Raw genomic sequence first — 72,089 nt, forward strand, 5'->3', positions numbered from 1 at the left:
CACCACAAGCTTGCAGCTAGAACAAGCACGGTCTAATCTCTGTGTGCAACTAGTGTTCTAAAATTTTGTCTCCATTGATATAGATTGGGTGCACGGAGCTCTCAACTACCTCCAAAAAATGCATGATAGATGGATTAAAGGAGATGACCAAGTTACATACTGTGAATAAAGAAAATGGATATGGCCAGCAAGAACCCCTACAAGAAGCACTACGCAGGAGGAGGATGAAAACAAACCACCTCGAAGTGATGTAGAGCCAAATATTTGATCTCCAAAAGGCCAACAAAGATATTAAAGGAAGAATGGAGAAGATGAGGGAAGCAAAGGCCCGAAAGGAATAAGCTTATATGCAATTGCAAGAAGACTTGGATAGGTCCAGGGAAATCTAGGCTATAACAGAAGGCCAAGTCACCTTGATCAGGGAGGAGAACTTCAAAGTGGTAAAGCAAGTGCAAGCCAGGGCTGACAAAGATAAGATTGAATTAGTCAAGGTAGAACCCAAGATGGTTGTCCTCTATGCTAAAGAATTTTTGGAAATCTACAAGAGCTAGAGATAGAAAAGATGGAGCAATGGGAAGGGCATGCAATCCAAGATCTAAAGGAGGTCCAGGGGGAATATTTAAACAAGCTGACAGCATTAATGCAAGCCTCGACACCTTCACATAGACATATGGTGCCCTACCATTCACAAGATAAAAATCTAGAGGGAGGATTTAGTCATCCAAATCCAACCCAACTAACAAGCCTAGAATGTAGTCCAGTGTCAATATGCATTGGGTATGAGAAGGGTACATTCCAAGGAAGTGAAAGCAAAAGATAAAATGATAGAGAACTTCGAAGGCTAGGTAAAAAGGGAAAAGGGGGTAGAAGAAGACCTACAAAAAAGAGTCCAGGAGGAAATGGGCCAAAGGAGCATGGGCGTTTGGAAGAGAATGACCCTTACATATATGGAAATTTTAATCCAGATAGCTCAATAGGCATGAAATGGATCTAGACTAAATATCAAAGAAATCAAAACATTAAGTCCAAATCTAGCATCCATTTGATGAAAATCCATGTGATTATGACGAAAAGAGAAGAAATCCACATGCACATGTAGCAAAGAAGGTATGTTCATAAGGCCTAAGTGATTTACTTGTCACCATGAGGATGGCTATCAAGCTTGCCATGAGGCCACCTCCATGAAAGGAGAAATAAGTACATGTAAGTTTCCAAGATATGAATGATCAAAATATCCCTACAACCCAAGGCCCTATTCATAGTAGCCTTGCCCATGGCCCATTATTTAGATATTTTGGACCTTATCTTTGCTTCATATTACAAACCATCCCTTACCAAATATTTTGTCCTCAAAATCATACAAGATATATACAATTCAATATATCCTCAGATGAAATCAATGGGAAGTGTTAAAGGTCCCAAATATGCTATCCAAATGTAAGGAAGTCCATAAAACTTCATCTCCAATGCATATGTGTGGATCTGTTATGGTAGCCCTTATTGTAGATGAAATCCTTTGAAAAACTCTTCATAAAAACTCCATGAATAGGCCACAAATGTTCCATACACTTTATCCAAACATGTCCCACATCATATTCTTCCATTATGATAACCAATGAAGCTTGTTAGAGTATAGCATCAACCCCAACAATGGACCTCTCCAAAACTATCCAGAAATTACAACATGCTTATAATCCCAAGTATTGCCCATTTTCTCCATACAAATCCTGTTACTTGGTTAAGAAATAACTTTCTCAAGTATGCCATATTAGTGCACATACTCCAAAGATTTCCAAGTAGCCTCAGCCATGAGCAATGTGGAACTAGACTCTCCAATCATGAAAGAAGTGCTCTTGAAGGATAGTGGATTGTTATGGTAGCCCAAGTCAAATTGAATACACTTGCAAATCTTTCATGAAAACACTTCAAAATGAACCCCAAATGATATGTGCATGATTCCAAAGCATCAATATATCATAAGCTACCATCATAGAGACCATTAGAGCTCACTAAAATCGCCAACAAAAGACTCCAAAAAGTGCCTTTAGCAAATCTATCCAGAAAATTCAAGAATGCACATCTTCCACCATAGGACTCATAAAAGACCATATAATGAATATCAAATGGCCCAACCACATCCTCACAATAATAGAACTTGTTGTTGCAGCTAAGAAAGTGGTTGCCATGCATTTTCATCCACAAGGAAATCCACTACAAATGTGAACAATCCTCTCATAGATGGATCCCACCACTGGGGTCAAACGGATCTAGACAGCTCAATAGGCATGAAATGGATCTAGACCAATTATCAAAGAAATCAACACATAAAGTCCAAATCTAGCATCCATTTGATGAGCATCAAACACATATGAGAAATCCATGTGTTTATGATAAAAAGAGAAGAAATCCACATGCACATGTAGCAAAGAAGGTATGTGCATAAGGCCTAAGTAAAGAAGGTATGTGCATAAGGCCTAAGTAATTTAACCTCTCACCCCATGAGGATGTCTATCAAGCTTCGCATAAGCCCTAGGTAATTTAACCTCTCACCCCATGAGGATGTCTGTCAAGCTTCGCATAAGCCCTAGATCATGAAAGGCCATCTCCATGAAAGGATCCAAGAGTACATGTAAGTGTCCAAGATATGAATGATCAAAAAGATCCCTACAATGAAACCAAGGCCCTATTTATAGTAGCCTTTCCCATGGCCCATTATTTACATAGTTTAGACCTTAGTTTTGCTTCATTACAAGGCAGGTGCCCTTAGACCTTCCAACTAGGAGGAGGTTGAAAAATTCATGAACCAGTTGTTGGAAGTGTCAAAGACACATAGACTGGGCCAAAGTAGCTCTCAGGCAGCAGCATCAGGACAAGGAAGAAGCCCCTCCCCCAGATCCAGAGCAGTGCGTGGAAGCAACGGGCTCTTATGACTTACAGATCCGGGTGAAGAGGCAACAACTCATTCAAAGAGAAACTTTGCTAAATCCCCACGCCAACACAATCACCAAGAAGAAAGGAAAAGGGAAGCACTGAAGGTGGATTCCATAGGTATCCTACCCTATGGGTGGAAATGGAGTCAGGGCAGGAAGAGAAGGCCAAAGGAACCTAAGAACATGGTCTTTGAAGAATGTTCCATCACCCCATGGCAAATAGAGCCCCATTCCTTCACAGTAGGTATGTCCATGGAAGCCATGAGAGGAGGGCAAGGGAAAGGCATCCAAAGGCGCAGCCCATTGATGTGTAATTCCAAAAAGCTGACGTGAGGACAAGCAAAGGGAATGCCTAGGTAAACAACAGGAAGAGGGCTTGCGAGCCAAGGTATGCTCACGATTTTCTCATCAAGTTCAGGGGACGTAGCAACAGAGAAGGTACCAGAGGAAAGCGGCTGGAATAGACCATAAGGATTCCAGAGGAAAGCGGCTCGAATAGACCATAAGGATTCCAGAGGAAAGCGGCTGGAATAGACCATAAGGATTCCAGAGGAAAGCAATTGGAATAGACCATAAGGATGCCATAAGGATTCCAGAGGAAAGCGGCTGGAATAGACCATAAGGATTCCAGAGGAAAGCGGTTGGAATAGACCATAAGGATTCTACATGGGAGGGCCCAAATTGATAAACAATCCGGACACAATTTTTATGAGAACAACAACTATGGGCTTCGCTGCTTGCACATCAGCCACTATAATCACTAGGTGTTGGCGGCAATTAGGCCATTTGCTCTACTTTGAGTGTTATGGTTCTATCTCTCTCCTTGTTGCATCTATATCAATGTTTCTATATTATTCTCCACTATAAGAAGCACACTATGAGTTAGGCTCACTCAAACCTTCAGGCACAAATGAAGAGGGTGGAAAAGAGTTGCCACCACCACCAGCGGCTAGGAGAAAAAGGTAGTAAAATATAATAGGTGCCTGAGGAAAAATGTGGTGATGCATGGAATAGGGATGGTGGTGGGTAGCTACATGTGTGGACACAATGGGTGGACGGGTTTGCATAACAGTGACTATGAATCGACTATATGGCAAGCTACACCTCATGTAAAGGGGTCAGCATCTGACTATTTAAAGAGGAAGGTGTTTTCTACCATACATTTGTCGGGGTTGCCCATGCAATGGAGGTTGGGGTGACACTAGCGAAGTGTCATGTTGGAGCAAGAACCACAAGTGATAAATGTTAATGGTGGCCTAGAGATGGTGTGCAAGCACTGGAAGGTGATGCCCGATGAGTTTATTGATGACCTAGACTAGATGAAGAAGGTCAGTGAACTAAGGATAGGGGTACTTAGAGTTGGAGAATTTGTTGGTGTGGAACTAGAGGAAGTGGAGGATTATGCACCATGATAAGAGGTGGCACTTGTTGAGCCACATCTAAGTCCATCTCTACCTTATCCCATGTAATATTTGAGTATTTTTTTTGTATGAGCAATTCTTCAAGAGTTGAGGGATTTAATGAGGCTTCTCTTGTGAGAGGAGCACGATTTCATCAAATATGATACTCTAGCAAAGAAGAAGTGTCAAGTGTTGGGACTATATACCCTATAGACCTTGACACCAAAACAATCCATGTAGCCCACAAACAGGGGCCAAGTGGCTTATGAATTGAGCTTGCCCCAAGAGAACCAAATAGGCTAGTAAACCATACACCTTGAGATGTGATAAGTGAAGAGTTTGACAAAAATAGATGGAATATGGTGTTTGATTTAGGAGTGTTAACGTGAAGATCATGTTTTGGAGATAACATGATGTAGTAAACTACCTCCTCCCACTAAGTGAGGCAAATTGGAGACTTGGGCAGCATGGAGCAGATTGTAGTAGCAGGGGATCATGTTCATACTGTAAACAATAGTCCTAAAATAATTTGGCATATTCTTTTTAGATGAAGGCACGAACAACTTCTACAAGGTGCCTATTTTTTCTTTCTACAACACTATTCTATTTGAGAAGTGCATGCGCATGAGAATTACCTAATAACTCCCTGCTTTCTTAAGAAATCACTAGACTCACTAAAGAAATTTTCTCCTCCATTGTCTTGATCTTAGGCATTTGATTTGCATATTTTTTGCTTCTCATCCAAGGCTTGAAATCTGTGAAAGTGAGCAAATACTTCACTTTTCTCCTCCATGAAATAAACCCACACTTTTCTAATGTGATTATCAATGAATGTAACATAGTACATTCAACTTGTCTTGGTTAGTTTCTATATATCATGATGTATAACATCCTATGGCCTTTAACTGACGTGCTTTTTATGTAAGAAATCATGTTTGTCCTACTTACCAAGCTTGTATGCTTCACGTACTTTATGCATATCATTAACCTTAAACTTTGTCAAACTTGCAACAATATTTAGACCGATATAGACTTCAGTCCACTATATATTCACATGACTAATGAACTTGTGCCATATATGAATATTTGCAATGACATATTTTCCATGCGTAAACACGGTTGCCTTCACTTCAAAATCTGAGATAGACTATCACACATGATTACCTAAACAACTTACCAATTAGTGCTTATAAATGCGTCTACACTTACAAACAAACTTACAACCTCCAACACAGTGGTACCATAGATATGTTATACTATAACTGCATTTGGAATACTCACACAAACATACATCCACTAACAACTTGCAAATCTCAAATTATGTGGAGTCAACCAAATTTCTTCGATAACTTCTTTGACCAAAAATTAGGCATACATAGTCAAAATTAACACTTTTACATGGTGCCTGTAAAAAACTTGCAAAGCTAAAACAAGGCTCGAAATGTCTCAAAACGCATAAAATTTTAATTAACAAAGTTATCTCCACACAATAGGGTCTTCTTTCTTCACCCTAGAGGATGCCTCAATCTGAGACAATGACTTCCCTATCTTCCTATAGCTCTCACAACTACCCAAAGGTGTTGCTCTAAAATCAAAGAGGGCAAGAGATGGAGTTACACTTACCCATGTGTCTTTTTCTTTTCTTTCCTCTTTCTTATCTCTTGATATCTTCACATGAACTTACGCTCTCACACCATGAGAAGAATGCAAGGAAGAGGAAGATATTAAGCTCTTTACAAATAAACGCACACACACATATAGGAGTAGGCAAACACATAAGAGAGATGGATGGTTGTAATTTCTTCTCTTCTCTACAACCATAAACTAAATAGATAAGAGTATATGCTAGAAGGGAAAGTACTCTCCTACTATAACCTACAAAGGTTTGGGCCATAACGTGAACCCTACTACTTTCATAACTTAGCACTATAACTATGCCATAACTTTAGTACACCAAAGTGGTTGTCACACAATCTGTAAATAATTGGCAACATATCACCCATAATATCTCCAACCCACATGTGATATAACTATAAACGCAATCACCCATGCGTGTCATCAATGTCCACAACACTAGTTAGGCTTGATATCTTAACATGATTCACATTGGGCTATCTTGAAAAAGAATAGATTAGATATTTTCTTTATTGGACTTTAGAGGTCTAGGGTTCAAATCCTCTTTGGGACTTCTTATACTAAGGGTGTGTTCGCTTGTAGGTGGACATATAGGCCGCCATGTGCACTCCTTAGGACATCATCATTCAATCATCATAGAGCTTGCTTCCATCTTCCTCTTCAGCGACAACAGTGTGCAATGCTTTCCCTTCAAGCTCACACTCTCGCCGAGGGGCGGTGGTTACCATGGACATCAAAGATCGTGACTCGACTTACGACGCCCAGTTATACCAAAGTTGTGCAGGGTGTTCTCTCCAATCGGCTGAGCATCTAACTTGTGGGGTTCATCCCACGGTTTGTCCACTGCCTATAAAGTGGCCAATATTTGGAAAGGGTGGTACCCCCTTGTGGTACTTGGGACTGTGTGTGTGTGTGTGTAGCCGGGTGAAATTCACATGTGCAACTAGGAATGTAATAAGACCTCATGAAAAAAAAAAGGAAAACAAATATGATATTAATGTGTTTAAAGATAATATGTTTAAGAAACCTTATATAACTATAATGAATTAAAAGAGTTATAAAAATATACTTTTATGATAAAAAAATACCATAAGTCAGTCGACCTTTATGTATGTCATTGTTTTAGAAAATGGCCCACATTATGCTATAAAAGAGGACTTCTCTAGTAATTATAAGTACCAATAGAAGTATGTTTTGTTACACAACCTAAGACTTGTGATTATTGTGTGATTGTGCACCAAACCTGCAACGCAGGCCCAAGACTGAGACATGCATGTTAAAAGAAAGGACTAGTCTAAAAGGATGTACACTTTCTCAGCCTAATATTTTCTTATTCTTGAATCTAGAAAAATTATGTTTTGAGATGTGATTATATATGTAATTTACTTTTTTATGATTAGAAACATGATTCTTTTATTTTCGTAGCTTTAAGAGAAAGAGGAATATATAAATATATACATACATACATATATATATATATATATGTATATATATAAGTGTGTGTATATATATATGTATGTATATATATATATATGTATGTATATATATATATGTATATATATATATATATGTATGTATATACATACATACATACATACATACATACATACATACATACATATATATATATATATATATATATATATATAATATATGTATATACATATGTATATATATATGTATATACATATGTATATATATATGTATATACATATGTATATATATATGTATGTATATATGTATATACATATGTATATACATATATATATATATATATATATATATATATATATATATATATAACATGTTTTCTCCCTAAGTTACATGTGATTGAGATCTAGATTATGACTTAGATCATCACGATTGATTTGCTCATATGATACAAGTGTTAGCGAGACTTAGGATAAAAAAGGAGATTAAGATCAAGATAAATATTCTTCTTAGTTATGTTATCTTTCTTATGATTATGATCGTACATTTGCTGGGGAGGGGGCTTGATTTCAATCTTTACGAGGGATAGAATGTGCTAAATTGTTATATCTAATTCTATAGCGACGTGAGTGTGAGCATGACTGTGCGTGCAAGTAAGAGTGTGTAAAACGTCTTTGAAGGCAACATTGATTATCTGCAGAGATTGTAATTCTGATAAATCTTCTATTGATTATCTACGGAAATTATAATTGTGATAAATCTTCTATGTATGTTGAAAGAATATCTTCAAAGATGTGAGTGTGAGCGAGAGTGTGACTCACTACAAGGGATTGGGCTCATACCCGCGCTCTTAGCCGCTAAAAATGACTTGTGAAAAAAAGTAGCGGGCCCGTGTATCAGCGCGTGTATTCTCGCGGCCAGAGACATGCATGTAAAAACGCGTGTACAGTGCCTCTCAGACGCGCGTATACACGGGTGTTTAGCCGCGTTTTTTTTTGCAGACGCGTTAATACACGCCAGTATACACGCGTCTTATTCTATTAGACGCGGTTATACACGGGTGTATAGCCGCATCCTGTTCAGTTCCAATGTCCCAGCCGCGTTTTTACTTGCGTCTGTACACGCGTTTCTTTTATTTAGATGCGCTTATACACGCGTTACTGCCAGTTTATACGCGTGTATACACGCGTTATTTCCAGTGTATCCGCGCAGATACACGCAAGTTTTAGCAGTTTTGACGCGTTTATACACGCGAACAGAGAGCAAAAAAAAAAATCCAGAGAGTGCTATTTGGTGCCTGAATACTGTTCCAGCATTCCAGCACCCAATAGCACTCTCTGGTTTAGGGTTTTTGGTGCATTAGACCATCCACGAAGAACATATGCACGAGGGAGATTAAGACAAGAACGACATAAATGCATACATTGTCATTACACGATTCAAGACAGCCATGAATGTAATACTATCGATCAATCAATTCAATATTACTATCAAAATTTCATACATGTATACAAGGGAGTCCATATCTCGAAGTAGCCCATGGCTTGAGTTTACAAAAAAATATATACAATCACATCCTAAATATGGAATGTGATACTACAAATCTGAGTACTACTCAGACCCAGATGATGACTCGGTGCTCCCCTCATGCTCAGATGAGCTCGCATCGGTCGGAATGTCCGAGGAGTAGTGCTCACGTCCACCCTCTGCAGCGGCGGCCGGTGGATCATCAGCAGCTTGTGCCTGTTCAAGTAATATATAGTATATAAGTATATATATATATATATATATGCAATTCAATAAACCAAAACCATTCGTTACGAATTTTCAAGTACCTGTCGACCGTATGGTCTCATGGCCAACTCAAACTGCGCGTCCGTAATACGTCCCTCGGCTCTGAAGATGGCCCACGTGTCACGTCTGCTATGCCGGCGAGCATACGCAGTATCGTGGGTTGTGGGCTTCCTCCCCGTAACCCGTCGCTGTATCATAATCAACACAATTTGTAAGATTAAAACAATTTATAGAATCAATGAATTAAGTAAACAATCAAATAAAGTGACAGGATACTTACGAACTCTGCCTCCCATGACTCGACGCCGCCAGATCCGAAATGCGAAGATCCAACGGTCTCCATCTGGATCCGTCGTGCCTCCACATGCTGCCTGCTCTTCACGCCACCCTCTGCTCGTTTCTTTGCCTCCTTCCACTCGCGTTTGTGCGCAGTGGCAGGTTTCTCGGCAGGATAGCCACCCGCAGCTACATTTAGCCGGTCATCGTACGCGAGTTTTTTAAGGTGAGATCTTTTATTACTTAAGATCTCCCTTATTCGCGTCCTTCCCCATACATCCGAGAATGTAGCATGTGGGGGATTGGGGTACCGACTGTGTACAGCCTCTATCACCTCCCCAACTAATCGGCTATTTTGATCTTTAAATTTAATAAAACAATTTCTATATGAGTTTGATACTACCCCACGCATGTATTCCATTACCTCCCTCCCCCTCGCATCCATCACTATCCCGCCCCTATCTGTCACATCATAGCAAACCACTCTCTCCATCTCTCTCATCTCCTCCTCTTCCGAACTGTCTCCTCTAACTCTTCTCCCTCTATCTCCTCTCTCACCCCGTGCCCTACTACCTCCCCCACCTCCCCCACCTCCCCCACCAAAGCACCCGCCGCATCCTCCCCCACTCCCACTCTTCCTACTGCTGCGGGTGGAGTCACGACTGGGGGATTGTCTACGTGACGGTGGCTGTGAGCCCTGACGTGACGGTGGCTCTGAGGGAGCACGTGATGGTGGCTGTGAGGGTGTACGTGAGTGTGTCTGGGACGAGGTATGTCTCCTCGGTGGACGTGGAAGAGGAGAAGCTGCATGCCGTCTCGTCGGACTCGGAGGAATAGACGGCACTGGAGTGCCCTGGATACTCGCGACAGGGGTATAGACACCAGGCAGGGAAGGAGGGGGATGGACATACATATACTCTGTAAGCTCAACCGGACCAGGTTGGCGCCCAAAGTGATTCATCATCTCCATCAACCAATTGCTGTACGCAAATGGATCGGATGAAGAACCTGGAATATCCATAAAGAACCTGCAACAAACATCATCATGTACATCATGGGCTGTCTCTTGACTCACACATTGTCATTACACAAGTTAAATGCCTGCAAACCCTGAAATCTGAAACGCGACAGTTTTCTGTCTGCAGAAACGCGTGTATACACCCGGCAAAAAACGCGTGTATATACCCGGCAAAAAACGCGTGTATATGCGCGTGGAAAAACTCTGCAGACAGGTTACACGCGCTCCTACACGCGTTCTTACACGCGACCTGCGAAAAAAATTTCTCGAAAAGACCAACCCCCCGACAAAAACAGAATGTCCTTACAAAAGGACCAGCCATTGTCGCCCCTGTCAGGATGCAGCAACCCAATCGTGTGCAAAAAGACAAACCCAAAGAGCAAAGAGCAAAGTAAACAAATCTGACAAAAGAGACAAGGCACAGGACAAAGTGACTCACCTCTGAAAAAGTGAGTCCTCTCTGCTCCTTCTCTGCTCCCTCCTTCTCCCGTGTGTGTGCTCCTTTCTCTGCTCCCTCTTTGCTGTTGGAAGAGGCGAAAACAGGCGCACTGTTGATTTCTAAGTTCAAAATCTATATTTGGGGAAGGCGGGCTATGTTTAGTTTAAATATGCCGCCGCGTTTATGGGTGCGTTTATGTTCGCGTTTATAAACGCAGGTATATTCGCGTGTAAATGATTGTAGCTGCGTTTATACACGCGTTTTGCAGAAATTAGCCGCGTGAATACACGCGTTTTTTAGGAAGTAGCCGCGTTTATACACGCAAATTTTAGGAGATAGCCGCGTGAATACACGCGTTTTTGTGCTTTCATTAATAATATATAATGAGTTTGTGTTTTCTGGTTTGTACACAGGATGTCATCAACCTCTTCAAGCAGTTCTGAGGAAGATGAGACAATGCGTCATCGTAATCGCGATGTGTGGTTGGGACAACGGATCAAATGTATGTGTAATCGATGTCAAGGATGCATTGTACGAGCACGTCGAATTACCTTGAACCATATCTCCATGTATGGAGAATGGAATCAAACAGGTTTAGAGGTGAGTAGATGTAAATTGATGGTATTCAAATGACTCATGGTATCCAAATTAAATTAATAGAGTTGTAACATATAATTTGATAAATTGAAGCAGGATGCAGTACCACACCCTAACATGGTACCCTACGCGCGACGAGAGCACGTAAAGCGTCGACGAGATGATGCTGGAGCTTCGGGATCTAATGTCAGAGATGAGTGGGAAAGGGACGACAATAGCCCTGCACCTCACGAAGTTGTGGAAGAGGAGGTGCTTGATGATATGGTGCGAAATCTTTTTAAGGATGATCCCAAAGGTATGGACGACGATGATATGGAACAAGAGCATCTTTATAAAGCTTCATCGACACCGGTGTTTGAAGGGTGCACATTCTCAGTTTTACGTGCTTCCCTTGAACTACTTAATATACAAACAGTTTATGGATGGAGCAATGCAAGTCTTGACGCATTGTTGAAGTAAGCATTCTAACTTATAAATTTGAATTAGTGGTTTAAGGTTTAGGATTTAAGACTAATTATAATTGATGATATTGGATGCAGGCTATTGTCAAATATGCTTCCAAAGGAAAATAGACTGCCCACCTCAAGAGACATAGCGAGGCACTATGTGACATCTCTTGGAGGACTGGATTATGATAAAATACATGCATGCGTCAATGATTGCATTCTCTTTCGTGGGACGCATAAGGAGGCTCTGACATGTCCCACTTGTGGTGAAGCAAGGTACAGAACAGATATGAAGAGTTTTGATGTACCTCGTAAAGTCTTGCGACACTTTCCTATAATTCCTCGCATCAAACACATGTTCAAGTGCAAATCCATAGCAGAGCTCATGTCATGGCATTCCTCACATCGATCGGATGATGGCATGTGGAGAATTCCCGCAGACACTCCTGCTTGGAAGCATATTGAAGATGAGTGGCCCAGCTTTAAAACAGAGCCCAGAAACTTGAGACTTGGCCTGGGTATGGATGGAGTGAATCCATTTGGTTTCAAAAGCACCGCGTACAGCGTGTGGCCAGTTGTGCTGGTGAATTATAACCTTCCACCATCAATGGCGATCAAGAAGGGACATCTTATGTTATCCCTTCTAATTCCAGGGAAACATAAAGTCAAGCATATGGATGTTTATCTTGAACCACTAATTGATGAGTTGGAGGAACTATGGAGAGGTGTTGCGGTGGTGGACATTAGTAGGCCTCCCTCCTCTCGACACTTCGACTTAAAAGCAGTGTTGATGTGGACAATGCATGACTTTCCAGGATACAGCGATTGTTCTGGTAAGACGTCTAATTACCTCCCTACTCTATTACTATTGGCTATATATATTAATTAGACGGTTTGACTTTATTATTCTAACTTTTATTTATATTTTAACAGGTTTGAAAACATCGGGTAAACATGCATGTCCTGTTTGTGGCCCTTCGTTAGTACATGAGTATGCTGATGGTTTGTGTAAGACTATATTCGATAATCATCATCGATTTCTCTCCTCAGATCATCCTAAATATGTTGCTAGTAAGAGTAACATTCCTCCACAAACACTTCGTGCAAAAGATTGGAAGCGTATTTGGGAGTCTACAACTATTCTTCCTCCAGATGGCATGAACAGGTATAGTGATGTTTTTTCAATCTTGTTTTGTGTAGTCTCTAATTGGATTAAAGGTCACATAGAGCAATCCCTTGTGCAGGTACTCCATTTTTTTCCGGCTGCCATATTGGACCCATCTTAAGATCAACCATCTTCTTGATCCCATGCACATCTTCAAGAATGTGGGATCTGGTATTTGGGAACATATTACTGGTAAACGAGACAATGTTAGCGTACGTGAGGACTTGCGGGTCGCAGGACGTATGCGTCAAGCTTGGCCACGAGAGGTGGGTGGGCACGTTCGTCTTCCGCCTGCACCATGGATTATATCAAAGAAAGAGGAGAAGCAGGTAAAGCAGGCCATCACCACTTTGCGTACTCCCACTGGATGCATGAGATCATTGAAGGGAGCCTTTACAACCACTAAGAAAAGAGGCGTTGAGCAACTATATGGGTTGAAGTCCCACGATTGGCACAAGATGCTTCAAGTAAGTGTTTTCCAAGTCTTGTACGTACGTTGAAATTAAATTTTGTAATGCCATAAACCATAAATGTGCTCTTATGTGCGCAGTTCATACTACCTACTAGCATCGACCATTGTGCGAATAAGAGTTTGAAAAAATGTATTTATAAGATGGGCGAGCTTGTGAGGTATGTAAAACCCATGCTCAGATCACCCTTCATTATACCTTGCAAAATGAACGTGCATGAGGTATAACGTACTATTTATTTATTTTTCAGATATGTTAGTTCCAAAGCAATTGATCCAGCCACGTTGGATGATGCGCGTGTTATGGCAGTGGAGGTGGTTTGTTTGGTAGAGGAGACTTTTCCGCGAACCATTCTCACAAGTCAACTACATCTCATTGTGCATTTAGTGGACGAAATTGCTTTATGTGGTACTGTGCATGCACGTTGGATGTTCTTCCTAGAGCGCTTCATGAAGACCTTAAAAGACTTTGTGAGGCAAAGTGCAAGGCCTGAAGGAAGCATGGCCGAGGGTTGGTTGATACAAGAGTCGCTTGTATATATTTCAGAATTTCTTGGTCAGGTGGACAGCTCTTTGCCACGACTATGGAGCAATGAAGAGGACTTGAGGATGACCTCTATTGTGCCTCAAGGAAAAGGACAGAGTAAAGTAATTGACAGAACGTTGATTGATGATCTCAATTTCACTTGTATCCTTAATAGTGATGTGATGAGCAGATGGGTTACAAGATATGAGGATGCAAAGACAAAAAGGCAAGCAGAAAGAGCTCTCTTTCGGAGGCAACATGGCTCTCGGAAGGCGTACCCTAAGCATCTAGCAACACTTCCGAATGATATCCATGTTGATTGGTTGCATGAGGAAATGGAGAGAGCAGAGAGTGACGAGGGGCTGCATATCACGGCGGAAGAATGGGAGTATGCACGAGGATGCATGTCAAAGGTACATAGAACTAATGTTTTGCATTAGTTGTAAGTGATTTTCTTTTAATATTTATTCACATTGCTTACACAAATATTGTTTCTATTTTGGTCCAGTGCACTATGTTCAATGCTATATGGTGTGAAGGCAAGCATTTTCGAACACAAAGAATTGATGAAAAGAGAAATACACAAGATTGCGGTGTCATTAGTAGCTTTGAGGGAGCTAATGGAAAAATGGATGATTATTGTGGCATAATCCAAGACATATTTAGGCTTGACTTTCGTCGCTTCTTTGTGTATGTTTTGGATGTCAAATGGCAAATGAACGTGGTGGAAAAAGGGCCTGATGCAACGATAAAACGCCATGCAAGTGGATATGTAACTATTGACTCTACAAAGTTCTGGCAAACAAAGAAAGATAGGCTCGTATTGCCACAACAATGTGAGCAGGTATGCATTTTTTTACTAATGTGTTTCATGTACATATATATCTAAGCTCGCGTACCCCTTGACTTTTGATATGCTAATTAATTACTGTACTGTGTGTATTTGAGTAGGTTATCTATCTACCAATGGTGCATGACATCAAATGGTGGTACGTCATCCCTATTGCACCACGTTCCAAAGTGATGTATAATACATTCACTGATATGGAGCATATGGAGGATGTAACAAGCCGCAATGAAGATGACGTCGAACATGCCATTGAAGATGTTGTGATCGATGATCAAGAAATAAGAGATGATCGTGATAATGAGGATGAGCATGCCATTTCTCATGATCATGAGAATGACCCTACCATTGAGGATGATGGTGATGTTGATGAGGATGATCAGGACATCGATACCATTATCAATGGAGTACAGAATATCGATAGTGGAATAAATTTAATCGTAGCCTTACCAATTGATCAAATGGATATTGATGTTGATCGTTTGGCAAGGATGGATCTTATTGAAGATGAGATCGAACCCTAACCAATCCGTCACTGTATGTTCTAAATTGATGACATTTCCATCATCTCATATGCAATATGATTTATTTTTGAATATATTTCATTGTTGTAAATGCATGTAGTGGGATTGTGTAATGATGTATACTGTAATGTACTATGAGATGGTTTAAGGAAAATAGTTTTTAATTTTGTAAAGGAATTCAGTTTCTTTCCAGTTTTTCTCTGCCATGCGTGTATTAATCCGTGTATAGTAGCGTGTATTTATCCGTGTATAATAGCGAGTATTACCCCGTGAATATTATCGTGTATAGGTGCGTGTATTACTGCGTGTATATAGACGCGTTTATACACGCGTTTATTAATGCAAACATACACGCGAATTTAAATGCAAAAATACACGCGCCCGATTCTATTCAAATACAGGCGCGACCATACACGCGTTCGTAATTTATCGCGTGTATGAAACGCGTGTATGGCAGCATTGTCTTGTAGTGACTAATTCTCTATGGAGGTTGAAAGAGTCTTTGCAAAGTGGCCAACTAAGAGTTATAGATCTGGACTACTCTAGCCTTTTAAGTACAAACATGAGTATAATTTGTTGTTTAACCTTAGACTTATGACTACTACAAGACTATGCTCTAAACCTCCAAATTAGACTTAAGATTGAGACACCCTAGTAAAAAGAAAGTACAAGTTTGAAAAGGAAGTACACTTTCTCAACCAAATGTTTTCTTATATGCATGCTCGATAGATAAATTATGTCTTGAGATGTGTGTTGAGAAAACGTGGTGCTTATGCTAGATCAAGAAGATGTGGAGAAGAAAACGTGGTGCTTATGCTAGATCAAGAAGATGTGGAGGAGAGAGACCCAAAATACAAGAACAAATCTTGCTTATTAAGATGCTTAAATACAACTAGGCTTCATATTACATACAAATGCACCTTTAAATAGGCTTGCTAGTGGCCTAGGTTTAGGTGGCTCCCTTAGGACCATTCACACCCACACACCTTCTACAGCCTTGTTCACTAAGGCTCCAAGGCCTATATCTTAATAATGTGATTATACATGTAATTTCTTTTTCATAGTGGAAGTGTGGTTCTTTTCTTTTCATAATTTTATGAGAAAGACAAATAGCTATTAATAGGAAAGACAAATAGCTATTAATAAGAGAGTGAGAGAGACAGAGATGTATATTACATGTGTCCCTATGAGTTCTAGGTCATTGAGATCTAGATTGTGGTTAAGATCAAGATCAATTCTCTCATGTGATACGAGTGTGAGTAAAACTTAGAAAATGATGAAGAAGGAGATCAAGATCAAGAGTGAGATCAAGATAAAGATAAATAGTCTTGTTATTTATATTATTTTTCTCATAATTATGGTTGAACCTCTAAGGAGGGAACTCTGCGGAGGCGCGAGTATGATGAATTGTTATGAGACTTTGCAGAGACACAAGTGAGAGTGTAAGTGCAAGTGGGAGGGCAAGTGTGATAAGACCTCTACACAGACAAGATTGACTCTTTATAGAGAATATAATTATGATAAATATGTTATGAAGGTTGAAAGACTCCCTGTAGAGATACGAGTGCGAGTGTGCTAAATCATGTATGGAGGTTGAAAGAGTGTCTACACAATGACATGAGTACGAGTGTGAATGCGAGTGTGGAGTAAGGTAGTTTGGGGGTGGTCAAGTGGATCGACCTTATTCTTGAGTGTTGTGATGACCTTGGTGTACAAACTTATTTATCTTCTCGAATGAGTAAAGGCACATGCTTCTTGACTGTAAATAATTTCTATTGTTCCCTATTCTTTTATATTTGATTTATGTGATTGTGAATGAGATGCTATCTTTTATATATATATGAAAGTAATAATTAATAGTAATTTGTTATGAACAGGGAACATTTCAAAAACCATGCCTTTATTTTCCTCATGACAAAAAAATACGTTTCAAGATGTAGACCGCAAAAAGAGTGTAAACATAAACTTTACAAAAACATTAAATATAACATTCATATATTTATTTAACTGGTTTGTATCCTTTTTGTTACTATTCAAAATGAAAGTATACATGTATGGAAGCTAATGTATTAATAGAGAACGTGACATTTTTATTTTTTAAAAGGGGCCTTTGTAAACTTGTACTCCTATGTAGTTTGTGATACAAATGCAAATCCCTATGATTTTAAGAATAATGGGTTATTTTGGTTATACACACCTAGTTTATGGTATCTTGACATTAGGAATCATAATTTAAGAACATCAATCAAAGTTTTCTAATATTTGTTTAAGTATTGAAAGCCTTATCAAATTTATAAATTAAGAAACCATATTCTACTATTGTAACTATGTTAATACGAGCATGTATGCATATGTGTCTCACTTAGGAGTTTGGTCATACTTTAATTTTTTTATTATGAAAATTTAAGAATGTTTTCATGAATCAATAATTCCACAACTTGTAGTAGACTAGATTTTATGATTTTTGAGTTTTTTCTTTTGAAGTTTGTATTATGGGACCAAAATTTTGTCACATTAATTAACTAACTAGTTAGTAGTGTACGCGGGTAAATAACAATAAAGACAGAAAATTGGAGTACAAATGGGGTAAACGTATACCTACAGAGCCTTACAAACACTTAAGGCCGAAGGCGACAATTAACCTATCTTGGGCGACTGATTAACCTATCTTGGATTTTATATCTTGTTTTTTTTGCAAAAGGCTTCTGAGTTCGATCTTTCTTTCTTTGTTGAATTTAAGAATCATCATTGTCCATGGATCTTGAAAATGGAGACACGCGGTGTGGTCATCTAGCAATGTAAAAAATATCCAAAAAAGGGGGTACAAGAGACATGAATGGTGGTTCTGTGGGTGGGTAGAACGGGAAAGTGAAGCAACAGAAAAAAAGAAGAAAAGCCTTGGTGTTGTTTTGAGGCGGTACTACTCCTAGACAATGACGTAGGACGCTATTAACTAAAGAGATAAGAGTACACACTATAAGGGAAAGTACTCTCCTACTATAACCTACAAAGGTTGGTCCATAACGTGAACACGAGTACTTTCATAAGTTAGCACTAAAACTATGCCATAACTTTAGTACACCAAAGTGGTTGTCACACAACCTGTAAATAATTGGCAACATATCACCCATAATATCTCCAACCCACATGTGGTATAGCCACAAACGCTATCACCCAGGCGTGACATCAACGTCCACAGCACTAGTTGGGCTTGATATCTTAACATGATTCACATTGGGCTATCTTGAAAAAGAATAGATTAGATATTTTATTTCTTGGACTTTCTACAAGAGGTTTAGGGTTCAAATCCTCTTGGTGGGGACTTCTTATACTAAGAGTGTGTTCGCGTGCAGGTGGGCACATAGGCAGCCATGTGCACTCCTTTTAGGACATCATCATTTAATCATCATGGAGCTTGCTTCCACCTTCCTCTTCAGCGACAACAGTGTGCAATGCTTGGCCTTCAAGCTCACACTCTCGACGAGGGGCGGTGGTTACCATGGACATCAAAGATCGTGACTCGACTTACGATGCCCAATTATACCAAAGTTGTGCAGGGTGTTCTCTCCAATCGACGGAGTGACTAACTTGTGGGGTTCATCCCACAAGTTGTGCAGGGTGTTCTCTCCAATCGGCCGAGAGACTAACTTGTGGGGTTCATCCCACGGCTTGTCCATTGCCTATAAAGTGGCCAATATTTGGAAAGGGTGGTACCCCCTTGTGGTACTTGGGTGTGTGTGTGTAGCCAGGTGAAATTCCCATGTGCAACTAGGAATGTAATAAGACCTCATGGAAAAAAAGGAAAACAAATATGATATTAACGTCTTTAAAGATAATATGTTTAAGAAACCTTATATAATTATAATGAATTAAAAGAGTTATAAAAATATACTTTTATGATAAAAACATACCATAAGTCAGTCGACCTTTATGAATGTCGTTGTTTTAGAAAATGGCCCACATTATGCTATAAAAGAGGACTTCTCTAGTTATTATAAGTACCAATAGAAGTATGTTTTGTTACACAACCTAAGACTTGTGATTATTGTGAGATTGTGCACCAAACGAGCAACTCAGACCCAAGTTTGAGACGACACGCATGTTAAAAGAAAGGACTAGTTTAAAAGGATGTACAATTTCTCAGCCTAATATTTTCTTATTCTTGAATCTAGATAAATTATGTTTTGAGATGTGATTATATATGTAATTTACTTTTTTATGATTAGAAACATGATTCTTTTGTTTTCATAGCTTTATGAGAAAGAGGAATATATAAATATATACATACATATATATATATATATATATATATATATATATATATATATGTATATACATACATATACATAAATATATACATATATATATGTATATACATATATATATATATATTCACACATATATATATATACTTACATATATATATATATATATATATATATATATATATATATATATAAAACATGTTTTCTCCCTAAGTTACATGTGATTGAGATCTAGATTATGAGTCAGATCACGCTCATATGATACAAGTGTTAGCGAGACTTAGGTAAAGATAAAGAAGGAGATTAAGATCAAGATAAATATTCTTCTTAGTTATGTTATTTTTCTTATGATTATGATTGTACGTTTGCTAGGGAGGGGGCTTGATTTCAATCTTTATGAGGGCTAGAATGTGCTAAATTGTTATATCTAATTCTATAGCCAGTAAGACTGACTGTGCGTGCAAGTAAGAGTGTGTAAAATGTCTTTGAAGGCAAGATTGATTATCTGTGGAGATTGTAATTTTGATAAATCTTGTATTGCTACGGAGATTATAATTGTGATAAATCTTCTATGTAGGTTGAAAGAATATCTTCAAAGATGCGAGTGTGAGTGAGAGTGTGACTAATTCTCTATGGAGGTTGAAAGAGTCTTTGCAAAGACGCCAACTAAGAGTTATAGATCTTGACTACTCTAGTCTTTTAAGTGCAAACATGAGTATAATTTGTTGTTTATTCTTAGACTTAGGAACACTGTAATACTATGCTCTAAACCTCCAATTTAGACTTAAGATTGAGACACCCTAGTAAAAAGAAAGTACAAGTTTGAAAAGGAAGTACACTCTCTCAACCAAGTGTTTTCTTATATGCAAGCAATGCTTGATATATAAATTATGTCTTGAGATGTGATTATATGTAATTTCTTTTTCATAGTGGAAGTGTGGTTCTTTCCTTTTCATTATTTTATGAGAAAGACAAATAGAATAAGAGAGTGAGAGAGACAGAGATTTATATTACATGTGTCTCTATGAGTTATAGGTCATTGAGATCTAGCTTATGGTGGTTGAGATCAAGATTGATTCTCTCATGTGATACGAGAGCGAGTAAGACTTAGAAAATGATGAAGAAGGAGATCAAGATCGAGACTACGATCAAGATAAAGATAAATAGTCTTGGTATTTATATTATTTTTCTCATAATTATGGTCGAACCTCTAAGGAGGGAACTCTGTGGAGGCAAGAGTATGATGAATTGTTATGAGACTTTGCAGAGACACAAGTGAGAGTGTTAGTGCAAGTGGGAGGGCAAGTGTGATAAGACCTCTACACAAGCAAGATTGACTCTCCATAGAGATTATAATTATGATAAATATGTTATGAAGGTTGAAACACTCCCTGTAGAGATACGAGTGTGAGTGTGCTAAATCATGTATGGAGGTTGAACGAGTGTCTACACAATGACATGAGTATGAGTGTGAATGCGAGTGTGGAGTAAGGTAGTTTGGGGGTGGTCACGTGGATCGACCTTACTCTTGAGCGGTGTGATGACCTTGGTGTACAAACTTTTGTATCTTCTCAAATGAGTAAAGGCACTTGCTTCTTGACTGTAAATAATTTCTATTATTCCCTATTCTTTTCTATTTGATTTATGTGATTATGAATGAGACGCTGTCGTGCTGTGGCACGTCTATGCAGTGAAAGCATGTTCATGGAACAACTTATGTGGAATCTGGGCCCTGAGCAACAAGGACAGATATGGAAGGTACCCACTCAGATACAATGGCATCGTGGGTTGCATTTGAAGGTGCGTGGAATGCATGAGAAGACTGTGAAGCAAAGACTGTGAAGAAGCATCGAAGGCAACAGAGATGTGCATAAGGTGATGAATGAGGGAAGGTTATGGATGATTATTGTTTGAACCCTTACTACCTTTGATCCTTGGACGAGGTGTGAGTGGAGAGGTACTCTCTATGGGAAACTCTGTGAAGCAGATACAAGTGGGACAATAAGTTTTAGGGGCTCTACATCCAATAGCAGTGTGGGGCACTTATTCTGATTATGCTATCCTTGCAGAAGATCAACTGGTGGTTAAGCCTCCATCTTTAACTCATATGGAATCTGCTACAATTCCCTTCGTTGCTCTCACAGCATGGCAAGCTTTAAAGGACACGGCTCAAATAAAAGAAGGATATTTTTTTTGTATGAAAAGGTGGATTATAGCATGCTACGTGGAACCTAATATGGCTGCCAGCGTGATGTTCTAGAGGGCTGGCGAGCTGGCGCAGAGGACGGTGGGGACTGGGTATTAGCGGCGGGTCATTGAAAAGGAGAGGAACAGACGGAGAGCAGGAGGACGTGTGTAACCACGGGACCAGGAAAGAGAAGTGGTCGTGGTGTGTGCTAGGCGCAGCTGGAAGCCCTGGAGCAGAAAAAGCCGACGCAGTGAGGATGCAAGGGTTTAGCAGGCTGGCGGCTGGCACGTAAAAAGGCAGCGCAACTGCTGCAGGTGTGAGAAAAAGAGAGACCGCCTCGTGGACAGAAGGCTGGTGAGCTAAAGCCGGTGATACACAGGGATACAGAGGGAGCAGCTGGAGCTGCTGGTTGACGGCTGCCAGCGCAAGAGAAGAGAAGCGCAGTGTGTGTGTGTTTTTGGGAGGGTATGCAGCCATACGGCAGGAGACAGAAGCCAGTGGGATGGCGTCGAAGGCAATATGTACAGAGAAGCCGCCTAGGAGTTTGCAGGGAAGCTGGTAGCGGTAACTGGAGAACGTCAACATGCTAGTTTACTGGCCGGCGATGACTGGAAGGGACGAAGAGAGCCTATTCATGTAAGGGTGGCGGCCTCTAGGTGGGCGCAGAAGGGAGCCGATTTGGGCCGACCAGGGGGCTAGAGAGTCTGGCAAAGGAGGACTGTCTCGGGACCTGTTGCTGCTGCAGAGAAGACGGAGGACTTAATTTATGTGCCATGAAGTGTGCAGGGTTTTATTTTGGAACATATAGAATAACTTTTTGTTGACTGAAAATAAGCATCTTGGGGTTCAATCTACTCAGCTGCGCAAGTCGAATCAAATACATGATTTTTGAAAGGTACTCCATAAGGCTGGTCGATTTTTTCTACAGCCCTGTGTCTGGTCAACTTTCCATACAGCCCCATACATGCTGGTCGACTTAATTGAGGTCCATGCAGAGGCTGGCTGACTTGCATACAGGCTCTACTAAGCTGGTCAACTTCTTCATACAGTTTTACAAAGGTGAATTAAGGCATACAGGGCTGTCCCGGGTTGATGTGGAAGTGCTGAGGGAATGCAAAGTGAATGCATAAGCCTTGAAGGCTCAGTATTGTGAATATGATGTGATGGTTCATAAAGTTGAGGTCCTATGTTTATGACATGTTATGATGATGTCAGCCTTGTCTTTGATATGAACTATGGTGCCAATGCTGGCCGTGAATCTTGGATGTATATACCTATGAGATGTTTTTCTGGGGTTTAATGTGTTGAGTTTTATGAATCAAGCTATGTTAATGCCAGTTTTTGGCTTCGATCATGAGGCTTTCGTTTGCTTTGACTACCCATGTATGGCTGAGTCTTAAATTTATGATGGTTCTAGCTTTTGTTGGTGATGCCCCTTGAAGTTCAACCACTTACTCTTACAGCCAGAAGTCTCGCACTTTCCCAGCGACACCGCCCACGTCACGACAGCTTTGGTGAACCCGACGTGAAACCGCTGGGGTGAGAGTACGTAGAGATGGCTAGCAAAATGGAGCATTTATATGCAGAGATGAAAGAGCTTGAAGAGCGGTTCAGGAAGATTGAAGAAGAAAAGCGAATTCAGGAAGCGGTGGAAATTGCGGTGCAATTGGTATATAACAGGGTCAATATATTTGATGGTTTCGATCCACAAAGCTATCTAAGGTGTTACGAGACAGAGATGAAGAATCAAGGGGTTCCAGAAAACATGATGATTGAATCTTTTGCATACCTTATAAGTCCCGATTTAAAAGATGAAGTGCTGGAACTAGCAGAGTATCACTCCAAACGATGGAGTGATTTTGCAGATGCACTTATTTATGCGAGTTCCATGAACCTAAAGCAGGAGCAACTTACTTGGGAAAAGAAAAAGCGAAAGGGTGATGAAATGAGGTATAATGTGAGATGTGATAGTGTTCCAGCAACGATCCGAGCCAATTTAGAAGCGGTTGTCGATGCATGTCTTATGGAGGATAATCAATTGCTATTCAAGGCTGATACAGAGATTGTTGAGGCTTTTTATGCTAAATTGGGACTACAAAAAGCCATTAGTGAGCAACAAGGCCTTCACAGTGCCAAAAGCGATGCTTTGCTACAGCCTCATAAAGATGCAATGGGTGAACTGAGCAAGTATAATCTGTCTTCCTTGTTTGAGGGTGCAGACATACAGGGTCCTATAATCATACCACATGATGTGTGTATGCCTATGCTTGAGGAGACACTTGATTCAGAGAGCTTCAGGACAGGTGCTCAAGACCCAATACACGAGGAAGAGGACATCGCAAATAGTTTCCTCTTGGGCTGTGAAGCATGTAAGCTGTGTAAACTTGAGGATTCTCATGACGAAAGTGCTCCTTCGAAGGGTATTCCTCAGGTGTCGTATCATATGAGTGAAGAACAGCAGGAACCAATGCTTCTTGCTGAAAGCATGATTGCAGAGTTTGAAGATCTAAGACAAGAAGAAGATGTTATCATTACTGCATTCTTATCTGGTTATGATGCTTATAAGCAGGATGATGTACATGAATATGCATGCGAGGAAAATAAAATATTACAAGATGGGCCACAAGTATGTGTGATTGATTTAGAGGGGGTGAGTGATATGGGTGATTCCAACAGTGATGTTGCTTCTGAAGCTGGTTGCCAAGGTTCTTTGGATTTGGGTTATCTTGGAATGCTAACTGGGTGTTCCAACAATAAACAGGGTGATGCTATGTCATCAGTGTCAGGGTTACCTTGCAACCACATTTGTGAGCAACAATCTCGAGCTTGGAAGCCTGTTTATGATGATGATTTGGAGAGGGAAATTGAATCTGTCTTTTTGGATCATACAGGGTTCAATGACATACAGATTCAAGGGTACTCAGGTGAGGGACCCATAATTCTAAGCCCATCTGCAGACAGGTATCAAGAAATACTGGGAGATAACATGCAGGATATGCAAAGTATGGTCACAGAGCCTCATGAGGCTGCATATGAGCAACCAAATGGATATAGCTATGGGGGTATGAATGTTCATGATAATCAACATGTGGGATTGCAAGATGATAATGGCTTCAATGCGATTGATCTTGAATTGGATGCTATCCTAGATGATGCATTGGATGATTTCATGATATATAATAGATCCCCATCAGCTTTGGGCTCTTCTATGCTTGATGCTAGTCAACTGTCGGTTGCAAGTGAGGATGTGCAGGTGTTATGTAAGCCAAATAATTGTGATGAGATTGATCCAGAGCTGGAGGCTATTCTCGATGATGCCTTGTTGGACTTTGTATGTGTTGATGGTGTGGATGCTTTGCATACTTTGCAACGGCCTAAAGAGGAGGTATATAATAGCATAGAGGAAGCCAATGAAGACCATGCTTTTCCGTCTTTGGATGAGAAGAATGAATGTTTGTCAGTGGGTGAGCTGGATCCGGGCAAGGTAGATTTGGATGGGATGCTACCAAGTGTGTGTTCCATGCTGATAATGCAGTTGTTACTTAGTGTGGCCATACAATATGTGGTGCAAAGGCTTCAAACATGGCCTGAGGAAAATTTTGAAGAAAATTAATTTGAAGAGCATGCCACTTTGAATGATGAGGGTAATTATGCATATGCAGAGAATCTAAGTGAGGATAGGGCTTCATATGAGCAAAGGATATGGCACATATGCCAAAAGCGATTGGTATTTGATCCAGGTGGGAAAGCAGAACCATTCAGATGTGATTGCTAAGATATAAATATCTTGCAGGCTAGGGGGGTAGACTAAGATGTCATGCTATGTTTCAACAAAGGATAACCCCTTGTGAGTGGCACTATGTATATTCTTCTACTGTTTCATGTTTACTAGGGTGATACCAACTTGGTCAGGTTTGACAGAGTTTAAGACGCCTAGTTGCATGCTTGTACATATACCAATGTTGGTGAGCAAATAATGCATGGACACTGATTTCCAGGACCTGTGTGGCACATACTGGAGGATGTGCAGGTTTAGAGGGGGTGGATGTCGTGCTGTGGCATGTCTATGCAGTGAAAGCATGTTCATGGAACAACTTATGTGGAATCTGGGCCCTGAGCAGCAAGGACAGATATGGAAGGTACCCACTCAGATACAATGGCATCGTGGGTTGCATTTGAAGGTGCGTGGAATGCATGAGAAGACTGTGAAGCAAAGACTGTGAAGAAGCATGGAAGGCAACAGAGATGTGCATAAGGTGATGAATGAGGGAAGGTTATGGATGATTATTGTTTGAACCCTTACTACCTTTGATCCTTGGACGAGGTGTGAGTGGAGAGGTACTCGCTATGGGAAACTCTGTGAAGCAGATACAAGTGGGACAATAAGTTTTAGGGGCTCTACATCCAATAGCAGTGTGGGGCACTTATTCTGATTATGCTATCCTTGCAGAAGATCAACTGGTGGTTAAGCCTCCATCTTTAACTCATATGGAATCTGCTACAATTCCCTTCGTTGCTCTCACAGCATGGCAAGCTTTAAAGGACACGGCTCAAATAAAAGAAGGATATTTTTTTTGTATGAAAAGGTGGATTATAGCATGCTACGTGGAACCTAATATGGCTGCCAGCGTTGTCATGACGTGTGCGGTCTAGCCGGGAACACACTGGGTGTCTGGCTGTGAGAGTTACATCCAAAATCCCAGTAAAGAGACACAACATATAACTCAGCAGAAGCTTTTCAATTTAAACAAATGGGTACAAGCTTACCAGGTCACCTACACATGGCCTCATCAATGCAATCATATAGTATATTATTTTGGAAAAGAGTTTTGTGAAGACCAGAGACAAGTAGTGCTCATAAGTCACCAAAACACAACACCTATGGTATTTTAGCCTCTATGAGCCTCCCAGTAGCTCTGCATCAGCCTATCACTTCTTATGCGTTTCCATCAACATCATAATCATCAACATAGCCATGGAATGCATCAAGGTCCACAACCCACAAAGGCATCAATATAGTCCTGACAAAAGCCATTGGCAGCCAAAAACTTGACCATAGCAGCCCATAGTGGATCCACGTTCTCTGGGATTTGCAGCCTATGATTCATGAACCCCACAGCGCCCACAACCTGCATGGCATGCAAGCCTGTCCAAGGGGCCTGCTCCATTGCCAGCTCCCATAAAACAACTCCAAAGCTATACACATCAGCCTTTTCATTCGAAGGCTCATTCCGAAGCAACTCAGGAGCCATCCATTGTGGCGTGCCTCTTCCAGATGTCGACCTTAGGTAGGTTGCATGCTTCAACCTTGAGAGGCCAAAATTCCCCACTTTAACTGTCCAATTCTTGTCAACGAGAAGGTTAGAAGACTTCAGATCCCGGTGCACAATGTTCAAGCAGTGAAGATGGTTCATTCCGCTAGCTATGTCTAGGGCCATCCGCACTTTCCGCCTCCAATCCAATCCTGGATTGTTTCTGTGCAGCAGCTGGAATAGACTTCCCCGTGGTAGAAACTCTGTCACTATTGAGAGGTGTTGGGGTGAAGCAACAGTTCCTGATTCGCTGCTCTCTATAAGATTCACAAGTGAATCAATATAGGCTTTGATTTCCCCTGCACTGCATAGTCGGTCCAACATAGTTGCTTCTGTTTCAAACAAACATGCTGTCAAGAAGGTTAAATTTGCACTGAAATCAAAAGATGCATCTCTTTCCTTCGCTGGGTCTCCAACGCAGAAGTGGAACTGGCTAGCAAATCTGTTTGTATACTGCAATCCTTCTCGGGAAGAGAGATTATATACAGAGAAAGGCCCCTTCCCCGAGGCCCCCCCCCCTTCCACACACAGCTACCCCCCCTCTCCCGTCAGACGATCCTCTTTTTCCCTCAGGCCGCCAGCTCGCCACCTTTCTAGAAGAGGCGCTGGCCGCATCCTTAACCTCCACGTAGCTTTTTTTTATTAATGGCCATATTTACTGTTATTTATTTTATTTAATGCCTGGGAGATGGCCATCCAATTATACTTCTTTTCATACCATGTCAAGGCACATTTGCCACATTGGCCACATCATCAATTGCTTGCCGGTTTCCACACATTCAAACCCAAGTAGCTGATATCATCTGCTGCCAACCACGTTCCGGACAGGCCTGCAACAAGCCCAGATTCCACATAAGTTGTGCCATGAACATGCTTTCACTGCATAGACGTGCCACAGCACGACATCAACCCCCTCTAAACCTGCACATCCTCCGGTATGTGCCACCAAGTTGCTATGTAGGCTAATCTTCTTCAAATCTATACTGATTTGCCTTCATCTTTATCAAATTTTGGCACGTTATCTTCAGCTTTTTCATCCTCTGAACCCACATTCTCATCAAGGCTTTTCTGACTGGTTGAATTTCCTGTATTGATCATCCTGCTCAAAGGCACTTCCCATGATGCAAGCGTGCATCTTCATCATAACCACTTTCGACAACATATCCATGAATGAAATTACCCCTATGATCAGCTGATGTACTGGCGCAAGCTTTCAAAGCACTAACAAAAATGGTATCCTTTGGCTCCATCCCTTCCCGCAGCATTTGCTCAAAAAGATGGAGAGTCTCCTCACCCCTCCCATGCTGAATCCCTGTATGCTAAGCTGGCTGGCCACAATTGAGTCTCTCTACCAGCTGCTATAAGCATCTGGAAGTCATTCCTTCATTGTGGTTTCTTGGATGGATTCTCCTCATAAGGTTTGCCTTACATACAACTGAGCATGTTGAATCACCTGCAGGTGGAGCCGTGAGTTCTAACAAACTGTTGAGTGTCTGAAGTAGTGTGTGAAAAGGAGAAGGGATAGTTGTTCAAGTTGTAGACTGTGTTCCTGACCCCATTTCCCCTTCATACAAAGGCAACAAAGCGCCTTGTTCTCAATGCTCCATTAAGGTGGAAAGACCATTGTGCACTCTCAAATGCTTCAAGGATGGTGGTAATGGAGTCATGAAGCTGCACTGCCATAAAACCCATGAAGCAAAACTTGATTGTGTTAAACGACCTCCTCCATATCTGTATACAATGCAATTGAAGTCCACCCTGACTCAAACTTTCCAGAAGATTGATGCACCATATTCCCAACATCAGGCGAGCTATTTGGCAGCTTCTCTCTTGAAAAACTCCTTATCATTTGATTTCCAATACTGACTGCATCATCCCACCTTCCCTCTGCAGCATACATGCTTGAAAGTATCACATAAGGTGCTGTATATTGTGGATCCAAATCAATAGCACATTTGGTGACAGACTTTCCACGCTTCATATCACCGTGCATTCTACATGCACTGAGTAACCCCATCAATACAAAGGCATTAGGTTGAAGCGGCATCCCATCTAGAAGGTTCTCTGCTTCATCAAGACATCCAACTCTTCCAATAAGGTCAACCATACATGCCTGGTGCTCCATTGTTGGACTGAGGCCATAATCTGCACTCATGGAAGTAAAGCAGCAGTAGCCCTCATCAACCAGGCCAGCATGACTGCAGGCAGAGAGAAGGCTCGTGAAAGTTGCATTATTTGGTTTCACATTTTCTTCTGTCATTTGCAGAAAGACATGCATGGCCGCCTTAGCATGACCTTGTTGACTGTATGCTGCAATCATGGCATTCATAGAGGCAACATCCTGTCGACAGATTTTGTTAAAAGTAGAAACTGCATCATCCATGGCCCCACATTTTCCATACATGGTGATAAGGGCAGTCAGCACGACAATATTGGACTCCAATTTGCTGCTAACAACCCATGCATGGATAAATATACCCTCTTCTAACGCTGCCACACTGCCACATGAGCTCAGAATGCCTACGAAGGTAACATCATCAGGCCTCATGCATTGTCCCTGCATGTGCTGGAAAAGCTCAATGGCCTCCTCATAGTATTCCTGCTCCACAAAAACTGTCAGCATCGCATTCCAAGCAACCACATTCCGCTGTTGAATCATGTCAAATGCCATACATGCATCCTCCATGGATCCACTCTTGCCATACAGATTTATTAAGGCAGTTCCAATAATCACATCTTGCTCTAAGCCCATCTCAGCAACACATGCATGGATTAGTGCACCCTCTGCCATAGCTTTGAGGCCTGAACATGCACTGAGAATGCTGACAAATGTAACCTTGTTTGGCTTCACTCCCTCATATTGCATTTGCTTGAACATCTGAAAGGCTTCTTTGCTATGACCATAATGAGCACAAGATGTTATCATGGCTGTCCATGAGACCACATCACGCATCTTTAAGGGCCGCCAACGTTGAACAAGCACTAAGTGCACTAACAAAAGTGACTTCATCCGGATTCATGCTCTCTTGCTCCAGTCTCCAGAATAGTTGAAGAGCCTCCTTGCCACAGCATTGTTGAGCATACACCGTGATCATGGCTGTCCAATAGATCAGGTTGTGTTGATGTGATCTGACAATTGTGCACCTTGCGGCATCCACATCTCCTAGCTTACCATACATGCTGACAATGGCAGTCCCAACGGCTACATCTAATTCAAGGCTGTTACTGATTAGGCCTACATGGATCTCCTTGCCCTTCCTCAGGACTTCTGTGTTCCCACATGCACTGAGAGCACTTAAGTACGTGACCCTGTTTGGTATGACATTTTCCAGCTGCATAGTCATGAAAAGTTGGAGAGCTTGCTTGTGATAACCCTGCCGTACATAAGCCGTAATGATGGCATTCCAAGAGACGACATCACGATGTCTCAGACCATTGAAGACATGGCGGGCATCATCTAATGCCCTGAGCTTGCCGTACATACTGACAAGAAGGTTGGCCAGGAAGGTATCTTGCTCTAGCCCCAATCTTCTGATGTGTGAATGGAGGCGTTTGCCCTCGGAAAGGGTAACACATTTTTTTAACACAGAAAGAATACCCTGCCATTTTGTGCATGATTTTGCTCTTGTAGCTATGGCATGTTGATGCCGCTCTTCATGTGTGAAATGTTTCAGCGTGTTTGCTTCTGCGGCCCTCCAAGCCACCATATGATACATCTAAACCCATGCAGTTTTTTATGATGTTGCCCTGCAAGCTACAGAATATATCAACCTAAATTGGCAAACCATACCTGCTTGACATCCATCTTTGGTCTACATATGGATGTAACGTGACTACATGACATGATAGTGGCGGGTTACGCCCAACCTTCTTCTCACACCAGAACTGATGGTCCTCCAACTCAACTGGCGGCGGGCGGGGATCATCTGTAAGCTTCTCAGACAACCCAGCTCAAAGTGTCGAACACCGACAGCTAAAGCAGTAACACATGTTCTGAACAACGAAGAGAGCTTTAATCTCCATGTTCATACACTCAATTCTACAGCATTCTGCATTGGCATTCCTTTTATCCTTCTGATGTTTTGGGCTTTCTCTATGTCGAACCATTCATTCAGATTATCATTGCATACATTTAGCCCTGTTTTTCAAAGAGTTTCTTTCAGATATCCTGACAATCAGAGTACAAAGAAGTGTCCACCTTTCCGGCATTCATGAGATCTTGAGCATTCTATCTGTTTTGCAACTTGTAGGGAAGACCTCAAGTCAATACAAGCTCCTCACCTTCCTCAGCTATCAGAAAGGTCGAGTGTCGTAAGCCCTTGAGACAAAGGGTTAGCTTCAAGTCACTACAAGCTCCTCTCTATCCTTGGTTATTGGAATAGATGAGTGTCATAGGCCCTTGAAGTGGCAAGAATGGATCAAGTCATTGCAAGCTCCTCTCCTTCCTCAGCTGTCGAGAAGGATGAGTGTCACAAGCCCTTGTTGCCCATTCTACAGTCCTAAGAGAGAACTACAAGTCTATACAAGCTCCTTGTTACCCCCTTCTCTCGAGGTGAACAAGTGTCATAAGCCCTTGTAACCCTTCTTCTTCCCTAATCCACCTGGGTCAAATGATACCAACAAATCATACAGGCTCTGCTGCCTGTACCCTTAAGGAATACCCTCTAGATCATAGGCCATCAAGGTTTTCTGCCTCATACATATGCTGAAATCATCACATACATAGTTCACGGGGATTTCACCACACTCTCACCCCAGCAAGTTCACGTCGGGTTCACCAAAGTTGTCATGACGTGTGCGGTCTAGCCGGGAACACACTGGGTGTCTGGCTGTGAGAGTTACATCCAAAATCCCAGTAAAGAGACACAACATATAACTCAGCAGAAGCTTTTCAATTTAAACAAATGGGTACAAGCTTACCAGGTCACCTACACATGGCCTCATCAATGCAATCATATAGTATATTATTTTGGAAAAGAGTTTTGTGAAGACCAGAGACAAGTAGTGCTCATAAGTCACCAAAACACAACACCTATGGTATTTTAGCCTCTATGAGCCTCCCAGTAGCTCTGCATCAGCCTATCACTTCTTATGCGTTTCCATCAACATCATAATCATCAACATAGCCATGGAATGCATCAAGGTCCACAACCCACAAAGGCATCAATATAGTCCTGACAAAAGCCATTGGCAGCCAAAAACTTGACCATAGCAGCCCATAGTGGATCCACGTTCTCTGGGATTTGCAGCCTATGATTCATGAACCCCACAGCGCCCACAACCTGCATGGCATGCAAGCCTGTCCAAGGGGCCTGCTCCATTGCCAGCTCCCATAAAACAACTCCAAAGCTATACACATCAGCCTTTTCATTCGAAGGCTCATTCCGAAGCAACTCAGGAGCCATCCATTGTGGCGTGCCTCTTCCAGATGTCGACCTTAGGTAGGTTGCATGCTTCAACCTTGAGAGGCCAAAATTCCCCACTTTAACTGTCCAATTCTTGTCAACGAGAAGGTTAGAAGACTTCAGATCCCGGTGCACAATGTTCAAGCAGTGAAGATGGTTCATTCCGCTAGCTATGTCTAGGGCCATCCGCACTTTCCGCCTCCAATCCAATCCTGGATTGTTTCTGTGCAGCAGCTGGAATAGACTTCCCCGTGGTAGAAACTCTGTCACTATTGAGAGGTGTTGGGGTGAAGCAACAGTTCCTGATTCGCTGCTCTCTATAAGATTCACAAGTGAATCAATATAGGCTTTGATTTCCCCTGCACTGCATAGTCGGTCCAACATAGTTGCTTCTGTTTCAAACAAACATGCTGTCAAGAAGGTTAAATTTGCACTGAAATCAAAAGATGCATCTCTTTCCTTCGCTGGGTCTCCAACGCAGAAGTGGAACTGGCTAGCAAATCTGTTTGTATACTGCAATCCTTCTCGGGAAGAGAGATTATATACAGAGAAAGGCCCCTTCCCCGAGGCCCCCCCCCCTTCCACACACAGCTACCCCCCCTCTCCCGTCAGACGATCCTCTTTTTCCCTCAGGCCGCCAGCTCGCCACCTTTCTAGAAGAGGCGCTGGCCGCATCCTTAACCTCCACGTAGCTTTTTTTTATTAATGGCCATATTTACTGTTATTTATTTTATTTAATGCCTGGGAGATGGTCATCCAATTATACTTCTTTTCATACCATGTCAAGGCACATTTGCCACATTGGCCACATCATCAATTGCTTGCCGGTTTCCACACATTCAAACCCAAGTAGCTGATATCATCTGCTGCCAACCACGTTCCGGACAGGCCTGCAACAAGCCCAGATTCCACATAAGTTGTGCCATGAACATGCTTTCACTGCATAGACGTGCCACAGCACGACAGCGTGATGTTCTAGAGGGTTGGCGAGCTGGCGCAGAGGACGGTGGGGATTGGGTATTAGCGGCGGGTCATTGAAAAGGAGAGGAACAGACGGAGAGCAGGAGGACGTGTGTAACCACGGGACCAGGAAAGAGAAGTGGTCGTGGTGTGTGCTAGGCGCAGCTGGAAGCCCTGGAGCAGAAAAAGCCGACGCAGTGAGGATGCAAGGGTTTAGCAGGCTGGCGGCTGGCACGTAAAAAGGCAGCGCAACTGCTGCAGGTGTGAGAAAAAGAGAGACCGCCTCGTGGACAGAAGGCTGGTGAGCTAAAGCCGGTGATACAGAGGGATACAGAGGGAGCAGCTGGAGCTGCTGGTTGACGGCTGCCAACGCAAGAGAAGGGAAGCGCAGTGTGTGTGTGTTTTTGGGAGGGTATGTAGCCATAGGGCAGGAGACAGAAGCCAGTGGGATGGCGTCGAAGGCAATATGTACAGAGAAGCCGCCTAGGAGTTTGCAGGGAAGCTGGTAGCGGTAACTGGAGAATGTCAACATGCTAGTTTACTGGCCGGCGATGACTGGAAGGGACGAAGAGAGCCTATTCATGTAAGGGTGGCGGCCTCTAGGTGGGCGCAGAAGGGAGCCGGTTTGGGCTGACCAGGGGGCTAGAGAGTCTGGCAGAGGAGGACTGTCTCGGGACCTGCTGCTGCTGCAGAGAAGACGGAGGACTTAATTTCTGTGCCATGAAGTGTGCAGGGTTTTATTTTGGAACATATAGAATAACTTTTTGTTGATAGAAAATAAGCATCTTGGGGTTCAATCTACTCAGCTGCGCAAGTCGAATCAAATACATGATTTTTGAAAGGTACTCCATAAGGCTGGTCGATTTTTTCTACAACCCTGTGTCTGGTCAACTTTCCATATAGCCCCATACATGCTGGTCGACTTAATTGAGGTCCATGCAGAGGCTGGCTGACTTGCATACAGGCTCTACTAAGCTAGTCAACTTCTTCATACAGTTTTACAAAGGTGAATTAAGGCATACAGGGCTGTCCCGGGTTGATGTGGAAGTGCTGAGGGAATGCAAAGTGAATGCATAAGCCTTGAAGGCTCAGTATTGTGAATATGATGTGATGGTTCATAAAGTTGAGGTCCTATGTTTATGACATGTTATGATGATGTCAGCCTTGTCTTTGATATGAACTATGGTGCCAATGCTGGCCGTGAATCTTGGATGTATATACCTATGAGATGTTTTTCTGGGGTTTGATGTGTTGAGTTTTATGAATCAAGCTATGTTAATGCCAGTTTTTGGCTTGGATCATGAGGCTTTCGTTCGCTTTGACTACCCATGTATGGCTGAGTCTTAAATTTATGATGGTTCTAGCTTTTGTTGGTGATGCCCCTTGAAGTTCAACCACTTACTCTTACAGCCAGAAGTCTCGCACTTTCCTAGCGACACCGCCCACGTCACGACAACGCTATCTTTTCTATATATATGAAAGTAATAAATAATAGTAACTTGTTATGAACAAGGAACATTTCAAAAAACCATGCCTTTATTTTCCTCATGACAAAAAGATACGTGTTAAGATGTAGACCGCAAAAAGAGTGTAAACATAAACTTTACAAAAACATTAAATATAACATTCATATTTGTTTAACTGGTTTGTATCCTTTTTGTTACTAATCAAAATGAAAGTATACATGTATGGATGCTAATGTATTAATAGAGGACGTGTCATTTTTATTTTTTAAAAAAGGCCTTTGTAAACTTGTACTCCAATGTAGTTTGTGATACAAATGCAAATCCCTATGATTTTAGGAATAATGAGTTATTTGGGTTATACACACCTAGTTTATGGTATCTTGACATTAGGATCTTATTTGAAGTTGTAATCATAATTTAGGAACATCAATCAAAGTTTTCTAATATTTGTTTAGTTATTGAAAGCCTTATCAAATTTATAAATTAAGGAACCATATTCTACCATTGTAACTATGTTAATACTAACATGTATGCATATGTGTCTCACTTAGGAGTTTGGTCATACTTTAATTTTTTTATTATGAAAATTTAAGAATGTTTTCATGAATCAATAATCCCACAACTTGTAGTAGTAGACTAGATTTTATGATTTATGAGTTTTTTCGATTGAAGTTTGTATTATGGGACCAAAATTTTGTTTCACATTAATTAATTAACTAGTTAGTAGTGTACATGGGTAAATCTCACAACAATAAAGGCAAAAAAACATAGTACAAATGGGGTAAACATATACCTATGGAGCCTTACAAACACTTAAGGCCAAAGGCGACAATTAACCTATCTTGGGCAACTGATTAACCTATCTTTGATTTTATATCTTGTTTTTTTTGCAAAAGGTTTCTGAGTTCAATCTTTCTTTCTTTGTTGAATTTAAGAATCATCATGGTCCATGGATCTTGATAATGGAGGCATGCGGTGTGGTCCTCTAGCAATGTAAAAAATATTGAAAAAAGGGCATACAAGAGACATGAATGGTGGTACTGTGGGTGGGTAGAATGGGAAAGTGAAGCAAAAAAAAAAAAGCTTCGGTTTTGTTTTCAGGCAGTACTGCTCCCAGACGACGTCGTAGGACGCTATAAACTAAAGAGATAAAAGTACACAATATAAGGGAAAGTACTCTCCTACTATAACCTACAAAGGTTGATCCATAACGTGAACCCTACTACTTTCATAAGTTAGCACTATAACTATGCCATAACTTTAGTACACCAAAGTGGTTGTCACTCAACCTGTAAATAATTGGCAACATATCACCCTTAATAGCTCCAACCCACAGGTGTTATAACTACAAACACTATCACTCACGCATGTCATCAAGGTCAACAGCACTAGTTGAGCTTGATTTCTTAACATGATTCACATTGGGCTATCTTGAAAAAGAATAGATTAGATATTTTCTTTATTGGACTTTCTACAAGAGGTCTAGGGTTCAAATCCTCTTGGGGACTTCTTATACTAAGGGTGTGTTCACGTGCAGGCGACATGTGCACTCCTTTTAGGACATCATCATCATTCAATCGTTATGGAGCTTGCTTCCACCTTCCTCTTTGGCAACAACAGTGTGCAATGCTTGCCCTTCAAGCTCACACTCTAGGCGAGGGGTGGTGGTTACCATGGGCATCAAAGATAGTGACTTGACTTATGACACCCAGTTATACCAAAGTTGTGCAGGGTGTTCTCTCCAATCGGCCAAGCGACTAACTTGTGGGGTTCATCCCCGTTGGCTTGTCCACTGCCTATAAAGTAGCCAATATATTTGGAAAGGGTGGTACCCCCTTGTGGTACTTGGGTGTGTGTGTGTGTGTGTAGCCGAGTGAAATTCCCATGTGCAACTAGGAATGTAATAAGACCTCATGGAAAAAAGGAAAACAAATATGATATTAACGTCTTTAAAGATAATATGTTTAAGAAACCTTATATAAATATAATGAATTAAAAGAGTTATCAAAATATTCTTTTATGATAAAAAACATACCATAAGTCAATCGACCTTTATGTATGTTGTTGTTTTAGAAAATGGCCCACATTATGCTATAAAAGAGGACTACTCTAGTAATTATAAATACCAATAGAAGTATGTTTTGTTACACAACCTAAGACTTGTGATTATTGTGAGATTGTGCACCAAACCTGCAACTTAGACCCAAGACTAAGACATGCATGTTAAAAGAAAGGACTAGTTTAAAAGGATGTACACTTTCTCAACCTAATATTTTCTTATTCTTCAATCTAGATAAATTATGTTTTGAGATGTGATTATATATGTAATTTACTTTTTTATTAAAAACATGATTCTTTTGTTTTCATAGCTTTATGAGAAAGAGGAATATATAAATATATACATACATATATATATATATATGTATATATATATATGTGTGTGTGTATATATATGTATATGTATATATATATGTATATGTATATATATATATATATATGTGTGTGTATATATATGTATATGTATATATATATATGTATATGTATATAGTATGTATATACATATGTATATGTATATATATATATATATATGTATATATATATGTATATATATATGTGTGTGTGTGTGTATATATATATATGTATATGTATATAGTATGTATATACATATATACATATGTATATGTATATATATATATATATACATATACATATGTATATACATACTATATATGTATGTATGTATGTATATACATATATATATGTATATACATACTATATACATATACATATACAAACATATATACATATATAAATGTATATACATATATATATATATATTCACACACATATATATACTTACATATATATATATAACATGTTTTCTCCCTAAGTTACATGTGATTGAGATCTAGATTATGACTCAGATCACGATTGATTCGCTCATATGATACAAGTGTTAGCGAGACTTAGGTAAAGATAAAGAAGGAGATTAAGATCAAGATAAATATTCTTCTTAGTTATATTATTTTTCTTATGATTATGATTGTACATTTGCTGGGGAGGGGGCTTGATTTCAATCTTTACGAGGGTTAGAATGTGCTCAATTGTTATATCTAATATATCTAAGTCTATAGGAGACATGAGCGCGAGCATGACTGTGCATGCAAGTAAGAGTGTGTAAAACGTCTTTGAAGACAAGATTGATTGCGAAGATTATTATTCTCATAAATCTTCTATTGATTATCTACGAAGATTATAATTATGATAAATCTTCTATTGATTATCTACGAAGATTATAATTATGATAAATCTTCTATGTAGGTTGAAAGAATATCTTCAAAGATGCGAGTGTGAGCGAGAGTGTGACTAATTCTCTATGGAGGTTGAAAGAGTCTTTGCAAAGTGGCCAACTAAGAGTTATAGATCTGGACTACTCTAGTCTTTTGAGTACAAACATGAGTATAATTTGTTGTTTAACCTTAGGCCTATGAATACTGCAAGACTATGCTCTAAACCTCCAATTTAGACTTAAGATTGAGACACCCTAGTAAAAAGAAAGTACAAGTTTGAAAAGGAAGTACACTTTCTGAACCAAATGTTTTCTTATATGCATGCTTGATAGAGATATTATGTCTTGAGATGTGATTATATGCATGCTTGATAGAGATATTATGTCTTGAGATGTGATTATACATGTAAATTATTTCTTTTTCATAGTGGAAGTGTGGTTCTTTTCTTTTCATAATTTTATGAGAAAGACAAATAGATATTAATAAAAGAGTGAGAGAGACAGAGACGTATATTACATGTGTCCCTATGAGTTATAGGTCATTGAGATCTAGATTGTGGTTAAGATCAAGATTGATTCTCTCATGTGATACGAGTGCGAGTAAGACTTAGAAAATGATGAAGAAGGAGATCAAGATCAAGACTAAGATCAAGATAAAGATAAATAGTCTTGTTATTTATATTATTTTTCTCATAATTATGGTTGATAAGACCTCTACACAGGCAAGATTGACTCTCTATAGAGAATATAATTATGATAAATATGTTATGAAGGTTGAAAGACTCCCTGTAGAGATACGAGTGCGAGTGTTCTAAATCATGTATGGAGGTTGAAAGAGTGTCTGCACAATGACATGAGTATGAGTGTGAATGCGAGTGTGGAGTAAGGTAGTTTGGGGGTGGTCAAGTGGATCGACCTTATTCTCGAGTGTTGTGATGACCTTGGTGTACATCTTCTCGAATGAGTAAAGGCACATGCTTCTTGATTTCTGTTGTTCCCTATTCTTTTATATTTGATTTATGTGATTGTGAATGAGATGCTATCATTTATATATATATGAAAGTAATAATTAATAGTAATTTGTTACGAACATATTTCAAAAACCATGCCTTTATTTTTCTCATGACAAAAAGATACGTGTCAAGATGTAGACCGCAAAAAGAGTGTAAACATAAACTTTACAAAAACATGAAATATAACATTCGTATTTGTTTAACTGGTTTGTATCCTTTTTGTTACTAATCAAAATGAAAGTATACATGTATGGATGCCAATGTATTAATAGAGGACGTGACATTTTTATTTTTTTAAAAGGGCCTTTGTAAACTTGTACTCCAATGTAGTTTGTGATACAAATGCAAATCCCTATGATTTTAGGAATAATGGGTTATTTTGGTTATACACACCTAGTTTATGGTATCTTGACATTAGGATCTTATTTGAAGTTGTGATCATAATTTAAGAACATCAATCAAAGTTTTCTAATATTTGTTTAGTTATTGAAAGCCTTATCAAATTTATAAATTAAGGAACCATATTCTACCATTGTAACTCCGTTAATACTAACATGTATGCATGTGTCTCACTTAGGAGTTTGGTCATACTTTAATTTTTTTATTATGAAAATTTAAGAATGTTTTCATGAATCAATAATCCCACAACTTGTAGTAGACAAGATTTTATGATTTATAATTTTTTTTAAAAGTTTATATTATGGGACCAAAATTTTGTTTCACATTAATTAATCAACTAGTTAGTAGTGTACGCGGGTAAATTTCACAACAATAAAGGCAGAAAACGGAGTACAAATGGGGTAAACGTATACTTACGGAGCCTTACAAAGACTTAAGGTCGAAGGCGACAATTAACCTATGTTGGGCGACTGATTAACCGATCTTGGATTTTATATCTTGTTTTTTTTTTGCAAAAGCCTTCTGAGTTCAATCTTTCTTTATTTGTTGAATTTAAGAATCATCATGGTCCATGGATCTTGATAATGGAGGCACGCGGTGTGGTCCTCTAGCAATGTAAAAAATATCGAAAAAAGGGGGTACAAGAGACATGAATGGTGGTACCGTGGGTGGGTAGAACGGGAAAGTGAAGCAAAAGAAAAAAGAAAAAAGAAGAAAAGCTTCGGTTTCGTTTTCAGGCGGTACTGCTCCCAGACGACGACGTAGGACGACTATACAGGGAAAAATTCAATTTATAAATAATGGAAAACCGGAACATGGATTCAATTCCAAGTAAAGAAGCGTCCTTTAATTTGTTGACAAAAAAAGGTTCTGTAATAATGCGCGAGGCTTAATTTGTTTTTCCTGTGGAGATGGGGCTTGCGCTTTTAAGCCTGATCGTTCCTGGCGTGTTAGGTTTCTTCTCCTCATCTTCTAAGTATAAGTAGATTAGGCGTTGTGCACAGGCCTTGCTGTGAATAGGAAGCATAGCCTGTATCTTCTCGGGATATAATTTCTCCCTGTGCACGTTACCGCTGAGAAGAATGGCGGCCGGTGCAATGGTTCAAGCTCCAGCTGAAGATGCCCACGCAACAGTTCCTCAAGCAGTGCAAGCACAAGAGCGCGATCACGCGGAGACCCAGTACACACACGACGACGACGACGATCGTTGCCTGGACCTGCTGCAGCAGTCGTTCCATAAGATTAATGTTCCTGCCCCAGCTCCTGCTGGTGTCCCTCGCGGCAAGATCCAGATCAGACGAATCCATAACACCACCAGCCGCCAAGTCACCTTCTGCAAGCGTAGGAATGGGCTCCTCAAGAAAGCCTACGAGCTTTCTGTTCTTTGCGATGCCGAAATCGGCCTCATCATCTTCTCCACCACCGGCAAACTCTTCGAATACGCAAGCTCCAGGTACGATTTCTCCAAATTGAAGCTTCTCGTATACTCTTGAAGTTGTCCTACTGCGACATTCATTCGCTGAAGTTTTTCCCACTTCCCACGTGGAAGCAAGCACGCACGCACACGTGCACGTCCCACGTGTATATGCTCAAGTTTTCATTGTTAAATGTGTTTGACCTCTTGAAATTTTCCGCTTGTGTACGTGCATATTGCATGACTGCACAGTGGCACACATGCACATCCTGCGTATTTATAGTGTATATACATGTATTTATAGTGTATATACATGTATTTATATGTATATTTACATACATACTTTTACTACTTACATGTATGTATGTATATCTGTATGCATTTATGTGTATTGTAATGTGACCGAATCGAACCCTTGAGGACAAAAGATCAAGACGGCTTTTCATTTCAAGAGGGTGAGTATAGAAGATGTACAGAGGAAGACAAACCAATCATCCTTCCTGTCATGATTATCACATACCTTACATTCATGTGCTTTGTCCCACCTTCTTGCCATGTAGTCATCGTTGTTTTGAGAAGTATTTCCACTCTAGACATGGCTCTAAAGTCGCCTTTGTCTTTACCCATGTAAGGATCTTCCATAGGCATATCTCCTTATTTATCTTAAGCTATAGCTGTAAAGGCTCTCTAAGATTTATAGAGGCAATGATAGAGTCAATGCAAAGATCGAAGGTCTTGAAATTTCCATCAAGGATTCTCAAAGGCAATAACAATGGCTACCCATCCTTGTGAAGCATGCTAAATTGTAGGATAACCTCGTGGACACATTAGCATCTCATATACCCATGGCTCTAAAATTCTATTAAAGTGTGTGTCTACCTAGCAATCATACCAGAAGGCTATAAAATAAATTGGCTGTATCAAAGAGCTACCTTACCATTGAGTAAGATTAAAAATTTACCTTTTTCAACAAACAAGATCCATATCTTGTGGAGCACTTTAAATTTGATATTTTAAGGAGCTAGAGAAAAAAACACTTGAGCCTAAGATATATCGTCTGAATACCCTTTATAAGTAGTATGGTCATAACCAATTTTCTAATTTGGGTTTCTTATGCTTAAAAGTAGTTGTTAATAGAAGTACTTGATTAGGAAAAACTCCAAAAAATAAGAATCAGATTGCTTGAAAGTAGAGCAAACTTGATCTTTTAAAAGAATTTCAGATACTCCTCAAACACTTAATTCTTTCAAATAACTACTCTGGCATGTATGTAGTGCACATGCATTGACACACCCACATATGTATGCATCAATATACACGTGGAGATGCGTTAAACCTCAAGTGTGGTTTTTTATTTTGGAGGCTATTGAAAAAAAAAGGATAGCTAAGATGTGTGGCTGGCCATGACTCCTAACACAAAAGGTCATGGTTTAGCTTTGCAGAATGTCTAAAAGAAAATATGAATATTCTATTTGCCTAGCCTTTTTTCTTGTGATCATTCTATATGGATCATGAAGAAGCTTGAAGGAAACAAAAGAGCACAGTGCTTTGATTGTGAACTTGATAAACACAAAGTATGCAATGTGTAATATGTAGCAGTGCAAGTCAATATTAGATAAAGTGGAAAAAATCCCATTCCCATGAAAAAAGTGGGGGTATGGTAAACTCATCCAAAAGTTTGTCAAAACATATTCATGTGACATCGTTTGGAAAGAGCTTGAAAAGTAGAATCTAGATCTACTTTGTCCGACAAATTTGGAGTTTGCATGTTCAAGTTATGGCCAAAACAAATTTTTTAAATACATTCCCATTTTGAGGGATTTTTTCCATTTTATCTAATATTGACAAGTTGGTTAATAAAGATATTTCACCTTCATCTTTGCAAGGTAGATCCTAACCTTGCTAGACATCTAGATTACAACATGATTTTGCAAAAAACATTTGAGACTAAGCTTTGATGAGGATGAATAAATCATAGTATTGGTTAACTCACCATTATTTATATGGATATCCACACTGTAGGAAATTTAGGAATTGAAGTAAGAAACGTATTTTCTATCCAACTTAATGGAGCCCTGGGTCTCCTTAATATCTTTGATAACCTAGCTCATATAACTTGATGTTTGATTACCTTAATGACGCATATGTTTCCCACAACTAATCTTTTGATAAGGGTATCAAGGAAAAAAATTAATATCATGAAGAGCCTTGGTTATTACTTTTAAAACAATAAAAGAATTTCAAATTTTGGTTTACATTTAAAAAGTTAACTTTGAAAGGGCTCATAAAAAGTTATATACTTTATCAAAGTAAGGATGAAAAATAAGGTAAGACTTAAAGTTTGAGTGCAAGTTCCTAGTAGCCAGTAGTAGCCATACATCTTTGATTTAAAATATTTATCAAAATAAGGTAAGACTTGAAGTTTTAGAGTGCAAGTTTCTAGTAGTCCCTAGCATTTGTGATATATGGTGTTTTTTAATGTTAACAAGTCTATCTTTTCCTCCTTCCAAGATTGTGAAGTATTGTTAACATATATGAAAAGAGAAAATCCATGTCTCTCAAATAACATTTCTTATCTTTATCTAAGAGTCTCTAGGTTGAGTTACTCTGTCACAGTTGAAACAAATCCTTTATGCTACTTATGCATTATTCCTCTATTTGATGTATAAAATTGATATATCCAAGGTAACCTGGCATTTATGGATGGACAAAATGTTGTTTGCTTGATGAAGCCACTTCCATGTGTTGGTAGATGACCTTTACAGCATGATTAACATATCCATGCCAGCCTTGCATTTGTGGATGCACAAAATGGTGTTTGCTTTACTGAAGCCATTTCCATGTGCTAATAGATACATGGATAAAGAACATTGACTGACAACACACCGTAAAGACAATGATCACTAAATATTGTTTAAAATTTATTGATATATGAATATATGTCTATGAATAGATTACAAAAGCGTCATTCTATTATTCGATAAATTGTTAGTATCTACAACTAGAACGAATACTACGAACAAGGTATGAACTAACATATACTATTATGAGCTATTTATGAAGCTAACATGTGGCACACTGTGCATTGATCATTCAGATCAGACCCACAAAACAGCAAGAGGTGGATCGTGAGGATAACTAGTTACAAATTTAGATGGTAAAACTAATTGATATGAATATTCTAATCTAGTTCTATCTTGTGGATTGTAGATATGCACTTTTATTACTTGTGCATTCAAGCAGACATCTCAATACATTTGAATCTAGCATAAAGATGAGAGAATAATGGATTCTCCTATCTAAGTACTACTACCGGCTTTGTATCTATGATCTCTTTAGAGTCATACAGGTAGCTAAGACTAAGACTGCTTTGAATCTATGATCACTTTAGATTCATGTTGGAAGCTAAGATTGCTTTGTATCTATGATTTGTTTAGAGTCATGCTAGTAGCTAAGATTTCTTTGTATCTACGTACTGCTACCGACTTCATATCTATGATCTCTTTAGAGTCATGCTAATAGCTAAGACTTATTTTTATTTAAGTACTGGAACCGACCTTGTATATCTATGATCTCTTTAGAGTCATGCTAGTAGTGAAGACTGCTTTCTATCTAAGTATTGGTATTGAATTTGTATCTATGATCTCTTCAGAGTCATGGTAGTAGCTAAGACTTCTATGAACCTATAATCATTTGAATGGTCTACAATGGCACAAAAAGCATGGTGGAAGTTGAGAATAAACCAATGTTGAAGCGAGGAAACCCCTTGCGGTAGAGAATATGCATATGGCTCTCTAATAGTTGCTAGAGACAATGACCTAGTTGCAAGAGGATCAATAAAAGACCAATTTGATAGGTAGAGTAGGTTGTGAGCTACCAAGGTCTCAATACATGGATGTATAAATGTACAACATGTCTGCTTATGATCTCCAAACTTCTCCTGTCCATTTTTGTGAGTTTCACCTATTTTTGCACGTTGGCAATATGTTGTTTAGATAAATACAAATCTTCTTCATCTTGTGCTTGCATTCTCACCATGGTGGCCTCATATCCATCTAGCTTTGTACCCACCATGTGTAATTCCTTAATTGATTTTCTTTTGATCCTTACTATAAGGCTTCTTTAACTTCTTAATTTTCTTTCAATCCACTTGTTTCTGCTTTTGTATGTCGACATCGTTCTCCTCAAGCTTCTAATTGGCTAACTTTATTGCTCAAGTCCTTAGTCTAATATCGTGCACAAACTATCACTTACTCCTGGGGAATAGACATACCAATATTTGGAAAAGTATACAATCCAGGAATAGAATTGGCACCTTTGATTATTGTTTTTCCTTTGTTTATGGAAGTGTAAGATGGATTAGGAACCAAAATACATGGAGGAGTGATGACTAGTTTTGTAGTTGAGGCTGATATATTAAATTTCCTATGGAGCCTTTTTTGGGTGAAAGTAAAATGTTTACGGTCTTACTCAAAGTCTATGATGTTATCTACAGTAGTATGTCATGGTATTTGTAATATGTATGATTATTGGCTTTCAACTTCTTAAATACCTTTATGCAATATTAAATGTGAAATTTTACATGATATGTAGACAAACTATATGTCTAGAACTCTCAAGGGGTGCACTACCAAAAAGCCCTAGGTATCACGTGCGTTCAAGAGGTATTTAAAAAACCCCTTAACTAAAATTTTCCCCCCAATAAAAAAACCCCTCCTTCACTAAGATAACCTCAATAAGATCACCCTTTTGGTCAAGTTAGTGACCCCAAAAGGTGACAAGAAACTTAGTAACTCCAAGCTAGCCAAGCTCTACCACACCACTAGATGCAAGCTCAACATGATCAAGGTACATGCATAGAAAGAAGCTAATCTCAAAGAAATCTATAAGCTTTGAGAGGAGGAAGATCCAAGACATGTTTCTAAATACTTTAAGTCCTACAACATTGCGTACATAGCAGTACATAGTAGTACATAGCAAGAGGACCTAAATAATCCCAATTGGAGAGTCTAATACCTCTTATGATGCCCCATTAAGGTCAAAGAGTAACGCTCGTACAATTTTATGCTTAGTTTTAACCATCAAATAATGTACGAAAAGAGTGGGGCTAGCACCTACAACTTTGGTAGATATCTTGGTTCTTTGATAGCAATTGTAAAATTTGATATTTGATAACAAGATGGAAATACAATATCACCATAAGCATATTTTCTAGCAATTTTTAGTCATAGTCATCTACCTTTTCACATAGTAAAATAACATATGACCCCATTATAATAGTGTTTTCCTAACCGTCCCTTTATGCTATTACATAATGCTCTTTAGTTGTTATCTTGGGGGTTTTACCTAAAATATGTAAGTGTATCATGTGAATTCATTAGGAGTGTTATATTAATTCAAAAAAGTCACAGAATTACATTTATAGGAGGGGTTTTTAAACCAATTTTTAAAAAAATCGTAATTTTATGAAGAAAAATGGGTCATTTAATTCATAAAAGTATGTAAGTGTAAGGGGTTTTTTAAATACCCCTTGAATGCACGTGATACATAAAATTTATTAGAGGTGAATCCTCCGAGAGTTGTTATAGGTAGAATTCTGCACATTCACGGTATTGACTACAAAATTACTTCCTAGGCAAAGTGCACTAGATAGTGTATCATGATGTGACCAGTATATGCAGGTGCTTCTATGGCCTCTTCATAACTAATTACATCATCTGTAGGGACCAAAAATGTGATAGTCCCAGCTTGGCACGTGTTTTATTGATGCATCTTATCCACAACCCTTACTTAGAAGCATTACAATTTCATAATATCCATCTCAATGCTAGTGCATAGCTATCATGTGGTGAATGCCCATGAACAGAATGCAGGGAGTGCACCTTGGGGATAGATTTTTAGTTCCACTTTGTCTCCCTATCGACATCTCCTTCCTTGATCTCCTAAAAAACACAAGAAATATTCATATACTTGGATGGGTAGAAAGTAAGAGCTCCATGAAAATTGTTAGCTTTAAGAAAATCTATCATTTCTACTATGCATTGTAATGTAGATTCTTTGACCTTCAGCTGCTCATGTGTCAAAGTTATCTTCACAATTGCCTGAGCCCCATTGTGCTCTTCTTTGCCATGGCCAAAGCCAAAGAAGTTCCATGTTATAAAAAAGCCCATGATCCCAGTATATCTTACAATAAAATAGAAGGGTTTCTTGTCCTTGAGTTGAGAGGTAGTCTCATCTAAAAAAACCTAATTCCCTACCCTCAACCATTGGTGATGCTACATGAAATAATGCTTCACAAAGAGTGTGTCACATATTTTATCATCTCATATGAAGAAGTGAACTGTCTTATTAATTTTCCTTTCCCATACAATAATATGTGATGTGGACAAGTATTGTGAATTGGCTAGAATGTTAGTGCATGGATTGAATCAGAATACACTATTTGAATTATTCAGCCTACCATCTACTAAAGACAAAGTTGTGCATAATGAATTTTTGAAGGTCATTCTTTAGCAATTGAAGTAGCTCACTACATTGTATCTCTTTGAATGTTAGGTCATTTCTTTTTTTCATCTTACCATTTTTGTCACTTCTTGTCTCCATACCTTCAGATAGTTTCATTGAAATCCTTTTTGTGAATCATAGGTATCCAAAAATACATTTCCAATTATGGTAGGTATCTCTTACACTTTTCAGGCATATGACTGATTCACAAAGTCTAGTAACACTCTTATGTGTATGCTAGAAACATGTGCACCTATGCATTGCTTCTATACCTGTACATATTTGACAACTGCATTTGCAAATTCTTTATAGAGGCTAGAATTGTGATGGTGAATTTGATTGAATGAATCCTTGAGAGAAAGCACATCTCCACATGTGTAGTACCATAACATGTGTAGCTTCCCTTTAGTTTTTAGACAAAGTAGGGATTCAGAGACTCAAATGCTTGGAGTTGAATTTTAAGCTCCAGATAATAAACTTTGAACTATTGAAAATGTTCAGCTTGCAATGGTATCAAACTAAAAAAATCAATCATAAAATAATCTATATGATTGACGTAATGATAGAAGTTCTAGTAAAGCACTACTAGCACTAAGTAGTGATAGTAATGTGGATATACCTAATGCTAATAGTGCTAGTAAAGCACTATTATTAATTAATCATAAAATAATCTATATGATTTATTTAATGGCACTAGTGCTAGTAAAGCACTACTAAAAAAGGTATTAAGAAGGTCTAGCAGTGATATTAGGTAGTTTTAGCAAGCAATGCTAGTAAGTAGTAAATTAATGCTAATTAATAGAAGAGTAAGTGGCTCTAGTAAGTAGTATTAGTATTAATTGGTAGAAGAGTAAGTGGTCCTAGTAATGCTTAGTAATGCTTATACTACTAGAAGTGCTAGTTAGCAATGGTACTCCTAGTTAGCATTGAAAGCAATCCTATTAGTGCTAGTAAGCATCAAAAGTATTGTGAGTACTATGAGTTAATATTGAAAGTAGTACTAGTAGTTCTAGTACTACTAGCAACCACTAAAAGTGCTAATAGTAATGGTAGTTAGTAGTTAAGGCAATACTTACAATGCTAATAGTAATGGTAGTTAGCAGTTAAGGCAATACTTACAGTGCTAGCCACCAGCACTGAAGTAGCCACTGCTAGTTAGTAGTTAAGGTAATACTTACTACTAGTTAGCAGTTAAGGTAATACATGCACTGCTAGTTTAGCATCAAAGTAGCAATGGTAAATCTACTTAGCACTAAAATCAGTAATGGTTTTGTAGTTAGCATTTAAAACAGTGCTAGTATTGATAGTACTATTAGTTAGCATCAAAAGAACCAGTAGAAAAGTCAGGTACCACTAAAAGTAGCAATAATAAAATGTACATTTAGCACTCAAGTATAGAGAGATGAAATAGACACAAGTATAGAGAGACAAACTCTAATTAGCTCTCATTATCTCAAACCATTAACATCTACATGATAGAGAAGCTCCATAGCTTTCCTTTATCGCACACCACAAAACACAGCACACAACAGTTCACACCGAAATAACCTACATCTAATGTCCACACACTTGGCAAGCTGGATGCAGCCATTATTCTCCACACACGCTGCTAGACTAGTGTCCACATGCTACCACTATCCACCAGATCTCGATGAGCTTGCATTCTCAACACTCCATCTCAATCTCACCATATCTATCTCATGTACTCCAAGTCTGTCTCTAAAGTATCCAAACTTCTCTTTACCAAGTGGTTTGGTAAAGATATCTGTAGCCTGCTCTTCAGTCTTTACATATGTCGACTATATCTGTCCATCCATCACTTTCTCCCTGATGAAGTGAGAGTGGACCTCAATGTGTTTGGTCCTCGCATGATAGACCAGATTGCTTGCAAACTGTATGCTGCTTATGTTGTCACAATGTATGACAACTTTCCCATCACATTGTTTTCCCAAATCTCAGAGTAACGTTTTTAGCCATACCACTTCATATGCAGCCATAGCTGATCCTTTATACTCTGCCTCTTTGTGTTAGATAAAGCAATTGTGGGTTGTTTTTTGTTACTCCAACTCACCACTGCACTTCTCAATGTGAAAGCATAGCCACTAGTAGATCTTCTATCATAAGAACTACCTGTCCAATCTGCATATGTATATCCATGAACATCCATAGCGTTGTCATACTCATGGAGTCCATAATGTGTTGTAGCTTTCACATATCGCAATATTTTTCTCACTATATCCAAATCTGGTTTCCTTGGGATTTGCATAAGCTGACTCACAAGCCCAACTGCATAGAATAAATCCGGTCTAGTGATAGCCATGTATATCAAACTATCAACCATCTTTGTATACATTGTCACATCCTCAATCTATTCACCACAATAAACCTTTAACTTCACATATTTCTCCAATGGTTTGCTCACTTTCTTACAACTTGTCATGCCATACTTTGCATAAACTGACTCACAAGTCCAACCGCATAGAATAAATCCGGTCTAGTGATAGCCATGTATAGCAAATTATCAACCATCTTTGTATACATTGTCACATCCTCAATCTATTCACCACAATCAGCCTTTAACTTCACATATTTCTCCAATGGTGTGCTCACTCGCTTACAACTCATGCCACACTTTGCTAGTATGTTCAATGCATATTGTCTTTGAACTAACCAAATGCCTTTCTTTTTTTCACCACTTCAATGCCAAGAAAGCATCTCAATTCTCCTGTCTTTCATATTGAATTCACCACATAATGAAGCTTTCACTTCAGCAATATCCTTGCTTGAATCACCTATCACAATCAAGTTATCTACATAGATAACAATCATCACAATAGCATGTGATGTCTTCTTTGCATATAGTGATGAATTTGATGTTCCCACATGAAAACCAATGCTAATGAGATACCTTCTTCTCTTGTCTATCCAAGCACATGGTGCTTGCTTCAATCCATACAAGGCCTTCTCAACTTACATACATGTGTAGGATATTTGGGATGCACATAATCATCTGGGTTTTCAATGAACACTTCTTGTAATTCATAATTTAGAAATGCATTCTTAATATCCATTTGATGTATTTTCCAACCATTTGATGTAGCCAATGCAATCACAAATCTCACTGTTCCCATTTTAGCCATAGGGTTAAATGTCTCACCATAATCCAAACCATGTGTCTCTGCATATCTCTTTGTAAAAACGAGCCTTGCTTTATGCCTTTCTATTGATCCATATACCTTATATTTCACTTTATAAACCCATTTACATTTAATGACATTCTTTCCACTTCGTAATGCAACCAAGTTCCATGTATCATTGTGTACTAAGGCATCCATTTCTTTCTCCCATACATCCTTTCCAATAGCTTCTCCAAAACATGATGGTTCCATATGCTTTATCATTGATGTCATGTATGCATAATGCATTGTATACTTATTATATGTCAATCTCTTCACTCGATACCTAATCCTTTGTGACCTTCTCAAAACGTATGGATCACTTTGTATGCCCTGTGCTCTAGCACGTGGAGGAACATCTCTCTTGCCTTACATCTAGAGTACGTAAGGTTGGGATGCCAAGCTGTTCATCTAAGATTTTTGAGCTAGATGACTCATAACTTGTTATACCAATTCCTTTAACCTTCTTTTTGCCTTTGTCAACAACAATTTCACTTGTGCTCACACTACCATGTCTCAACCTTCTTGACCATGGACTTACATTATCACTTCCACTCCATGTTTCACTTGGCTCAAATAATGAAATAGTACTCTCTTTTTGCAAGTTCACATACACATCTGCATCTATGTCATCCACCATAACATCATCTTTGTTTTTGTACCAACTTGCCAACTCATCAAACACCACATCTCTAGAAATGAGCACCTATTTAGTTTCTGGATTGTAACATTTGTAAGCTTTTCTATCGTATGTATAATCAATGAATATGCACTTCTCATCCTTTGGGTCCAATTTTCTTCTCTTCTCATTTGGAACATTGTTATGGTTTGTCCTAACCCCACATCCAACAAGAGATTACCTAGTGAACTGTAACTATCATGAGGAACTTTTCAATGGTCAAGCTTGTAACCCTTGAGGTCTCCAAGCTCTACAACTTCTTCCTCCTTGAGAAGTACTTCCACCATGCTCGCAAGCGTTGTCATATTGTCGTGTTACACGTGTACTTGTCCCTCCTCTCACCTCACTTTACTCACACACTCACTAGCATGCATTAGGGAGAGATTAGCAAGAGAAAGACTCAATTGCACCATGGGAGAGTATGTTGTACTATGAGGAAAATTCACTTATATACATGGCCATAAGTGTTCACACTTACTTAAACTATGGTTGATCGGGCGCTTTAGGCTCATAAGAGGCCTAATGCTATTATAATGACTACTCTCATTATATATCTATGAAGTGCATCACTTGGGACTTCATTTTGCATGCTACCACATGCTATTAAAGTTGGAATCGCCTTAAGTATTCCATTAGACCATTACGGGCGTTTATCCAAGTTGTAGCTTTGAACATTATTGCTTCAGATCTTGAATGTATGAACTTTTGGTGTATCTACCTTGACTTCTTGATGTAAGATAATGGTAGTAGCTCTTGTTAACCCCATATGAGAATGGGTTAACATTCTCCTCTTCCTGATGGCGATTGCGTTCTCATGATCGCGTTAAAAACTATCCTTGCACGAAACTCCACTCCGGGATCTAATCCAGTAATGCATTTATCAAATTTATAAAAAACAAAACCTTAATACTTCATGGTCAAAAAACCCTACAAACTCATGGCTACCGCCAAAAACCTTGTAAACTCACGAAAATCCAACTCACGGATTTTCAACTCGCAAGTTTTCAAGTCACGGAAATGCAGCTCACTTGTTTCCAACTCACGAATTTCCACCTCAGAAATCCAACTCATGAATTTCCATCTCATGGAAAGCTAACTCATGGATTTTAACCTCACGAAAATCCAACTCGTAGATTTCTAACTCACGGAAATCCACCTCATGGAAATACAACTCATGGATTTTCAACTCACAGAAATCCAACTCACAGGTTTCCAACTCACGGAAATCCAACTCACAGAACTAGATCTCAATGGTTTACCTTGTTTCATGGGATTATCCCTCAAGGGCCTGCATTTTCACGGTACTTAATTTGACCCTATCATATCACAGCTAACATACTCCGTTAATTTCTAACACCACTAATACACTCCATTAAAATTAAACTTCTTACCATAAAAAAAAAAGAAGAGAAAAAAGACAACAAGACATGGCACATATCCCACCAGTTTATGGATTAGTCTTTTTTTCCATGTATAGATGTCAACCTCAGACTTAGAAGTCGCAGAGACCTCCGCGATGACACAAGCCAATGCAATGGGATCCCTGGTGAGCTAAAAGAAATGACCAACACGGGGCCCGTAGATGAACTACCTCGGTCTATATGCCTAGGCTTTCCATGCTCCCATCATCAGCAAAGAGATCCACATGGCCCATGGAAAGGTGGCTTTGTAGTACCATAGCCCGGAGTGCCTCCAGATTCTAGAAGAGGCAGAAGTTAAAGACAAGCTGAAGAAGGTGGGCCTTGGGAGGATGGCATAGGTTCTCCCTCGGAACATAGACACAGAACTATGTGCAGAGGATATAAAGACATACGACAAAGTCACCAAGAGGGGGACAAGGATAAAAGTAGATGGCACCACTGAGCAAGTATTGGTCACATAAGAATCAATACGTGAGGCTCTGTAGCTCCCACCTCCAGTAGTAAAAATCCATATACATGCCTTTGACATAGGTACTAAATCATGTGGCTCAGAGGCCTCTCCCAGAACTAGAATCAAAAGAGCAAATGCAATTGGCACTCCATAGAGAGCAACCAACGCTAGCTGTTGCTGCAAAAATGCAAGAAGGACAAGCTGTACTCATAGAGAATAAAGCGATAATGAAGGAGATCAAGAGGAAGGAAAAAGAAGATTAAAAGGAAGATGAGAGGCTTTCATACGAGATGTTGCATAAGAAACATATAGAATTGAGGTTGAACTCGAATAGAAAATGAAATAGGCTTTTGTGGACGGTGTTGTGGAGGGTGGTTGTTGCAAGATCAGGGTGTCCAGTTTTATCCAGTTTACGCTGGACTGGGACAATGCTTGGAGAGCAAATTTTGGGGGGTAAGGTACTTAAAATGAGATCAAACAAATAATAGAAAATACGCTTGTCCTTAAATTAACCCACTATAACTTAAATTAATATAAATTAGTCTAATTAATCAAAATTAATCAAAAATATGATGAAATGATAAACAAATGATCTTTCCATACTTAGAGTGATCCAATTTATTTTGCCATAGATGCACCATTACAAGTACACTAGTCCCTATAGGTTTTAGATGATTCACATAAAAAATGTAATTTTAGTAATTAGATTATTAATATTTGCAGGCCTTCTGATAGTCTGGAAGAATTTTGAAAAAGAGATCATTAAAAATCCAACCATTGGATTTGCAATTTTTACTAAACCACCACATTCTACTAATGTCTCAGTATCTACCCACTCTTTTGATCTACAAGATTGAGGATTTTAAGTGGTAGCTATTGTGGATACAAAAAGTGGCGTATATTATAACACTTTAAAGACCTTGAAATATTTAAAGAAAATAGACAAATATCTTAAAATTTTCTCAAAAAATCAAGTTAAGCTCTATATTATGTGAAGATCTAAGGTACAAAGTGGGAATCTCATATGAGTTTATATGTAAAAGATATTAGCATTTTATGGAATCAATTCAAATTTGGGATAGGATATATACATTGACTTTGTACCTAAGAAAATGAGGACTTTTGACTATCTAATGCTTAATCAAATTATGCAACTATATTTTCAACTTTGAATATGATGTTCCAACAAAAGAACTTGAAACGAAATTCCTTCATTTACTAGGAGAGATAAGCCACTAAAGGTAAACAAATGCCTGTTTTTTTACTGTTTACATAGTGCATGAGTGGACAAAACTGGCACCCTGATCTTGCAACCACCCTGGAGTATTTTTCTTTTTTCTTGACCTTTGAGTGCTATGTTGAGGAAGAGGTTTTGACTGTCGAGGCAACCAAATTTGATTGGTATTTTCGTAGTAGTCTTTAGCAACAAGTAACTTCTTATCCACCTACATTTTTATACCATTAAGATACCTTGATTTTGTTGTCTTCATAGTCACTAGAAACATTTCGAGGTTTTTGACGTTTTGGGATTTTTTAGGTTTCAGGACAAAACGTTTCGTCTTTCGGCTAAGGAACGCGGAGGCTCCATAGTTTTTTCTATATAAATACAATAAAATGATTTAGAACTTGTAGTTTGTAGAAATATTTGTAGGCCTACCTAGTACTATTTAGGCACTTAAAATATGGTAAAAACTTAGACAATTGTGGTCACAATTGGACAATTGGAGAGTTGTGAAATTGTGATGTGAGAAATTGGGCAATTGAGAATTTAGGAAATTAGGAATATTGAAAAATTTGTGAGAAATTAGGGGAGAGAGGAGCAGGAGGAGAAGGAGAATAAGAAGAGGTGACTACAGATTGGGTGTAAGAGACAACATGCAAGAAGAGGTGATTGCAGAGAGAGAGAGAGAGAGAGAGAGAGAGAGAGAGAGAGAGAGAGAGTCCAACATTAAAAAAAACACTTAGATTTTTTTTAAAAAAGATAATTTATTTTTTTTAGAAACGAAAAAAAAAATCGTTTTTGAAACGTGTTTGCGGTGTTTCGGTCGTTTTGGGGTTTCGGAGTTTCTCAGTCCAAAAACACGTTTCTATGTGGTTATGGTTGTCTTAATGTATTTTTATTTTTGGTTGAAGTGGAAGGTTTGGGGCTCTCCTTGATTTTGGTTGGTGCTAAGGTTATAAATTTGGGACTCATGTGCATTGTTGACAATGATGAGGCTAGAGTCTCTTGTGGAGAGGTATTCAATGATGAGGCTTTTCAGCATGTGGTTGTCTTCTTTGGTGAGGTTTGTCAATGAAGAGGCATAGGCTTCAAGGATTTGCCTTTGAGTTCTTTGTTAGATAGTTGCGCATGGGGAACTTCTTTAGGAATGGAAGGGGATTGCGAGATTGTGGCATTAGACTTTGTTGGTGAGGATGGGGTTGAAGAAGTAGATGCTTTATCGAAGTTGGTCATTGATGTAAATGGTAGGTCATTGTGTAGAGGGGTTTTTCTGGAAGACGCTTGTAACTTTTTTTATTTAGCATCATAGAAATCCGTTAGGGTTGGATCCTCTTCCTTGCAGTATGGTATTATCAACTTTGTGCCGTTGATCATCATGATGATCATATCACTTGTACAGCACAGTGGTGCTTGGAAAACAACAATCCATTTATTTCCCAAAATCAAATCTGCTTCCAACACATACTCAACCGTAAAAAACTTGAAAGTAAGGGGGTTAGTTTCAATATACATTATATGTTCAAAGTATCCAAACATGGCATGTTCAAGTCTTGTGTGAATGAAATTCTTTCAAGATGTGTCGTGAGTGTTGGTTGACGTAATAAATCCCATAACTCGGAGTCATTAGATTGTGTTCTCATGTTGGATAAAGTTGTGCTTGGACTGTGATGATTTTATTGGAAAGATTTAATCCATCCATAATTCTTGGGATATTCTTAGTAAGATATGTTGGAAGTTCTAGTTCCTCCGAGGTCTCTTTCTCCCGTAAGAGAAATTTCACAATGCCTAAAGGAGTGTTCAAGGTGACTGTTTGCATGGATTCATCAAGTGAATATAACGAGTTATGTATCTAAGTTCCACTAAGTACAACATCATACTCAAGGGGATCTATGATAACATGGAATCTAAATTTCACATCTCCACCTATTGTTTGAGTAGCATAGCTAAAATAACCTGGAACTTCAGTGTTTTGACCATTGGCTGCTCTTACAAGACCATTGTCTTTAGGGATGAGTTTAGGTTGTCCAAATGACATCCAAGTGTCTATTGTCATGATGTTATGACTAGCTCGAGGGCTAATCAATGCGCATTTGCACTTAACATCATTGCCTGTAGGAAAATCTAACCATACCATAATAGAATCTTCAAGAGGAACCATGGATGTTTCAGTTTGTGTTTTAGCTTGAGATCCCGTTTCGGTTTCATATTCCCATTCACTTTCATCCTCTTTTTGTCTCTCACCTTTTTCAAGAGTACCCAAAGTGTACAATGACACACTTGGTCCTTTGACAATTCTGACTGAGTTCTATTTAGAAACTTGCAAATACTCATAGTCGTGTCCTATGTTGCTCTTTATGTCTTGGTATAACTCATGTTTAGCCACCATTAAAGGGGCAAGTATTGATGTTATGCTAGCTTCATCATGAGATAAGAGCATTCCTCTCCCAATGAGATTTTGAGAGACTTCTTTAGTTTCGTAAGGGATTCATCAAATTCCTCTTGTGATTTTGTGACCGCATAATTCGTGCAGTCTGTTTCTAATGACTCTTCTGTAGAGAGTATGTCTGTTTCTAATGACTCTTCTGTAGAGAGTATGTCTTCATCCTGAAAGGGGAAGAGGTACTCCTTTGGGTTTTATATTTTGGTTGATTTTTAGGATTGGCTTTATGAGGTTCAATTACAACTAGTGATCCTGTGAGCCAATCAACCATGCTAAGCATGCTCTCCCGAGCTTGTTTTTTGCATTACTCATATGTCATGTGATCATGATTTTCAATTTGGGGTGGTTGGGTGGGTCTACTCTCTTAATTGGTCTATTAAGTGCATTGAGTTTGAATCCAAACTTGTTCTATCCTCATTAAGTGACGTACTAGAACTTGTTTCATCTTTTGACTTTCTTTGGATTGTTGGGTTTTCATTATGTTTGCCCATGCAACGAGATTGAATTTTCTGTTGGGCTTTTGTATCATGTGTTGCACATAAGGGTTTTGTGGTTTTTGTGGTAGCCCTTGAGGTGGATGCTTCTGCATCATGTGTCGCTTTTGGCTCTTTTGGGGTTCTGTCCTTTGCAGGCTCTTTATCCATGTCCTTAATTTCAGCTTTGGTTTGGATATCTTGTTGTTGCTTGCTTTTCTTGGGTTTAGAAGGTTTTGCTTGCTCTTTTGGTTTTTGTTGTAAAGCATGATCTTCTACCCATTTCGAAGTATTTCTTTTGTATTATTTTTTACTTTTTCTCATGCCTTGGCTTGCAATTGCATAAGCACATTCAAGGGTATTGTGGACAATTGTTGGTTTTTAATACTATTTAGGGTTGTATTCTGTGAGACAAGTTGTAAGCAACTCGCCTTGGGCAATCTTGGAACATGTGGTCGATGCCACAACGTTTACACAGGGGTTGCAAAGTGTCAGTGATTGTGGGCATAGAAGACTATGCAATTTGTCACCTTGTGTGGTCCACGATAATAGAAACACTGAAGTGTTTGCTTAACTGCTTCTTGAGTGGTTTTTACCCTTTGGACTGTTTCTATTTGGCGCACGGAAGATGGAGGTTTTGAGTCAATTGTTGATGAATTGGGACATTGGGTACTATCATGACCAAAGGTTTTGCAATATATGTAGTACAGAAAACGAGGCACCTTGTATGCACAATGGGGATTGGAATGGCCGTAGTGATTGCACTTAACATAAGGTACTTTTCTCATCACTTGGAGAGGCATTAAGGATGTTTGGTTTTGAAGGATCTCATCCTCTCTTAGAGATGTCGATTGAAAGCTTTTAAAGAAAGGTTGCATAGAATTCGAGGAATGATAGTTTTGAGATCGATCATTCTTTAACCATTGTTTCACTTGGTTTAGAAAAGGAACAAACATCTCGTATCATGATCATCTTCCATCATGTTGTCATCTAAACGTATTGCTTCTTTACAACATTGATCAAATGTTTTTAGACTGGATCTGATCAAGTTGAAAACAAAATCTTTCTCTTATTTCAAAGAGGGGAATAATTACAAGATCAGAAGGAGAGGTTCTTACACCTGTACACCTCAGAAGTTGGAGGGAGGAATCTTACACTTGCAATAACAGTGGTGTCAAATCCATTGATCAATGAAGCAAAAGGAGAAAATCTTGCAAAGACCAATTCTTTGCCCCTATTGCTACCCTTCTGATGATGCAGGAAAGTAAGACTCCTCAAGAAATGAGTCAAGTTCTTGGATACAAAACGAATGAAGGATGCATGTATTATAATAATTGGCTATGTATCCCCAATGATGAGGGAATAAAGGGAAGAATTATGAGAGAAGCCCATGATAGCCTGATAGCTGGATATCCAGGGTTTATAAAAACCTATATGTTTGTGAAGAAAAGCTTCTTCTGGCCAAAGGACTCAAAAAGGATGTACTTGATCATGTGTGAAAATGCTTGATGTGCCAAAGAGTCAAGGCAGAGAGAGTTAAGATACCAGGGAAACTGTAGCCTCTAGACATTCCACAGATGAAGTGGGAATGCATCAGTATGGACTTTGTCACTCGATTACCTTCAGTGCACTCAGGTTACAACTCCATTTTTGTGGTAGTTGATAGGCTAACCAAAGTTGCCCATCTGATTTCCAGCAGTGAAAGAAACATACTCTGCAGTGGATGTTGCCAAAGTTTTCCTTAAGGAGATCTTGAGATTGCATGGTTTACCCAGGAGGATAGTAAGTGACAGAGATCCGAAATTCACATCGAGATTCTGGACTGCATTCTTTGAAGCAATAGGAACTTTCTTGGATCTCAGCATAGCCTATCACCCCGAAACTAATGGCCAAACAAAAAGGGTGAATCAGGTAATAGAAGATATCCTTTGGTCATGCTGCCACCAGCAGGGAATCCAAGAAGTGGTTGTCATCTATATCTGGTCGAATTTGCTTACAATGCTTCTTATCATCAGAGCATTGGGATGAGTCCTTTCAAAGCTTTGTATGGACAAGATTGCCTTACACCATTGACTTGGTCTAACCCATTGATTAGAGTTGAAATGTCTAGAAAAATGGTTAAGGACATGGACCAGCAGGTGCAATCAATCCGTAAAGATATTAAGGTAGCCCAAGACAGACAAAAGCATTATGCAGACAAAAAGAGGTCAGAGAGAGAGTTTGAAGAGTCAGATATGGTCTTCATTCGAGTATGACCAAAAAGAAGTTCCTTATCCTTATGGAAGTACAAGAAGCTCTCTCCCAGATACTGTGGGCCGTATGCTGTCATAAAGAAAGTGGGCGATCTAGCCTACAAACTTCTTCTGCCTCCCCATCTCAAGGTACATGATGTATTCCATGTTAGTTTGCTTAAGAAGTATGTACCTAGACCGAGTCACATGCTTGATGATGATGAACAATTGATCTCTCCGACTCAAGGCTAGATGGTACTCCAACCTGAGGAAATCCTTGACGTTTGGGAGAAGATTCTCAAGGAGCAGTGTTCTCAGAGAATTCTTAGTAAAGTGGAAGTTCTTCCCTCTAGAAGACGCCACCTGGGAAAAAAAAGGGGAGTTGGCGAAGGATTACTCCCACTTTGCGAGATGAGGACATCTCGCCTTTTTCATGTGGGAAAGGATGTAAATTCCCTCCTGAGCCTGAATAACAAATAAGCCTCTACTTCAATCCCTTGTAATCATTCTATGTTTTTGAATACAAGAAAATATTATTTTTCCTTGTTTGGCCTAGTGAGATAAAATTTTTTAGAGAGTGATAAATCAATATTGGGATATTTTTGGATAAATAATTTCTACAAATATCAAAAAAAATGTTTCCTTGAAACAAAAAATCCAAATAGATTTTCTAAGGTGCAATTGGAATTAATTGAAAATGATTTAGAAGACCTTAGCCTAAGGGTCAAGATTTTTTTTTAAATTTTGGATTAAGGTTCCTATGGACCAATAAGATTAATCCAAGTGTTGGGGTAAGATAAATCCAAAGAGTAAAAGAAAATACCCAAAAATGAGTAAATGCCCACATAAGATGAAGAGTTGACTAAGTACTAGATTTATTAGTTAAAAATTATGAAGTATTAATAAAAAATAAAATATTTTGGAGTAATCATTCATTTTTGACACATTGGTAAGGAGAAGGGGGCCCTTCAAGGAGGCGCCTATTTCACATGTATGGATGAGTTTTAAACTCAAAACTAATAGGATATTTTTATCTCTCCTCTCTCCTAGATCAAACCAAATAAAAAAGGGAGCCAAACTGGTCCAAAACTTATCCAAATTCAGCCAAACTGAAGCTGGAAAATTCTAGAACTTAGTTGGACTCAGTTAGTGGCCTCCCTCACCTATAAATAGACCCTCATTCTTTTGTATTCTCATCTGTGAGCTAAACTATACCGGTATTACTCTAGGACAAGCTTATTTTCTATTATCCTCTACAACTTGAAGAGATTGGAGCTTTTCTCTCTCTTCAATCTTCCTTGGAGACTTCATCAACATACCAAACCAATTAATTGGTTGGGGGCCTTTGCTATTTAATTTATGGAAAAATTAAGAATCAAGTCCATAATTGGATATTGATCCAGTTAATGGTTATTGTAATCATAGGGATATTACTAAACTTTATGCTTTCAAATTATTGATAATTATCAGTAATAGCAGTGGAGCTATGGTAAAATTTATGAAAAATTAACACTTTAATCATTTTCATTCATAATATGAAAAGAGGACTTCCTACCATATTCTAGGATTAATCATCTTAGATTAATTGAATGATTCTCATTATAATCATGAAAATTTTGATTTTTATGTTTATGCATAAATAGTTAATTAGGAAAAAGAGGAATTTCTAGTAATCCATTTTTATGTTAAAAGAGTAATCCCCATGACAATGGAAATCCATGTATTCCAATGAAGTAAGAGAAAAATTGTGATGCTAAAATAATGTATATATTATTTAAAAATTAAAGAAGGAACCTAGTTAAATTTTTCTTTTTGTATAGATAAGTTTAAATGATGAAAGAGGAATTCCTACCATATTGGAATTCAAATATTTAAATGAGAAAAGTGTAATTCCTAGTGTAAAGAAATTAATGGAGATTTTTATTTAAACTTTAAGAGAAAATTTAGTTAAATTTATCTTTTTGCATAGATAAGTTTAAATGATGAAAGAGGAATTCCCACCATATTGGAATTCAAATATTTAAATGAGGAAAGTGTAATTCCTAGTGTAAAGGAATTAATAGAGATTTTTATTTAAATTTTAAGAGAAAATTTAGTTAAATGTATCTTTTTACATAGATAAGTTTAAATGACAAAAGAAGAATTCCCACCATATTGGAATTTAAATATTTAAATGAGAAAAGTGAAATTTTTAGCTTAATGGATATTTTTATGTAATTTTTAAGAAGAATTTTAAATAGATCTTAGGAATTTCCATGATAATTGGATTTCACTCATTAAAATGAGAAAAAGAGGGATTTCAAGTTTATTCAAAAAAAATATAGGTATGATATTTAGTTAAAAAGAAGAATTTTTATGATAATTAAGAAAAGAAGTTTACCTATGATGGTTATGTGGCACATCACTATGCATACATGGCAAAAGTTGTATAGGTTGTAGAGCCCACATGCATTGATGAGGCTGTTGGAAATGTGTGTTGGGAGAAAGCTATGGATGAGGAGATGGATGCACTATATGGAAATGAGACTTTGGATTTAGTGCAATTGCTTGAAGGCAAGAAAGCCATTGGATGCAAGTGGGTGTACAAAGTAAAACATAATAGTGATGGAAGCATAAGTAGGTACAAGGCTAGATTGGTAGCCAAAGGATATGCGCAGACATATGGCATTGATTTATGAGGAAACTTTAGCCCAGTTGCCAAGATGCCAACAGTGAGAGTTGTGATAGCAGTGGCTACATCAAAGCAATGGTCTTGACATCAGATGGATGTAAAGAATGCATTCTTGCATAGGGATTTGTAGGAAGAAAGTCAATATTAGATAAAGTGGGAAAAATCCCATTCCCATTAAAAAAGTGGGGGGTATGGTAAACTCATCCAAAAGTTTGTCAAAACATATTCATGTGACATATCATTGGAAAGAGCTTGAAAAGTAGAATCTAGATCTACTTTGTCCGACAAATTTGGAGTTTGCATGTTCAAGTTATGGCCAAAACAAATTTTTTAAATACATTCCCATTTTGAGGGATTTTTTCCATTTTATTTAATATTGACTTAAGAGGTGTATATGTTGCAGCCACCTGGTTATGAGGATGTGAGTCACCCCGAGTATGTTTGCAGATTGAAGAAAGCCTTGTATGGCTTAAAACAAGCACCAAGAGCATGGTTTGAAAAGATTTTTGAATATCTTGTCACTATTGGCTTTCATTTAGTCAATGCAGATTTCTCACTATATGTGAGACACAGTGATAGAGGGGTTGTGCTTGTTGTCATCTATGTAGATGACCTGATCAACATTACGGGGGACCATGATGCAGAGATCTTTGATGTAAAGATCTTGCTTAGATAGAAGTTTGAGATGAAGGATCTGCGGGAGCTCAGATATTTCTTGGGCATTGAGTTGATTAGGTCACCACATGGTATTGGATTACTACAGAGATAGTATAGCTTGGACATGTTGTCCAAGTATGGTATGACAGGATGTAAGCCTATCTCAGTGCCATTGGATCAGAATGGCAAGTTGAGTGCAAATTCAAGAGAGATTTTGGAGGATCCTACTATGTATAGGTGTGCATAGTAGGAAGCTTGATCTACATGATGATCACCAGGCTAGATTTGAGCTATGCTATTAGGTTGGTGAGTCAGTTTATGCAGGAGTGTGTGTGTGCTTGCAAGAGCTCAAGCTCTCTTCTCCCCTGCAATCGAGCTCATCTAGTGAGGCGATGGACACTAATGACCCGCCTGGGGGATAGGCCCCACACTTACACCACTGGCATGGTTGGTGAGATCATGGGTGATATGCGGCCAGTGGGATGACAGGCTGTTTGACAGCCATTCTAGAGACTGGCATAGTTATAGTGCCAGCTCATTTAGTTGGGCTGACACTATAGAGAACCCTAGTATGTATTTGGTTGAGTACCTTTTCATATGGTGTGTACTCTTATCTTTGTATATGGTGTGTTGAGTGTTGTAAGTGGGATGACAGGCTATTTGACAGCCATTCTAGAGACTGGCATAGTTATAGTGCCAGCTCATTTAGTTGGGCTGACACTATAGAGAACCCTAGTATGTATTTGGTTGAGTACCTTTTCATATGGTGTGTACTCTTATCTTTCTATATGGTGTGTTGAGTGTTGTAAGATCCTTGACTCCACTGCGCAACGAATTTGGGGTGCTAGTAGTGGAAGTAGCACTTCTTGCATGGGGCAGGGTCTCACATTCGGGGCCTCGCCCACGAATATCAAGACAAGAGACTAATCCATCGGTTCTTCTAAAACCGAACTCGGAAAAACTTCCCTTGCCCGGAAAGCACGGGCAATTCCTCCAGGATAACTTTTCTCTAACGTAGTCAAAAGCCTTAACTAACTGAACTGATCTGACCGAACCCGAAAGTCCCATAGTCAGATCAAAGGAAAGATTGCACTTGGATCATAGCGACCAACGCTTTTTTCCTCATTGAGAGGCACAAGCGTTGATTCTTTTCCATAGAACAATTTTTATTCGGGATTTACTTCATCTATTGTACCAACAGAAATTTAGTCTCATTTTAGGAATCCAACCAAAACAACCGCCCTAGCCAACCGCCCAACCACTGTAGTGATGGGATCCAATTAGGAATTTGGTTAGGTTTTGTCCCGAGTACCATAGGGAAAAGAGTTCCCAGGCCCCCTAGCCGAAAATTCATGCAAACTTAAAACTAGTCACACCACTTACACACCACCCGGCCGATATGAAATTGCCTTTTTCACAAAATCAGTATCTTCTAAAAACAATCTTTTAATGAAACCATTGTGTCACTAATCATAATCGTCAAAATCTCCGGTTGAATCCTTATTTCCAATCATTCCTTCATCGGTGTACCTATGGCATCATTGGCAACCAGAACGCTCACCACCTGTCCACTCTCAAGGGCCTTTTCGATAGTTCCTAGCTCATAGTAACCGGCAATATATTCACATATCAAAATGGAATCTCCGTTGAAGATCAGCAAGATCAACCAAGGGATCCATATAAAATATCCATGGACTCATCCGTTGAGGACCAGCAAGGTCAATCAACCAGATCCATGCCCGAAATCAGAAAACAACTCTTAGTGCTTGTTCCAATATCTTCCTTGACGTACTTGTGGGTATCTTCGGCAACCCAGAGCCCGAGCACCGTATGGTCAGCACCCTCTAGGATCCTTCGCAGGTCACCTAGCGCTTCACTCATAGGCCGCTTCCTTGGTCTCTCATCCACCGTACCGGAAGCTCACCATTTAAATCGAACCGAGGCTGGTCAAGACCTCGGCCGATCTTGCTATTGGAGATGTCCTCCGTTGACTCTCCGTCAGCAGTTGCAACTTTAATAGATAGGTCTCCATCACGACCTCATTCACAAGACGATCAAAATGCTTCCCCAACATTCTCGACATAAAACAATCATTTAAAAATAGATTTCACATACAAATACAGTTCCAACAATATTTCCATCTTTTCTCATCACTCCACATCCTTTCACCATAGTCCCTATCTTTTCTCATCTTCCCACAATTTTTTTTCTTTATCGATCCCTATCACATCACATCATTCCCACATCAAATCACATCCAATCGCATCATCCACACATCAATCCACATCATCCATACATGCATCCACATCATCCATACATCCATCCACATCATCCACATCAATCCATATCATCCATATCATCCATCCACATCAATCCACATTATCCACACATCCATCAACATCTTCCATACATCCATCCACATCAATCCACACGTCAATCCACATTATCCATACATCCATCCACATCAATCCACATTATCCACACATCAATCCACATCATCCATACATCCATCCACATCATTCACATCAATCCACATTATCCACTCATCCATCCACATCAATCCAAATTACCTACACATCGATCGACACATCAATCCACATCATCCATACATCCATCCACATCAATCCACATTATCCACACATCCATCCACATCTTCCATACATCCATCCACATCAATCCACATCATCCATACATCCATCTACATCAATCCACATTATCCACACATCAATCCACATCATCCATACATCCATCCACATCATTCACATCAATCCACATTATCCACTCATCCATCCACATCAATCCACATTACCCACACATCAATCCACATTCATTTCATAAGTATTCCCATTCTCATCTAATTACATCTTTTTCTATCTCATCACTTATTTTCTCATTTATCCTCATCGGATCCCATCCACTTGGGTCTACCCATACATCTCATCACTTCACATACTAACATCTATCCAGTTTACATTGCATCTTATCATATCCATTTCACATCACATCTCATTCATTCACATCCCGATTCACATCACATCACTTCTATTCTTATCCCTTATCATTCATTCACATCCCTATTCACATGCTATCACATTCATTCACATCCTATATCATTTATTCACATCGCGATTCACAGGTTATCACATTCATTCACATCCTATATCATTCATTCACATCCCGATTCACAGGTTATCACATTCATTCACATCCCTTATCATTTATTCATATCCTGATTCACATGACATCACATCTCATCTATTCATTTACATTTATCTGATTTACATCATATCTATTTACCTCTCATTCTCATCACATCTATTCTTGTCACATCCATCCATCCATTCTTTCCCATCTATCTGATTTGCATCCCATCTCATCACATCTATTTACCTCTCATTCTCATAACATCTATTCTTGTCACATCCATCCATCCATTCTTTCCCATCTATCTGATTCGCATCCCATCTCATCACATCTATTTACCTCTCATTCTTATCACATCTATTCATATCACATCCATCCATTCATACATTTTCATCTATCTGATTCGCATCCCATCTCATTACATCTATTTACCTCTCATTCTCATCACATCTATTCTCATCACATCCATCCATCCATACATTCCCATCTATCGGATTTGCATCACATATCATCACATCTATTTAGCTCTCATTCTCATCACTTCTATTCTCATCACATCTATCCATCCATTCTTTCCCATCTATCTGATTGGTATCACATATCATCACATCTATTTTTAGAATGTAAGAGAATTCTTATTTTTGATATAAAGATTCTTTACACATCTATTTATGCATAAGAACAACTTCAGTGGGAAATAACACTTTTATAAAAATCTGCTTATGTATCTATTTATGCATAAATTCAATTTTAAGGAGAATAACACTTTCAAAATAAAAATAAATCTTTATGCATCTTTCTATGCATAAATTCAATACTAATGAGAATAACTCTTTTGAAATAAAAATAAATTTCTTTATGCATCTTTCTATGCATAAAATCAAAATTGATGAGAATAACTCTTTTGAAATAGAAATAAATTTCTTTATGCATCTTTCTATGCATAAAATCAAAATTTATGAGAATAACTCTTTTGAATTAAAAATAAATTTCTTTGTGCATCTTTCTATGCATAAAATCAAAATCGATGAAAGTAATGCTATTATAATAAAAAAATTTCTTTTATGCATCTATTTATGCATAAATACAATTTTAATGAAAGTAACACTTTTATAATTAAAAAAAATTCTTTTATGCATCTATTTATGCATAAAAGTCAATTTTGATGAAAGTAACACTTTTATAATCAAAATATTCTCAATATGCATCTTTGTATGCATAGAAAATAATTCTAATGAAAATAAAAAAATAAAACTTATTTCACCAAATTTAAGAAAATTTTACCATAACCTCCTTTGTATGGCTGATCATTTTTCAATTTTTTCACTCTAAAATTTACTAGAAATTATCCAAGATGATTTAAATCATTCTAATCTAGTCAATTTTCACTTTATTTAGAGTAAACAATATGAAAAGTTTAATTTCATCAATTTGAATACAAATCTAGGATAAAGAAGGGTTGAAATAAATAATTAAGAGAAGGGGGAAAGCCTTTCCAGCAAGGCATAACATCCATTTTCATTTTAAAGAAAGCAAAAATCAGAAAACCTTAAAATAGAATAAGAAAAAGTAGAATTTTTAACTTACTAGGAGTTTTGTTAGCTTTCCTTTGGCTTGATGGTTTGAGGGATCTACTCTTGTTTGCAACAAGAGTGGCCACCAATTCTTTTGAAGAGGAAACAGTCAAAAACAAATGAATTATCAATGAATTCACTGTTTTTGGCTCTCGGGAGGAGTAGAGTAACAGTGCATAAAACACTATTAACCATTTACAAAGGGGGAGGATTCATTTATAGGAAAAAGTGAGCCTCTAACCAAGAAAATTGATTCTAGAATTTTTCAGATCCGTTTGGTCAATTTTTGACCATTTTCAGGTCAGTTTAGCTTACTTTTTGGATCTAGTTGATGCCGGAGAGAGGAGAGATGAAAATATCTCATTATTTGTGAGTTTAAAACTCAATCACACATGTGAAATAGGTGCCTCCTTCATGAGGGGAATTTTTTCACAACACTGAGGTCCAAAAATGCATCATTTCCTCTAAATATCTCTTCTTTTTTAACTAATAACGTTGTCCTTAGTCAACTCTTCATCTTATGTGAGTATTTACTCATTTTTGGGGGGATTTTCTTTATTTCTTCAATTTATCTCCTCCCTACATTTGGATTAATCTAATTGGCCCCTCAGAACCTTCATCTAAAATTTTCATAAAATCTAGACCCTTAGGCTTGAATCTAAAATTTGAATAAGCTCTCTCTAGAATATTTTCTCTCTCTAGGCCAAAACAGGATCTTTCTTTTATTTTAGAGAGAGGAATAATTATAAGATCAGAAGGGGAGGTTTTTACACCTACACACCTCAAAAGCCGAAGGGAGGAATCTTACATCCTACCCCATTTAAAAAACGCGAGATGTTCTCATCTCGCAAAATTAGAGGAAAACTCTTTTCCTGAAGATCCAACAGATTTTGGGATTTCTTATAGTCCGGTGAACCGAACAGAATCATGGGATAAAGATCCCTTATATAAAACTCATCATCAGATAATAATTCACTCAAATTTTAACATTAAAATCCTTATCACAATAATGGTCCATTAGAATGAAATTTCTATCTGAACAATCCTTCATGAAAATTTTCAATTATATATATTTTTAATTTGACATCCCTTAACTTGATCCACTGGGTCAAGTGTTAATAGCAACAATCTTCCAGCACAATCCACTAATCTCATAGTGATTTGCTGAAGTCATTAACGTCATTCCAGCTACCAACATCATCACAGGGACTCGCCCCATTCATCCTCATTATCGTTTTGCTTAGTTTATTACATTTCAACCAAAATTCAGGAATCTTCGTTTTTCAATCAGAATCCAAATCAACTCATCAGTTCTTAACCAGAATTTAAAATCATTTCAACCACATTTGAATTCATCATTTGGATAGCATTTTAGCTTATAATTTCAAGATCTTAGATTTACTCGTATAATCTGCCACAATAAAGAGTTATAGTTATACCCTCAGTATATACGGGTAGTCACGGTCCTTGGAACTATAAGGTAAATACCATCATGTGTAAGATTCCTCCCCAGCCTCTCAAGATGTCTTGTATCTTTCCTTGTAATCAATCCCCTCTTCAGAAATATAAAAGATCTTGTTTTTGCATGTTTTGGCTTAGAGAGAGAAAATATTCTAGAGAGAGGTTATTCAGATTTTGAATATTTTTGGATAGAAAATTTTCTCATCTTATTAAAATAAGTTCCCCTGAAACAAAAGTTCAAAAAGATTTCCAGAAGGTGCATTAGAAATCAAGTATAATCTGTTCAAGAGACTTTACCCTAGGGGTCCAGATTTTCTGAAAATTTTAAATTAAGGTTTTGAGGGGCCAATCAGATTCATCCAAATGTGTGGAAGAGATAAATGGAAGAAATAAAGAAAATCCTCCCAAAAATGAGTAAATACTCACATAAGATGAAGAGTTGACTATGTACAAGGGTTATTAGTAAAAAACTATGAGTATTACTAAAAAATGAGATATTTTGGGTATAATGATTCTATTTTGACACATGTGTAAGGAAGGGGAGTCCCTTCAAGGAGATTCTTACTTCACATGCTTGAATGAGTTTTAAACTAAAAAATAATGTGATATTCTTATCTCTCCTCTTTCTTGGATCAAACCGAATAAAAAAGGAACCAAACTAGGTCCAAATCTGGTCCAAATTCGACCAAACTGAATCTAGAAAATTCTAGAAATCAATTAGTCTTGGTTAGAGCCTCCCTCTCCTATAAATAGAACTTGAGCCCTTTGTAAAAAAATAGGAGAATTATACTATGCCAGAATTATGCTGAAATAATGATAATTTTTACTATTCTCTAAAATTCTCTCTAAATTGAAGAAATTGGAGCTTCCCTCTTTCTTCAATCTCCATTGGTGGCTCCATCAGAATACCAAACCAATTGATTGGTTGGGGGCCTCTACCGTGATCAAAGAATCAAGCAATTTGTAAGGTAACGTGTGAATTTTGATCTTTTTCCATAATTTCTCAATGTTTCTCTCTTCTCAACCCCTTTCAAGCTTGAGAAGCTTAATTGGAATGGTGTTTTAATGCTATTGAAGTTAATTGATGAATGGTAGTAAGGAAATGCATAAATTTTCATCTATGCTTAATTTTAATGGTTTTTATGTAATTTCTTTCCCTCACTCAAAGAATGGTCATTCCCATGACCTATTCTCAATCCAAATGATGCTTCTCATGAAGCGTTTCCCTAATCCAAGAATAAATTCTATGCTTGTTTAATTGGAGGCCAAATTAATGGCTTTTTTAATGCTTTTAAGTTAGTTATTTCCTGAAAATTTATGATTCAATCCATAATGGGTTAATGATCCAATTAGGGATCATTCTAATCATATCTATAATGTTAAAGTTCATTCTTTTAAAATAAATTGAGATTTATCAGTAATAGCAGCGGAGCTATGGTAAAATTTCTGTAAAATTTACACATAAAACATTTTCATTCAAAGTATGAAAAGAGGACTTCCTACCATATTCTAGGAATTATCATCCTAGATTAATTGAAAGATTTTCATTGTAATCATGGAGAAATTATTTTTTATGTTTATGCATAATTATTGTATTTTTTAAAGAGAAATTTCTAATAATTAAATTTTATGTTAAAAGAGTAATCCCCATGACATTGGGAATCCATGTATTCCATTAATTTAGAGAACAAAATTGGAATGCTAAGATTATGTATAATTTATGTTAAAAAAAAACTTAAAGAAAGACTTTAGTTAAATTTATCTTTTTGTATAGATAAATTTTTATGATGAAAGAGGAATTCCCACCATATTGGAATTCAAATATTGAAATAAGGAAAGTGTAATTCCTATTGCAAAGGAATTAATGGAGATTTTATTTGAATTTTAAGAGAATAATCTAATTCAATTTATCTTTTACTTAGATAAGTTTAATTGTTAAAAGAGGAATTCCCATTACATTTGGAATTCCATCATTGGATGGGAAAAGAGAATCTCCTATTATATTGGAATCATGAGATAATTCATTTAAATTCAAAAAATGAGTTTTTAGATAAATTTATTTATGAGAAGTAATTAAATGTTAAAAGAGGAATTCCCATTACATTGGGATTCCATGATTGGATGGGAAAAGAGAATTTCTTATCATATTAGAATTATAGGATAATTCATTTAATTTCAAAGATGAAATTTTTAGATAAATTTATTTATCTATGAGAAATAATTAAAAGTATGGGATGTGATAGGATGAGATAAGATACATATGGGATGTGATAGGATGAGATAAGATACGTATGGGATGTGATAGGATGTGATAAGATGTGTATGGGATGAGGTAAGAAGTGTATCTGATGTAATAAGATGTGTATGGGCTGTGATAAGATGAGAATGGATGTGTTATAAAAGAATAGATATGAAGGTATGAATGTGAATGTAGAAATGGATGTATGGAATGTGGATGAGGATGTTTGTCAATGAGAATGTGAATGTGAATGTGAATATGGATATATGGATATGGATGTATGGATGCAGAATTAGATATGGATGTAGATGTGGATCTGGATGTATAGATCTAGATGTATGGATGTCGATGTGGATGTATGGATGTGGATGTAGATGTATGAATGTAGATGTGGATGTGGATGTATGGATGTAGATATGGATGTGGATATGGATGTGGATGTGGATGTATGAATGTAGACGTGGATGTGGATGTATGGATGTAGATATGGATGTGGATGTGGATGTATGAATGTGGAATGTGGATATGGATGGATGAA

At 38.4% G+C, this 72,089-nt stretch overlaps 1 protein-coding gene and 3 pseudogenes across 1 annotated transcript; all 4 read right to left on the reverse strand.

Annotated features, from left to right (window-relative positions):
- Window positions 1-26,832: 26,832 nt before the first annotated feature.
- Window positions 26,833-27,772, reverse strand: LOC147633167 (serine/threonine-protein kinase EDR1 pseudogene; annotated as a pseudogene).
- Window positions 27,773-28,973: 1,201 nt separating this feature from the next.
- On the reverse strand, window positions 28,974-30,188 carry LOC147633168 (putative pentatricopeptide repeat-containing protein At1g68930 pseudogene; annotated as a pseudogene).
- A 19-nt stretch (window positions 30,189-30,207) lies between these two features.
- On the reverse strand, window positions 30,208-30,969 carry LOC147633169 (pentatricopeptide repeat-containing protein At2g33680-like). Its single transcript, XM_086805697.1, has one exon. The coding sequence runs from the start codon at window positions 30,967-30,969 to the stop codon at window positions 30,208-30,210; it is 762 nt and encodes a 253-aa protein (XP_086661823.1).
- Window positions 30,970-32,250: 1,281 nt separating this feature from the next.
- LOC147633170 (serine/threonine-protein kinase EDR1 pseudogene) lies at window positions 32,251-33,237 on the reverse strand (annotated as a pseudogene).
- Between the last annotated feature and the right edge of the window lie 38,852 nt (window positions 33,238-72,089).

The sequence above is a fragment of the Cibotium barometz genome, chromosome 12, assembly GCF_041138505.1.
Source record: "Cibotium barometz isolate CiBa-2024 chromosome 12, ASM4113850v1, whole genome shotgun sequence".
Lineage (NCBI taxonomy): Eukaryota > Viridiplantae > Streptophyta > Polypodiopsida > Cyatheales > Cibotiaceae > Cibotium > Cibotium barometz.

Coding starts and splice junctions, on each gene's coding strand:
- LOC147633169 (XM_086805697.1), bottom strand. CDS start 30,969: ATGGTGGCTTGGAGGGCCGCAGAAGCAAACACGCTGAAACATTTCACA.